Consider the following 60,038-nt stretch of genomic DNA (forward strand, 5'->3'; position numbering starts at 1 on the left):
TTCCTGAACAATCCAAGATCATCATTAGTAGAGAAGTAATTATTGACAATTTGTAGTGGCATAAATTTTTGTTTTTGTTTTTAAATGATTAAACTCTAGTTAGTTGAATTATCTACTTCACTTTCAAATCCTCAAAACCAGGGGTATAAAACTCACAATGGTACATCATCATGTGATGTATCGCAACATTTTTCCCCTTCACTAAACTGTGGGTGGGCATGGCCAGTGCGTGATGCATCTGGCCTGCATGCGCGAGTTTGACACCCCTGCTTAAAACACAAGGACACCCACTCCCCTCAAAATTTTGCTCTCTAGCTAAGAGGGAAATAGTCTCAAGATGGTTAGTTTAGATGTCACCTAGAAAGCTGACCACTATTTTAGATACCTTGTTTTTTAAGACATTTTCCTCTGAAGACAGATGCAGGTTAAAAGAACCGGGGATGAATGACTCACACTTTGAAAGAGGTGATGCAAGGAACTAATATTCAATTTCATTTTTTGAAATTCTGGATTTCTCTATGAAAATACACCCCTGAACTCATGCTCAAAGTGAAAAATGATGGAACATTCAGCTTCATTTTTTTTTTCAATGTTAAAGATTGTAGAAGAGCTGTGCTGCAATAGCAAAAATATATATATGAAAGAGTTCTTCTAGCTTCTTTTCCAACACCTTTTATTAGAACACACAAACTTTTGTGAACTATAGTTCACTTCATCAAATTCATTAAGAATGGATACAAGTATGATCATGGCTCAGAATAAGGACACGGTAATACCAGAACATCTCAATCTCTCAAATGATTTATTGCAGATCTCAAAATGACAATTTTGGAGGGGAGAGGGAAATGGGACTTCAGTGGCACCATTGGTGGAGAATAAGCTGGAAACCTTTGATGCACATGAGTTCATCAGGTGAATCCCCATTCTCCATCTCAATTTCAATCCTACATTAGTCGAGCCAGCCTGTGTATCTGGTAAAGTGAGCTATAGATCCCAGAAAGCTTATGCCTTTAAAAAAAAAAATGTCCCAGAAGGAAATAATGTATTAGTCAGATTCTTTACTGGAAAGAGAAACAAGAGAGGGAAGGGAAAGGGAAAGGCAAAACATGGGCTGAAGGGGTGGCTTAGGGAATCCATGAAATACAGTAGATGGGTCAGCTGGAGGCAGTTTTAGTCTATGAATAAATAATTCATCTTAAGGGAAAAACTATCCCTGTGTAGCCTTTCACATTTCTACCCTGTTGTGCTTCTCCTAAGAGGTTTGCTGGTAAGGAGAAATGATGGTCTTTGAATTCAGTCTTACTTTTCCCCTCTCTTGATCATAAAAGGAACTTAGACGGGCCAGTGAAGACTCAATATTTAAAGCTTGAAGGGATACCTACATTAACAAATATGAAATAAAACAGGTGCCCATGTCTCTACAGCAATGCTTCTCAACTTCAGCAATTTTAAGAATGTGAACCTTAACTCCCAGAATTCCTCAGCCATCATGCTGGCTGGGGAATTCTGGGAGTTGAAATCAACCCATCATGAAGTTGCTGAGGTTGACAAACACTGGCCTAGAAAAAGGGACACTCCCATAACACTGCATATCTGGCTTTAAAGCATTCCTCTTTAATTTACCAGCAGTTCATATGCTCTCACAGAAAATCCTTTGCAACACTTTTCTCCACTGACAGTTTTATTAAAAAGCTATGCTAATGGAGAGCTATTACCTTTGTTCCTACAGGTCCCAAAATACCTGAATAAGCTTACTGTTTGAACACGCTCAGGATTTTCTGTGGCAACAAAAAAGAATGTTGATTTATTATTAACAACGCTGAGGGCAAATCTCAACTCTTTCATTCATAACCCTTCTGTTGCACAATCTGGACTCTGCAAGACAGGTTTACTAGAAAAACCAGACTCATGCAAGCTTCTTTTAAAAACCAAGGTACCCTGTTGGAGATGTTGGTGGAGAATATAACATGCAAAGGCCACCCATTCAAAAAGCAAGATAGCAGCCAGTGTTGACAAGTGAGGAAGGGAGACAATTATTACCGTTCTTTATGTGTACTTCAAGGCTCAGCGCTTACTCAGAGAATGGGAAATATGCTTTCTTTAACATGGCCCATTGCTTTTGCAACAGCTCGTTCAAGTTAACACAAGTCCCTTTGTTGACATTTGAACAAACCACTAAAATAACAAGCATTTTCATTGAAATATATAAAGTAAAGGAACTTTTCTATCATCCCACTGAGGATGTTTTACACTTTTTATGTTAAGCTGGTTTTATATTTTTAAGGACAAAATTTGTATGTCTTTCCTAAACATTTCTTTATACAGTATTTAGGAACAGCAATTGATTCTTTGAGCTACTTATGAGCAACCAATAAAATTATGGGATATATGGACATATATTTAAACTACATGCATTATCTCTTAAGTTTGTACTATCCTTAATCTATTACTTATATTCTATTCCACTGCTCTTGTAACTAAAAGATTATATTGATCAACTTGGAGTCCAGTTTGCTTCACCTGAGATCTTCCTCTCCCATAATCATGACTTTATTGACATCAACAATGTATCATAACAACTCTGGCTGGCATCAATTGAAACAGCAACACTCTTGCATAACTTGTTTAAGCAACTGGTGACATCATCGACATGATGAATAAGGCAGAGTACCCAGAAATTTCGTTTGTCTTGGAAATTACGTATGTGATGAGAATTAGGGAATAGGTCTTCACATAGGAACTTTCTACATTGGTGCATTTTTCCTACCACTACATTCAATGCACTGTTGGGAAATTACAAGATGCTTGCTGAAGTTAAGTAGTTATTGTACTGAAATATGAAGCACATGCCTGATATTATTAAAGATAACATAGAACATTTTATTCAAGATAAATTTATTCCTTCATAATTGACAATATAACACCATTCCTTAAACCTAATTTAAATGTTAACACCCTCTCCCCAATCCTATACTAAGTAACAATAAAGACCAAGTATAATCTTTTTTTCGATTACCATTTTATTTAAGAAGATGTTGAAATTCATAGTTTATTATGAGCAGTCTCCACACAGTCTGCTGCTTTCTACAGCTAGTATTCTTGAGTAGCTAGGAACTATTAGAAGCCTACTGACTCTTACTGGCAAAATAAAATGTGTTTCGGTAGAAACAGCATTCTCACATTTCAAAATCACCATTCAATCAGCTAAGTGAATTCTTTTTAAACCAAACATGAGAATCCATGTAGCTATTATTTGTACTTGATTTGGAACAGCCTTCCTAATCTGATATATTCCAGATATATTGACTATGACCAATAACATGCTTTTATTGTGTATATATTGTTCTAGTCTTGGTATAAATGACCAGTTTGGTTTAAGACGGGTGGCTATATAAATGTTTTAAATAAAATAAATCAATTGGCTATACTGGTAGGGCATAATAAGAATTGTAATCAAATGTATTTGATTAGTGGGGCACCAATTTTGGAAAGTGATCATTATAGCATGCAATGGGCAATCAAGTCTCATTCTGTATGATGGGAATATTCCTTGGCAAAATATTTCTATGATATAAGCAAACAAAAATAAAGTTATAAAGCACAATTGTTCTTTAAAAATAAAGCACAACAACTGTTTTCTCAAAAGCCATTTTACAACTTATTTTATTGGTAAAACAGACCAAATGTGAACTTCTGAAAATAATGAACATTACAAAAGGTGTATTAAAACATACCCAGATCTAAAAAGCCTCCATTTTCTTCTGTAGAAAAAAGAGCATGTAATGTCCTGAATTATATACACAGTATATTTTTATATTAGTCTATTATACATGATAAATCTGTTTTGGAGACATTGCTATACCTGTGGTTCAGTAATTTACAACACTTAAAAAGCAACATAGTCACAATCTATTCTTAAATTTAATGAAATAAAATTTTCATGTGCTTCTGCACACTTGTACAAATGTTATTGTACTTGTGCTTTCTTCCATTTAATCACATGTTGAATGTTGAAATATTATGCATATACACTGTATATATACAGAAGCTGGTACTGCATATTAGAAATGATTTTCTAATTAACATAGGGGTGCTCACAATTGTTATTGTAAACATTAGCTGATAATAACGATCATGGAAAAACTGACCATCAGAGAACAAGAAATGTGTAGTTTTGAAATAGGCACTTCTTACTTTTTTCAATAATAAAACTGGGATTTTAATTTCTATGTGGCTTTAGGACAATTACCCCTGCAGTACTTTTTCAGGAATGCAGATACTTGTATTGATTCATGCATCTTGTAAATAGTCAAGGAAAAATCAATTTTAAAAAACCAATCCAGAGTGACATTTAAAGATACCTCACCCATTGAATGTAAAAAATGATTGAAATATTAGAAACTGACTTTACACTGAAAAGAACAATGGATAACCCTCTCTCTCTCTCTCTCTAATTGCTTCATATCAACTTTCCAGTGAGCCAACACCCATGATGTTGAATTATGGGGAAAGAACATCATATCTTCCCCAAAGGCTTACTCAGTGCTCCTTTACACAGAAGTGTGAGACCTTATGACTCTTATTCCCTTGCCTGCTCAGTTTATTAGACTGAATTGCCACATCAAGAAGTAGCTTCTGTTAACATGGAAGCCAGACTTATATGTGAAGTTTAAGGAGATACTCATGCTATGGTCATCATTAGCCTGTCCTACACTTTTCAGAAAGCAATCCCCTATCTCTGGCTGAGCAGCGTGATAATAGTGTTGCTCCCATTTTGTTTAGCTAACTGCAGAGGGGTCTGAAATGCAAAATTCTGCATATTGATGCAGGCCCCATGGTTTAACAGAATTTCAGCTGTTTGTGTGTGTCCACCTTTTGCAGCAAGATGCAGAGGCACCAACCCTTCCTCATCTGAATCATTTATATTTTCTGGGTTGACAAGGACCTCTACCACCTCATCATGTCCATTTTCAGCAGCAAGATGCAGTGCTGTCCTGTTTAAAGGACCCCTTGCCAGGATATTGGAACCTTCTTCTATCAACAGCTTGGTTGTGGATAAATGGCCATTACGAGCTGCTAGGTGAAGGGCAGTACAGCCTTCTGCTGTTGTTGCTTCTATATCTGCCCCACGATTAAGAAGCAGCCTAGAAGTGCTAGTGTGGCCAGTTTCAGCAGCTACATGAAGGGCAGTGTGAAGAAATGTGTTTCTTATGTTGACATCTGACTGCAGTTCTACTAGTATTCGAGCAACTCTGTAATGTCCTCTCTGGGCTGCCAAATGAAGAGGAGTCCTTCCATCTACAGTCTGTGCATTCACATTGACTCCAGGTTGCTTGGCCAGAAGCTTCACAATGGGTAAGTGGCCTTGCCATGCAGCATAATGTAAAGGCACCCAATTATCCTTTCCTCTGACATCAACATAAATCCCTTTTCTCAGAAAGATACGCACTACGTTCTCTTGACCATGTTGGCAAGCAACATGGATTGGTGCTCTTCCTTCAAAGTCCACTTCATTCAGCAAGGCATTCTTCTCAAGCAACATTCTTGTGATTAGTTCATCCCCATTTTGGGCTGCAAAATGAAGAGCTGTCCACTGATCTTCATCTTTGGCATTCACATTAATTTTCCTTGTGAGAAGCAGCTCAATAATGCTTTTGTTCTTCTTCTCCACCGCAATATGAAGGGGTGTTGAGCTTTTCCCATTGGTCAGATTGGGATTGGCATTGTTCAGGAGTAGCCACTTAACACATTCCTCTTGGCCTGATTCAATAGCCAAATGAAGAAGGCCACCATTCCCATCCAAAATGAGGTCTACATCTTGAGGCTGAAGAATTTTCATCAGTTTGCTAGTGTCTCCAGATGTGATTGCCTCAGCCAGCTTTCTCTTCTGGATATCTGTGGTTCCAATGTCTGGAGAAGCAAAAAACAAAACATTCTATTTCAATCCAGTTTTCACAGAAACACAAAAGGCTCAAGAGTTCCATTAGGTAAAATATGACAGCTTCCCTCTGATACTTCCAATTGGGAAATGCTGTACTCCTCACACTTTTTTGACACTAAGGCAAATTTTCCATGGTTTTATCTCACTATTCATACTTTGGTATCTATTAGTATTTATTATTTATTCATTTATCTTTTGGGCTTGTTGTCCTACATACGCTCAAATTAGTTTGCACATGGAAGAAGGCACATGGTCATCCACAGAACTAAAGTTAGTTTAGCTTTTTGACACATTCTTAAATATTTAAGTATAAGAAATATTCTAATATTCAATATTTTTCATTCAGTTGTATCCAATTCTCAAAAACTACTGGGACAAGTCCCAACAGTTTTCTTGGCAAGTTTTTCGGAAGAGGTTTGCCCTTCCTTCCTTCCTTCCTTCCTGGGGCTGAGATACTGACTAACCCAAAGTTACTCAGCTGGCTTTGTGCTAAAGTGGAATTAGAACTCATGGCCTCTAGCTCGATGCATTAACCACTACACCAAACTGGCCCTAAATATTCAATATAAGTAAACATTTAATCACAGTTATGTGTTCTTCAGTGTCTGGTGCCTCAACTATCCTTTTACAGCCTTAGCTGTAAAACCCATATATTGCATTGATCATGAACATGGCTCTCAAAAACTAAAGGAGGAACCACAAGTTGGTATTCCAAATTATAAAGTTCACATATTTGATATATTTTGAAAAACTAGTTCAGGTAGTGAATTTTGGCAACTATCCCTGTTTTCTTAAAAGTATGGAAAGCTAATATAGAGGCACTTGACCTAAATCAATAAAGTCTCTCCTTGCATAGAAACACTTTTCCTATAACTCCTTGGCAATTGCAAATAGAATAACATCCAGATAGCCTATTTAGCTAATGAATTGCCAAGATCATAGTCCAGAACATGACAGCAAATGCATTTAGGAATTCATATGCAACATGTCAAGCAATTCATACAGCCAAGCGTCATGCAAAAAAAAAAAGAGAAAAGACCAGAGGGTGCTTTGTGCTGCCTCAATCACATCAGTTACCATCTCTTTCTGAATTATTTTGCCCTTACCTCAAATATATACATTTGACTACATCTTGCCAACAAAACTTACCACTTCCAGAATTCTCTCTCTCAAATGACAGTGACAGGGAACCTCGTGAAGAAAAGGCAGAGTCTACAGAAGACACTCCTGACAACCTCTTGTCACTGGTGGCTAGCCTAGATTCAGATGCACTGCGACTGAGCTCCTCAGGCTGTTCCGTCTGTGAAATTCCTGAGTCCAGCTGGGACAACAATTCAGACAGGCTGTAATCTTTAACTGATGCAGGATCAGGTTCTTGTTTTAGCTGGGAAATACTGGACATCTCCTGGAAAATGGGGAAAAGAAACATTCCAAATTAAAATACAAGTTGAGTGAAAGATAAGAGAACATATTAAAGTTCACCCAATTTTCCATATGTTGCTCGAATAAATACCTTAGGATAGCTCTGAGAAGCCTTTGCAGCCTCCTCAAGTGTCATTTGCTTATTCTCATACTCTGGTTTTTCACAGAGCTCTTCTGTTTCAGAAGTAATTTCTGAAAAAAAAGATACAATTTATTTTCTTCACACTTGCTGTAGGCCTCTCTTTTCACTAAAAGTATGTTTTACAGATAATTCAGATAATGATTAGTTGTTTTGCCTTGCCCAGTAGCTCAGTTAACTTCTCCAATAAAATAAAATAAACACAAAGGAACAACCATTTTCACCAGCTCAATACACACCTTCCCATTGGGTTTTTTTTTTAAATCTCTCTCAACACACAACTATGAAGAACTTCTGCACTATAAATATAATACAGTGTGATTCTGATTTCTTCAACTGAAGCAAAATACTGAATGCCAGTTCCACATTTTAAAAAGAAATGTACAACCATATTTTAATCTGTACCACAAACTGGGGAACAGGGAAGATCGATAATTGCAGGAGGATCAAAGTTTATTTTAAATGTAAGTATTTTTAGAAAGAGCTGCCAATACTTTTCTGACTCTTATTCCCACTTCCCCCTCAAAAGATATTTGCAAGATAACTGTATTGCTAGCTTTCTGTCATCCAGAATGAGGCTGTTGCCCTGGGCACCAGGTGCTGCACTTTATGGAGAAGGCAATTGAGCAGCTCCCTATTTCTCCTTTTAATTGGGAAAAAAGGTAGATTCAAATGCCAATTAAGTACATGGATTGGAGGGTGAGAATCTCACCTCAGGTTTGGTTGGCCCTGCTATGGCATCTCAATGCTGTTTAAACATTCAGAACTAATTTGCACCACTGAAGCCAGAGTCATAAATAAGGCTTCTAATATGTTTGCTTTGTGTTGAATATATTGTAGCAAAGCTAATTCAGATGAGAAAGTTCCACCCTAGGCAACGATTTGGGGAGTTAACTAGTTTGGTACACATCTGATGCCTGAACCAATTATTCATGTTTAGACAAGTTCTCCTGTAATCCTCTTCCTGTAATAGGATGTTCCCTGACTATTGCCAGCACAATAATGCATTGTGTATATTCTGTATTCATCATTTTTAACAAGATTTTGGTGGGGCTCCACTGGGGATTAATATAGGCTTTTACTCTGAAATGACTCATTGTTTTACCAAGGAATTTGATTAGAAGCAAAGTTTACCTTTAAATGTTGGCCTCTTGCTAGGGTCATCTTGCCAGCATTTTTGCATCAGTTTGATCAAGTTATTACATGCGCGAGGTCTGGATTTTGAGACAGATGGCAGTTCAGGGCGATGACCATTAACCACTTTCACCATAATATGTAGAATGTTATTTTCTTCTACAGATGGAAAGCAGAAAATACATATCTGGTTGGTGCTTCCTTTTAAGATTCCCTGTCTAGTTCCAGGCAGACGTTTTTCCACCCATCAGATTCTTTTTAAAAAATGTCTAATCTTTCAACATGTAGTAACATGGTATATATGTTACTTATCTATAAATGGGCTGTTCTGGATAGTTTTCCTACCCTATTTGAACAGGATGAAACAAAAAGATGAACAGTATACATGGACGCATTAAAAGAATCAGAGGCTCAATGTTGGAGCCAGAGCATGGAAAATACACCCAGTGCATTTCTTTTCAATAGCTGTAAATCCATAATCCTTAAAGTAATAATGCCTAGAGCCAATACTGGTGGCAGAAGTCACTTAGTTGGCCTTTTTACATGCTATCTCACATTATAAGCAACTCCATATAATTCAACTGTTCTTTCTTTCGAGACTTCATCTCATATACCTCCATGACTAGCACAAATGGTAAATGCCATATTCCTTTCTGGAATTTCTCACATCTGATGACTCCCAGGATGGGTTTTAAGAGAGAAACAATAGCAGGAAAGCCATTCTCATATGATATGGACAATATTTTACTAGTTGGAATGGATGAATGCAATCAGTTATTACGGCAGGATATTATGAAGGGTATCCATATCACAATAAACACATTTTGTACAGGGAGGAATTCTGTCTGACATAGTCATTGATACTGTGATTCGCAAGAAGAAACATTCTGCTTACCTGAAAAGGGCTTCTTCTGTGTCAGAACTCCCCAGATAACAATGGAAAAGCTGCAAAAGACATAATTAATACCTTTATAAAACCATTAATGCATATAGCATGCTGTGTTTACAATAACATCCTATAAAGCTACCGTATTTCCCCATGTATAAGCCACCCCTTTTTTCCAAAATTTTCAAGCCCAAAAAGTAGGGGGGTGGCATATACAAAGCAGGTACACTTTTTATACGTGAAAAATGCATAAAATAATAAAGTAGGAATAAACTGGTTTTCCAGCAGTATGCTATACTTTTTTGTAAAAATTGTACGTGATGATACGATTACGAGTGCGAGTACGCGAAAGAAATGCATACGCTAGGCATCGGCCTGAATGCTTCGTTCCTACTCTCGTTCCGATGCGTAGATTGCTAGCGTCGCCCGCACCGCTTTCGGCGTCATGACCGAAGTTGTAGATCTAGACGTCGAATTTTGTTTCTTTGTAAATTTTCTTTCTTCATAACTTGTTTCTCTAATAAAATATTTTTTTCAAAACTTCACAGTCCAAAAATTGGGGGGGTGGCTTATACAAAGGGGGTGCTTATACATGGGGAAATACGGTAATTACATCCGATTATCAGATCCAAAATGTCAAGATTTCAAGAACATAAGAATTCTCTTGCAATAGTCCGTGTGGTAGTCCTTCAGGTTCAAACATGACACACTGGTTCAATTTGGAAACAGAGATGGCTCTACAATCCCAGACTGCAAGTGCAGAGTCTAATACAATAGAGGCACTGGAAATCCACTGTTCAGGTAACTATGGGTATTATTCTGTGATTCCAGTGACAGTTTTTAAATCAGTTTTTGGAAGCAACTCTCTTCAAAGCTGGTGAAGGTTTCATAGCACTGGGCTTGCTACAGGTTGAATTATCCCACACTCTATCCAGTTTTATTTCATTTAAGATACCTGGGCTGTGACTAGCATCTACCAATGAGAAATTCATACAACAAGGAAAGGAAAGGGAGAAAAACAGAATACTGTAGACACTTACCTATATATGTCATGCTTTGTATCAAAGTATCTATTCTTCTCTTTAATTCGTTCTGGTGGCAGATATGCAATAGTGCCACAAAGTCCATCCATGCTGAGATCATGAGAATGAGAAAGCCCATTGCACTTGGCCAATCCAAAGTCTGAAATCTGATAAAAATGAGAGGTTTCATTTTTCCCAAATATTCCATCTTCCTATTTTGCATTCCTAGACCACTATGTACAACTGGAAAGCAAAAATGTGAACCCAACTTATCCCCATGCAGTCCATAATTGGCAAAAACCAACCAAACAACCAAAGTAGATGACTAATAGCAGAAATAGCCTATTCAAATAAGTATCAAGCCAATGCTGTCAAAAAATCATTTTGGTTACTTCCTAGTGTGTTCACTTTTTAAATTCTTCTGATAATCATAGCAAATGTTATAGTTCCCATCTTATTACAAGACAAACTCCTATGAATATATCACTATATACAAGTATACAACCCTAACCCAGCACTAATCTAAGAAATATAGAATGCTGAACTTATATAAATGCACATGTGTTCAAGTTTAAAATAAATATGCCCAGTTATTTATTATCAATGCATTTTTGCCTTCCAGATAAGACAAAAAGGCAGAAATACTAATCTTCCGTAAAAAAATGAAAATATCCCTCCTTCAAGTAAAGAACACTTAAACTTCTGTACTGCTTCTATTCTTAAGTAAAGAAACCCCAAACAGAAATTTCAACATAAAATAAGTGAGCTATAATTTTTCAAACAGGGACAAAGGTTGTGTGTGCATTTTATTATGTAACATTCTATGAGTTAATCAGCTCATCAATGCAAGCATGCATGTTTGTGATTTCAAAATGCAATGGTTTTGTGAAAGGCAACTATCATTGCTTTTTGCATTTCATTTTCCACACTTTCAGTTTCTTCCATGTGTATATTGTACATATGTTATTCGGTGTACCTTTTCAAGTAGTTGATAAACGAGATTTTGATCCAAAGAAACTCAGGCTATTATACAATTTGTCCTTGTGACACCAAAAATGTTTTTCCCCTTTTACCACAACAAGCACATCTTGTGGAGTACAAGTCCAGTCAAAATTATTTTTTTAAACTCTTCCATTTTTGGTAGGGAGAAATCAAATACTGAGATCATTTCATCCTAAGTGCTTAATTCTAACTAAATTCCCAATTGCACTCTTTCTCAAAAATTGATGCTATTTTTCTCTCCAAGCAATTAGCATTTCAAAAAGACATGACAGATTTTAACAGGCTGAGTGAATGACTCAGAAGGATTAATTTTGCCTAAATGTTAGTGAATATGTTGGTCCAGAGAATAAACAAAAAAGCTTTATTATAAGGAAAAAAAAATTCCCACCCCCCTCTATAGCCAGCCCAGTGTCAGAGAATTCTTTTGTAAAATATGAGCAATACTTCTCCAAATTTGTAGTTGATTGATTTAGGTTTCAAAACAAAAATATAATCTTTGTTCCCAATACAGAAGATATTCAAAGGGTGAAAAAAAAAACAATTCAGCAGTCTCAAAATAGTTGCTGTTAATCATCCATGCTTCTGTAACCATTTGCAGAAGTACTGCCTTTACATTCTCTAAATCCTAAGAATTTGTATAATGCCAGCATATCAACTAATGGTACCTTGTGTAAAGTTATACAATAGCTTTCCATTTCCTCAGTATATAAAGAAATAAACCCCTTGTCATAAGACTCAATTATAAAAGGCCTCAAGCAATTTCAACCAAACTTGGTACACTGATGACTTACTCTCTGGAAAAAAATACTGTGGGGGTAAGACACTCCTAACACTCCTCGGTGTGTGTGTGTGTGTGTGTGTGTGTGTGTGTGTGTGTGTGTGCGTGCATGCATTCCAGCATAACTCTGGAATGCCTCGAGCAATTTCAATCAAATTTGGTACACAGATGACTTACTCTTTGGAAAAAAAATACTGTGGTGATAAAACATCTCTAACGCCCCTCGTGGTGTGTGTGGTGTGTATGTGTGTGTTCCAGCATAACTCTGGAACATCTGGGCCACTGAACTGGAAAGGAATGGAGTATATTTATAGTATCAAATCACAGTACTGTTGACAGTGATAGCGTGCATTTTGGATTCAAGTTCTGTTAGGATACAGCCTGTTGTGCCTTAAAATGGCTTCTACTGTACAGCACAGTGGAGTTGCCATGGTAATAGCTTCACAGTACTCCACAAGGGCACCCCTTCTGGTAAGGTGGATTGGTTCTTTTAAAAAAAGTTTATAATTTAAATACTCTACTATTACTTTGATCTGACACTATAGATATAATTCATTCCTTTTCCTGTCTAATACAGGATTGGGATAAATAAATATCTGGGCAACGCCGGGTTATCAGCTAGCATTTAGGATAAAATAATGTGCAGTAGAAGCCATACCAGGAAAACATGTCTATTCAGAAACCCTGTCAAGTTAAATTCAATTGATTTCACATACAGGTAGTCTTCGACTTACAGCAGTTCATTTCATAACCGTTCAAAGTTATAATGGCACTAATAAAAGTGACTTATTATCATTTTTCACATTTAGACCTTTACAGCATCCCCATGGTCACATGATCAAAATTCAGATGCTTGGCAACTGATGCATATTTATGATCTTTGCAGGGTCCCAGGGTCATGTGATCATCTTCTGACAAGCAAAGTCAATGTGGAAGCCAGATTCATTTAACGATCATATTACTAAGTTAACAACTGCAGTATTTCACTTAATATCTGTGGCTGGAAAGATTGCAAAATGGGACAAAACTCACTTAACAACTGTCTTGCTTAGCAACATAAATGTTGGGCTTAATTGTGGTTGTAGGTTGAGGACTACCTATATATGTATGGACTGCAATCTGGAGGGAATAAGAATCAGAGATGAGAAAAAAACAGAATGTTCTGGTAATTACTGATTAAGGACTCTTTATTTTGACTTCTAATTTATCATTCCAAAGTTAGGATAGATATTATGTATACACTATTGCAAACATATGGATTTTTAAAAGCTAGCCAGATGGTAAAGCACCATTATTAGCTAATGATTACATGCTGTTTACAGAATAAATGGATTGGGGAACTAAAACACTTTTAATTATAAATTAACAACAAGGAAGTAGCAAAAGTAGCAGGAGCAGAAAGGAAGAAAGGAAAGAGATAATGGGTATAAATATAACTTCACTGTTTTTGTAAAGAGTTTAGATTATAAAAAGGTGAGGAAAAATTAGAAAAAAATCAGGGAAATTTAAATTTAGTTGGTGAAAGAAAAAACCGGATTTGAAATTATTTATTTTTTCCTGCTTTTGCTAGTTAAATAGCAAAAAAAAAATCACAACATCAAAAACACCATGAAATTTGATTCCTACTGAGAACAGAATGCATATTAACCAGTTATAATGGTTCATATATTTTGAGAAAGCCATTAAGAATCAGTGAGCATTTCTGAGTTCTCAGTATGAATCTATATTTTTAAAGCACAAGCTTGTAACGTGGACATCCCTACATATCTAGATGAACTGACAAATGAAGCACATGAAGTATTCAGTGTCTTATGAAACGCTCCTACACATTAACAAAAAGAGCAGTATCCTAAGACAGAGGTGAGGAACTATGGCTGGCTCAGGAATCCTGGGAGTTGAAGTCCACAAGTCATAAAAGGGCCAAAGTTCCCCACCCCTGTTCTAAGAGCTATACAATTTTAAAATTGGATGCCTTAAAGATTTTTCTTTTACAGCATATGTAATATTTACTCATATATCCCCTGTTAAGAGCAACGGGAATATCTCTCTCCCTCGCTCCCTCCCTCTCTCCCTCCCTCTCTCACAGACACACAAATTTCAATTAGGCTACAATTGGATAGGATCAAAAGCAGTGATTCAAGATTTTGCATTCAACCTAAAATATGAGATTTCCAAAGTTTACTGAATAACACAATTCTTTCAAAATGATAGCCTGTTTGAGACCAAAAGATTATTGGAAGAAATATCATGATGATGCAAGCTAGATAATGTACTAGGCACATTATTAGTTTACAATAGAAGGAAACCAATCACATAAAACTTTATATCAGAACAAGAGCAACCGTGTCACCACTCATCCTTCGGAAAATAACTTAAGATTCCTTATTAATTTATTTACCTAAGATATCATTTTTAAAAGCCTGAGTCAGTTTTATACAAGCTCGGGGTGGACAATATATCCCCTCCAAATGTTACTGAACTACAAATCCCAGCTTCACTCATCATCCCTCAGTCATTCAGATAGAGATGATAGAAAATGGACTTCAACCATACATTAACTGCTCCTTAGAGGAAATCAGCCCTTCCTCTAAGTGCGTTGGGGATACATAACCCAATCATAGGAAGCTAGTCTGGTAACAGCAGCACTACACCTCTTATGACATACATATCGCAAATATGACTGTGAACAACTATGGAGACTATGTCTATTCACGTATTGGATTGTTGCAAGAAAAAGGAATCTGAATACCTATTTAGAGCCCAAATTCCAGAGCCTGCTTTCAAAAATCATTTTCAAAGTAATTTATCTACTCTACTTTAGCAAGTCAACTCATGCCCAGAATTCAAGCCATTCATTAGAATGGGAAGCTCTAAATTGACTGAAGAAAGATATTGGTTGTGATGTATGCAGCAGACTTCCAAACTTAAAGACGAAGTGGTTAACAATTCTAGACATCAACTAGATTGCTGTTGGGAAATACCAGCTACATCTTAATGACTCTTTATACAGGATTATAATGAAGGAAGTATTGTTTGGCAAATAATAAACTTTGATTAAAAATTAAGCCCTGTTGCTATGACTTCTGTTTATTTAGTTGTCACATGTAATTATGCAAATGAGAGATAGGGCATAGACTTGGATCCAAGGATTCTCACCTGCTTCCTTTTCTCTTTCAACTTTGTTACATTCTTGTAAATGCATACTTGTGATTTTTTTTACTTGCATTTGTGTTCTGTTTTGAAACTAGAGTTTTCACAAGCCCAAGCAGGGCCAGACAAAATGCACATATGATGACTATAACTTATGAATATCTCCACTGATATAATTTTATAATTTTAACAATGTCCTGGTAAGTAAATATTCAATAATTTTTAAAGTCCACTTAGTCATGGATGTTCTTTCACAGAGCTTGGAGGCTGTGGAGATCTGGATAGGGAACAACAGGTGTCAACTGAACCCTTGAGTTGCTGTGGGTGTGGGGCTCTTTTCTATCTAGGGCCTTAGCTTCTTTGATCCTGGATGCAGTTACAATGCTCCGGCTGGACCTAGTGCACAATCTGGGGATCCAACTGGACTCACAACTCCTTCATGTCAGTCAGTTGCATCCTTTCCTGGACTGGGAAGCCTTTCTCTTAGTCACTCATGCCCTGGTCATCTTCTACATGGATTACTGCAAGATGTTCTACATGGAGCTCTCTCTCTCTCTCCCTCCCTCCCTCCCCCCCCCTCTCTCTCTCTATCTATCTATCTATCTATCTATCTACCTATCTATCTATCATCTATCATCTATCTATCTATCTATTGTAAGGATTTTTATGATTTTTTTATTTGTCAGCTGCTCAGAATCATTTATATAGTGAGATATAATTATACAGTATAAATTTGATCAATAAATACAATAAATACATTGTTTTAAAAGACAGTGGTAAGTGAATACGCTTTTTCTTTGGAATAAATGCTTTCATGGGCAAGGTAAATGCCATACTTTTTTTCATTCCAATTTCTTTTAGTTAATTTGTAAGGTAATTGTAGATGTTCTTAGCCCATACATCGGTATCTTTAAGTTTGCTACTAAGCTTACAAAAAAGTCTTGCATGACAATTGCAAATTTATATTAAGTGAAGCTTTCCTCTCATCCTGAACCGATTGGCATAACATGGGGAATCGTATTCTGAAAGACTGTGACTTACCTTAACATGATAGTGGGCATCAAGCAGGATGTTGGCTGGCTTAAGATCCAGGTGAAGTAAAGGTGGGGACATGCAATGAAGGAAGTTCATGCCTACAGCTGTTTCATGGATAATTCGAAAACGTAGCTCCCAGGGAAGCGGTTCAGAGGCCAGGAGCTTCTCCAAAGATCCCGTTTCCATGTATTCCATGACCAACCCTACAGGCTCTTTACAAATGCCATAAACTGGAAGAATGTAACGAAATTTTGCCATTTCCATTTTCTTTGCTTCCTCCAATAGTTCCATACGCTCCCTAGACAGAAAATGTGAAATACATGATTTAGTTTACAAGTGATGTACTTGACTTTTAATAGCTCTGATATTTTGAAGAAAACATTTTTTAAAAAAATTAATGGAAATTTAATCTACAAAAACAGAAGTGTATTCATTCATTCTATTATTTAAAGAGCAGAATATCAAGTATGGTTGAAACCAAATCTAGCTGCAAACTTAGTCCATAAGTCCATTCATCAATAATACATTTTGTCTGTATCTGTGTTTAGATTTGGAAGAACATCTTCCAACTTGAGAAAAGCAAACAAGAAAGCCTATTTCATTTCTTTTTAAAAAAGTTCAATGTCAATGATAAATTATAAATAGTTACGTCAAAATTTGGGGACTATCTAACTTGTAGGCGTAGCTGCACATCCACACCATTCAAAGTCACAGTGAAGCTATTCCCTTCACCTACCTTCACATAAAGCTTCCTCTAGGCTGGTTCTTGCTCTGTGGCACTAAGGCCTATGCATGCATACCTTCCTGACAATTCCATTGGGGGAGGATGTCATTTCTCCCTCAGGCGATTAACAATCCATATGCCCTCACTGAAGAGGTAGCAGAAAAGAGATCTCCAAACCTCAAACCCTGATTGTGACCCACAAATGATGCTGCCCGGTTGCCCAGTAAGGCAGAATATGTTGCACTGGTGGTCACATTTATGGTAGTCCTAGGGCTTGCTGTGTGCAGTTTCAGAAATATTAATAGCCTGGCTTGCACACTGGCTAAATTCAATTTGACATCACAAGCCCTGGATGCATTAAACTAAGAGCTAAGGCAGGTTCAAGAATCAACCCTTGAAAATGGGCTTCATTATCTACTAAGCTTTCATTATCTACTAAGGCACAATCATGGCTGTGAAGAATTTTGGGACATGTGCTTGCTTCAACCTGACTGAAAACTCACAGAATACTATAAATTTCTTTTCTATTTAACAGAACTTTTGCCCTGACAGCTAGACCTTCATGGGTAGGAAACTCTCCTTTTCAGGATGACTGCCATAATCATTCTGGGAATCCTTCTCTGCTGCCTCCACCAGTCTATTTTCCCTTGCCCCTGTAGCCTGCAAAATCACCTCCCAATTAAGAATGCCAGCCAAATATCCCTCATGATGTGCCAGAAAGGGCAGAGACCATTCTGACAGTGCATAGGTTCAGCAATATATGTAAATATATATAGCCCAAAAGAGGGGAATTATGGGAAGCCCCCACCCCAGAGATTGAAATATTTGGTGGAATATTAAAAGAGGCAGAATATTACATTTCCCCAAAGGAGAAATGGAGAAAATTTTTAAAGAAAGCGGCCCCAACAGCCTGCAGAAGATGCCTTAAGTCTTTAGAGATGGATATTTTGTGCCCATTATGAAATCCGGGCCAATCTATTCATAAACAAAACACTTTCAGCTCCAGCTGATGGGATTAAGAAAGATAGGACATGACTTTTAGGACATAATAGGATTAACCTACCACCAATCAAATAATAAAAGCACACAAAGCGAACCTCCAAATTACAAAATACTGTAAACTATATAAAAATCCTTGTCCTCATCAAGCTAATTTGTCAGCTGTCCCAGAACTGCCTGCTGTTGTTGGTTCAGCTCATCAATAAACCTTCTTTCTTAAGCAACCTCAATTTTATTCCCAGCTTGGAACTGGACCTTTCATTATCTACTAAGGCACAATCATGGCTGTGAAGAATTTTTCTTTCAACACTAACATGTGGAGCACTGAGTAATACAATTAGCAATCAGCTATTTACTGTAAGTTACTGTATTTACTTTTCTGAAAGTAAGAACACAAAATAGGCTTGAATGAATAACTGATACAAAAAAAATAACATTTCTTTTTAGTAAATTCAACTCCCGATGACTTGATAAACACATCCATGTGGTATTCTTGGAAAGAATACAGAAGTGGCTTCCAACTGTTTTTTTCCAGCAGATTTTTTTTATTTTCAAATATAGCCTGTAACACTTACAGTATAGTTCCTAATACTCAAAACAAAACCAAGTAGAGAATTTGTAACTTGCTTTTTCTGGCGCTAATACTAAAAAAATAGTCTTCCCTAATAAAGGGAAGGCAACTCAAAGAGATGAATATACGGGAAATTTAACAGCAAATTAATTTCACTTCACCTAGGCCGTATTGTTCTTCCATACCAAAGCAAAAATTCAAGGGAATTTCCTTTGATAAACTACTTCATATTGCCTGGAAGCTTTGGGTGAGTGGCATTTGAGAGACTGCTTTGGTTCAAACTTTGTTGTAGTGAAGCATTCCTTTCAATATTTGTAATGCCTTAGTATACAATAACAGAAAAACATTCTCAGTTCACCTAGTTTAGAGCCTTTAGTTATAGCACTGAGCAAACAAAATAATAAATAAGAAAACAAGGGATAGGAACTTAAAAATAAATACAGAGACTATTGTAAGCAGGGTCAAAATAACCACTTCTAATAATACTGGTGGAATTACAATATACCATGGAAAACAGAGTCATTTAAGAGACAATACTACATCATTCTTGCTATATAGTGAATTTGCAGACAATTTTTTTTGAAGGGAATAGTCTAGCGTGCCCCAGGAAAGAATTTCATGGGAAATAAGTGAAATCAGCATTAGTCATTCAAATTACGGTATACAATAATTAACAAGTTCGTGTTTCAAAGAAAAATATCTATCAGAGTGCTGCTGGTTTTTAGTGTTGATTAGTTATATCCTTCTTGATGACTTGATAAACAAGTTTTCTTAAGACTTAGGACCACCCACCCCACTCACCCTTTTAGAAAAAAGTATTTGTTGCACCCCAGTCCTTTATAAAGTGTGAGAACAGATGATGGGTTCTTTTTCTAGAATTCTACAATGACTTTTTTTTTGCCCTGAGACAAATATCCTTTAAAAGAGATGTCTTCAAAGAGAAATATTACAGTGCTTTGACATGATATGAAAGAAGGGAGTGTCTCTGCATAAACAGAGCCAACAGTTCTTGTCCCTGAGCACATATAAATCATCAAGCTCCATCTACCTTAAGATTCAGGATTTCTTTGATATTGAAATGAAGCTTAACTAAGGTATCCACCATCAGCCTTGGTGTTGTCACCTTGCGCCCGTCCTTGTCTCCTCCTGCCCAGCTGCTGATTTCTTGATGCGAGCAGAGGCTGCTGGTTGTAGTGAAGGGACCGCAGTGCTGGGCTCCCATGTCGGCGAGTGCCAAGGCATAGCTCAAATTGGAAGAAAAGACTGTGTGGTTGTGGCCGAAAGAACCAGAGCAACATCTGGCAGCTTGGATGAGAAAGTGCAAGTGAGGCGACAGCTGCTGGTAACTGAGCCCACCATGCCAATTGAAGTAAGGCGCAAAGAGAGTTCTCCGTTAACACTCACCACACCTGTCAATTTACCAACTCCAGAGACTGCACCAGTGAACAATGCATCCAGTCATTATCACCTCGCCAATGAATCTCCCAACACCAATGACATTAGCTGGCCCTTTAAATATAGCCATGAGACATTGCCAACCTCTCCCCCCAGTAAAAAAAAAACCTAAAGCAAAAGCTTCATGCAGTATTAAAAAGAATAGAAAAGGAGGCTGCTGTGTATTGTTTAAGGGACTGCTAAATTGGCAAAATGGACTGCTAAATTGGCATGCCCACCCAGTCACATGATAACCTGGCCATGCCCACCCAATCACATGACCACTAGCCATGCCCACCCATGCCCAACCTGGCCATACCCATCCATTCACATGACCACCTAGCTACGTCCCCATAGCCACGCCCACAGAACCTGTTGTTAAATTATTTGAATCCCACCACTGGTTACAGCCCTACTGGGACCAATATTTTAGGGGCTATCACAGAGAAAGGTCAACCTTTTCTCCAAGCCACCTAAGTGCAGGGGAAGCAGTAATGGAGATTATTAAAGGGAAGGTGACCAACCATCCTCCTTTAGGGAGGACAGTCCTTCTTTTGTAAGTTCTGTCCTCTCTTGAAAAGTGTCCTACATGTCCTCCTTTTTGATATTTGAAGACTAATCTGTAAATCTCCGTATTTGATCGATGCCGATCCAATCCGTTGTGTGTGATGTGACGTATTTGACATGGCAATTCATCATGGCTCGGTACAGTGCAGCGAGACGTGATTATGAGACACATGCGCTCCACACAGGAGAACTGTTTTGAGAGAGTGCGCCGCGTGCAAGTGGCTTTGGTTTTTTTTCTTCAATTTATTTGTGTCTTCCTTCTCATTGTAAAAAAGTTGGTCACCTTATTAAAGGGATTATTCTAGAACTAAGAAGAAATTTCCTGACAGTGAATACAATTTAATGGAACAGCTTGCCTCCAGAAGCTGTGGATGCTCCATCAGCGGAGGCTTTCAAGAAGAGACTAGATAGCTATTTGTCCTAAATGATATAGAGCTTCTGCTTGGGCAGAGAGTTGGACTAGAAGACCTTTAAGGTCCTTTCCAACTGCATTATTCTATGTTCTGTATTTTTAATTCACACTTTATCACCATGCAGTTGAAAACTGTACAGCTCATGCAGAAGGTGACAGCCAGTTTAGGTGTAAAAGTACTCAGATGGCATAATTTTTTTATTTTTTTATTTTACTCTATTTATTAAATTTGTTTGCTGCCTATCTTGCTATGAGGTGACGTTGAGCGGCTTACAACACTTCAAGGGAATCACATGTGTGTGTGTGTGTGTGTGTATAATCTCTGAATAAGCTTTTAAAAGATATTAAATGACAAACTATGAATTAAATATCTATTTAATTAACCCTTAATTTAGGTATCTAAACAATTTCCATTGAAAGTGGCCAATTTAGCCATTAATATTTCTTTATTCTTTAATATGAAAGCCAATGTTAAGTGGAAAAAATATTACCATTATTTATTATTTCTTTGGCAGGAATGGACAATTCTCAAATTTCAAACAAAATGCTTTCTACTCTGTGCTTTGTCTTCTATACTCTAAGAATAAGCACAAATTCCTCTGTACAATTATTTTAAAACATTACTAAATCCAGGTTATCTTATTTGTCCAATTAGTGAAACACCACAAAAAACTAGTAACTCTATTAAAATCCTGGTTTCTATGTATAAATACTTTCTGCTCTCTTAAAAAAGGAATAAAGTCAAAATTATAAGTGTAGATTTAATGGCTTCTTACAGGGGAAGAAGAGAAAAGAAAGTTTTCCGATTTAGAAACTTTTAATTTACATTGATTTCCCATTATGAGGCTATTAAAATAAATGATCTATGACAGATAATGCAAAATCTTCTATCAATGTTAGTTATTAATTTAGTCAAGCTCAGAAGATACTGTAATATCTTACTGTATAGTATTATCTCAGTACAGACTCCAGGAAGTAATTAAGGACTTGTGTTGACTAGTCTGAGCATTTATGATGGAGCAATTGTACATTAACTCCGCTCAGGTCATTAATAATCTTATCTTACTATCAAACAATTCAGCTTTTACCCAGACAGTGGGCTACAAATGAAAGGGCCCCATGCTATCCACTTTTTTCCTTTCAGCTACAAAATAAAGGGCTGATCTCTAATTTATAATAATCAGCAGAACAAGATTCCTCTTGTAGAAAGCTAGCACCTACCCCTCTCCTAGGAGTATGAAATATTTTGAGAAATATTAAAAAGGCAGGATAAAATATTTCCCCTAGAAGAGAAATAAAAAATCCTAAGGGAGACAGAAACCCAGAGCTCTAGCACCCTGCCCCCAGCAGATATTTGGCGCCCATTAAGAAAGACTGGGCCAGCCTATCTACAAGACAAAAGACCTCCAGCTCCAGGGTGATGGGATTAAGACTTGACCCTCCAGGACATAATAGGATTAACCCATCTAGCAGTAGAGCTCACCACATGGCACAATCTAAGGATGTTGAATCACCCAGCAAGCTTCAACCAAACATGGGAGCTCAGACAACCTCAGCTATGACCCCTGCATAACCCCATGGGAGTCTGACAGCAGCCAATAGAATGCATGTTCTTACACAGGAACAGGAAGCTCAAGTTCAAATTCCAAGAGAATATATAAAAGCCACCCTCTTCTCTCAACTCCATGTGGTGACCTGCCCAGTACTATCCATGTGGTTCTGCTTCAATAAACCATCTTTCCAATCAGCCTCCCTGTTTCCAGTGCTTTTCTCCCAGCTTGGAACTGAACCAGATGGATATTTCTTCCAACACTCTCAACCTGTTATCAGTTTTAACAGAGACTGATTTCTAATATATTGTTGTAGTTTAGTGATATGGCCATAGGCTTTCTATAATAGCCCTTAGCATGCTGAATGTTTCTCATGAACACCAAAATGTAGGTTAGCAAGCCATCAGTTAATTTCTTTTGAAAGAGATTATTGTTTGGCAATCTTTTATTTCAAGAACATTCACTGTCTACTTGCTGGAATGTCATGTTGCAAGGTGAGTTACAGTACATTGTTCGGCTCTAATTTGTAAGCAAGTAGGTCTGATTCACATATAACACTGAATTACAATACAGTATGATCAAGTTTGGATTAGTATGATATGCAAATCCATCCTTAAAAAAGGGAAATACATTTTTTTACAAATCACAATTCAGAAATATGGAATTCATTATTTTTCACACAGCTTTGCCTGAACCCATTTAATACTAGATTATTTTTATATTTTGCCCAGTTTGTTTCTCAGGTACTGGCAGAAAAGAATAGTAAAAACCAGGACTTACTGAATAAACTACTGTATAATTACTTTTCTCATTTGAAAAACTTCAGTTTGTTATTGGTTTATTCAATAAACCATGGCAAAAACAAATCATGGCTTTTGGAGGTAGCTTTATACATATTTGATACACAGACTTACTTTAGGAAAGAAAAGCCCTGGGAAAATACAAACAGACATTTTTCTACTTTTCATGTGGCCATGAAAACGTATACTTCAAATTTAAATATAGCTTACTGTGGTGTTGAACTTGAATAATCATTTATCTCAACTATAATTGGCTAAAATAAAGCAGTCTTAAAACTGATTTACTCCAATTAATCAAGATCAATCATTTTTAGGATCATGGTGCCATTTTTTCAAAATGTTAAAAGTGCTTTTTGAATTAAAAAGATAAAGATGTGGAAAAATTAGATTCAGATTTCACATGATAATGCATGATGCTGCAACAATTGGCTAACCTATGAAAAACCACTCATTGAAATCACAGATGTCTGACCAATGTAGATGCATTTAGGATTAGAAGCAAGCATGTGTCTTGCTCTTCAGAATATACATAAGACAAATGAACTTTCTGCCTCCATCTAAGTTGTTTAGTGGAAAATCGCCATAGCTTCATAGAATAGTGTGTGTGCAAAATCAAACCAGTGTGAAGAGAGGATAAGAGCTATTTCGGGTTTCACAATTGCTTGATCACTATGATCGCCATAGGTTCCAGGCATCTGCCAAGAGCTAGTTTCTTCAGAATTTGACACTGGAGAGGGATAATGTTTGAATTAAATGCACTGGAAGTACTGCATTTCTGAATAGGTCCCATTGCTGTAGAATTCTAATATCTGGCTTCTCTTGGTAAATTTACTTGCCACACTTAACTGCCACCACCTATTTGTTTTCAGCTGCAGAAGTTTAAACACCTAAAAAGATACAACTTAAGAAATATGGACATTACCAGAACTGTGATTCAGAAGCTAGCCGTGCACTGCCTTGTCAGAAAAACATTAATCTTCAAAATAGTTATTTGAAAGTTAGTGTTTAATAAAGACAAAGCAAACTGCCTAAAAGAATTTGCTGTTTATCCATGCTACCTTAGAGAGAGAAAGTTATCTTTTTTTAGATCATGGTCACCCCTATTTAATATCTGTTCAATTAGGAATCATCTAATTATTCCTTACATTCTTCCTCTACTGTTAAAAACAAACACCCAAATGGCCCCATAGTTATTTCCATTTGATGGATTGCTCAGATGAACCTCGAAGTATTGTTTCCAAATATTCAGAGTTAAGGTTACTCAGACCCACATACAATTACTGCATTCATGATCTGATTAAAACCATCATGTGGTTTATTTTCTGATTTATGTGATGAATGAAAGGAGACTGTGAATACATTGATTCCTTTTAGAGCAGTAATCCACTGCTGAAATCCACTGCTTTCCACTGCTTTCTTGCTGCCTTCTGACTGCAATTGTCACTTGAAACAAGATGCAAAGAGGCACTTGTTGTGTGGTTCCCTGGTTTATTTGAAGTTTATTTTTATGTCCTGTTCAAATACCTAACCAATGCACAGAGATGCAAGACAAAACCAGTTAAAAAACAGGAGAGAAAATCTAGGAATTGGCCAATTAGCCATAAATTTATATAGGCTGACTTCACAAGGGATTCCACGTTGTTCAACAAGCCAGAGCACAACATACTGTGTGATGCAAAACTTCTGAGAAAGAAGAGGGTTAAATTCTTTGAATAAAAATATCTGAACATGAATAAACCTTGCTCTGATAACTGAAGTAAACAGTTAGTACTAATCCCAAGGTGATAGTTAAACACACTTGTAAATGTATATGGCATTTTCCCCAACTCATGATAAATGCTTTGGAGAAATAGTTATAATCTTCTTTTTTGTTAAAGACTCACTCATTTATATTTTAGAACAGCAAGCTGGCTGAGGAACTTTGGGAGTCCACAAGTCTTAAAGTTGACAAGGTTGGAGAGCCCTGTTTCAGACCACTTTACCATAGTAGGAAGAAACTTTATTTACCCCACACAAAATCAAACTATTCACTAAATCATAGGACTGCTTAAAGTTTGTGCTTGTGGTTTGTACTCTTTTCTTGATTATGACTCAAAGAGATCAAAAGGAAGAAAAATAAGAGGGTATACAGCATCCTCTAACCTACCTGATAAAATTGCTCTGGAGAAATGATTAAAAAAATAAAAATAAAACCACATAGTGAACAAAAAACTGGCATGCATTCTGGTGAATATACTTCTCCAAAATCACAAGTAAAATAATTAGATATTACAAAGGGTTTGGACCACTATGTGAAGGGTGCTATAGAGCAGTCTATTTACTGGCACTTTAAGAAATGCCAACACCTTCTGGATAAGGCAGAATAATATTATGGTTAATATTTGTGAAGCAACAAGGGTTATCGTGAGTGAGACAAGGCAAAGTTCTATGGCACATAATGTTGAGGCTGAGCTTTCCCATTTTTCTGTGCTGGGCTAAGCACATTTTTATTACCTTAACTTCAGTAAATGCAAAAAAAAGATCTGAATAAAAGTTTCTAATGTATGCAATACTAAAGGTAAAGGTTTCCCTGTCCAGTGGTGTCCAATACTAAACAGATTGTATGAATTCAACAAGACATCCTTGAGCATCTCAAGAGAATAAAATGGGAGTGAAGGAAAACAGTTCATTAGGAATTAAACACCATCTTCTCTTTCCTGGTTGAAAAAATTAATGTTCCACCTTAGATTTTATTTTCTCACTGCCCACCACAATTCCACTAGGTAATGAAGTCTGGGAGTATACAACTGGGAAGGGAGGATAGCCACAATAATTACCTCCCAAGGTGCTTTGCTGTATTACTCACTTGTAGAAAATGTGTGCTTATCCAACAAGGAGCCCAAAGAGCAGCCTTGTTCCCTGGGTTGATACCTAAAATTCCAGTTCACATACTACACAATCTAAAGCAAGTATTTTGGAATTAAGCAGATAACTTTGAGAAAATACAAATACTCAGACTCCAGACAATCTTTACAACTCAGCCTAAAACACTAAGCCAAAGAATAAATACCACAGATATAATACTGCATTACCAATATTAAGAACTCTTAAAAATACTAATTACAGTAATATGATTCTCCTACCCTCCCTGAAATTTCTGTCACCTCCAGATAAATTGTAAACTACCAATTACCTCCAGCTATTTTAATGAAAGATGGAAGAAATATACTTTGAATTGTGTTGAGTTTTCCAGATTCCAAAGACCATACAAAGGTAAAATTTGGTTCATAATCAAGCATTTTCTTAGTAAACCATTCATTGTTAATCATATGGCTGGTTAGGAATGATGGGGCTTGATTTTGGAGATCAGGAAATAGGGAAAGTTGGTGTTTTACTGTCAAAGTTTACTAATCACAAAAAAATCTCTAGCATGTAGATGTGAACTCCCAATTGCATCAGATTGTCAACACACAGAGAAACTCTTAGAAGAGTTATATTTTACACATTGATTTATGTCTCTCCATTTTTAACAGTAAACTTAGCAGAAAGAGATACAGGGTCTGCCAGAGATAGGAACAGAATCTATAGACACTTGAATTAAAATACTATCCATGGAAAATCAATTCACACTATGTAGAAGTTTTAATACTGTATATATAACAGTTGTTTTTAAGTAGTTAAAGACACTCCTGGATTAGAATATTGGCCATGTAAATTAATGTATAAATGCATTGATTAATTAGTGCATGATGATTTGAGTTTTTTCTTCCTAGCATATTCCCACAAGTACAGGAACTGTTATTTTACCTCAATTCCAACAGTCTTAAAACATGACATATAAGGTCTATGCAATAAATATTTCTCCAATATATCCAGTCTTGAAGCTTTAGTACAGGCCTCAAATAACACAAATTGGTTTTTTTTAATTACAACAGATCTAAGATGAACTTCCTTATATGTTTTTTTTTAAATTTGAATTTCAAAACAAGGCTATTTCCTGCTTCTGGGCTGCGTATTTTGACCTCTACAGCCGCAGCAGGCACTGTTTGATTAGTAGCACAAACTAACACATAATTGATCATGTGTTGGGAATGGATCCCAGCCAGGAAGATATGCTATTTAACCAAAGCAACTGGTAATTTATAGTTGCCTGGAATGCACCAGGTCCACCCAGTATTTGATAAGCAATGGGCAATATACCATTGGAGTTGCCCTTATTTATTTTTTTCTGCATTAGGTATTGCACAGGACATTAGTTGCAAGCAATAAGTTTAACAACAATAGTCATCGTTTATGAATGAGGTAAATATTTCTATTCATCATGGCTGAGGTCCAGACACATTGTGGCAGAGCTGCCTAAAGCTGTTCTGTTTTACATAGTTGCCTCAACTCCGATTGCTGGAACAATCCATTCTGAGATGGAGATTGATATGGAAAAGTGGGGTGCCCTGCCTCAGTGCCTCCAGTTGACAGTGTTAAGAAGGACTGCTTAACTTTCCCCATCTACTTCATTGGAAATATTTTCTGGCCCTGGGCAAAAGACCATTGAAGATCAACAGAGCAGCCAATCTGATGTGACAAGGAAGCTCTGATGCAGTGCTTTATTTACTGGTTTATTCATTACTGAAACAGACTGTTCCATTTCAATCCAAAGGTAGCTTATCTCTGCAGCTAGATAATTTTAGAAAGAAAATATCCATTGTACCGCTTAGAAGTACAAATGCTATTACAGAAACAATAACATTCCAAAAAGCTAGTTACCCCCAAATTCCTTATTTTTACTTAGTACTTAAAACACCCAGATCTGTATAAACAAAACTGTACAGGAAAAACATATCGTAACTACCTTCATGGAGTGACCTGACTTTGATGCCATCCTACAATCTTTAGCATCCGAATATATACAAGAAAATATATACAAGAAAAAAACAGAAGATGTTTGCCTTGAAATAGAGATCTAGGTGCTGTACCTCTTTTCACATTTGCACTCTGTTCACCTAAAGAAAATGTTCCCCCTTATTTCATTCAATGTGTCAAGTGCTTTTGCTTTATATTTATTTACATTTCTGACCACATTAAAAAGACTCTGGGTGGTACGCAAGATCAAAAACCTCATAAATAAGACTGATAATAAATTCTGAATATTATTATACTCAATTGGGTGACACAATTTCTCCACAACTGTTTTCGGGATATTTTTTAGCTTTTGAACTTCTACCAAAACAGTAGTGACCAATTGTTTTCCTACAAACCAACTTTATACATGTCACCTCAGAGTAATTTATGTGACCAACTATTATAGTTAAAATTCCCACTATTTTGCAAGTTATTGGATTGGATAAAAGCTGCTTAGAATATTATAAAACAAGGGTGTCAAATTCAAGGCCCACAGGACAGATCTGGCCCGTGGGGTGCTTAAATCCACAGGGCTAGCCTAGAAATATCAAAGGACCGGCCCACGATGCCTCTGGTGGTTAAAACGGGCCATGTGCAGGCCCCCATGCCTCATTTTCACCCTCAATGGCCTCCTGCAGCACTCAGCCAGCCAAAAATGGGCTGAAAAACAGGCTGAAAATGGGCCAAAAAACAGGCCAAAAACGGGCCCAAAGTGGGCTGAAAAACAGGCCCAAAACAGCACAAAAACGGACCAAAAACAGGCTGAAGAATGGCCAAAAATGGGCCATGTGCCCCATTTTGACCAGCAGGATGCTGCAGGAGGCATCCATCCCACCCCACCGTTACCTCGCTACCCCTCCCCACCACCCACAGAGAAGTACAATGCTGATCCGGCCCTTGAAGAAATCCAGTTTGACACCCCTGCTATAGAATATTATACCAAACATACCGTGTTTCTCCAACAATACGACCTCCACCAATAGGAAGACCCAGCATGTTTTCTAGGCAGAAAATGAAATTAAGCCCCTCCCCCCAAATTTAGGCCTATTTTAAAACATGCAAAATGGGGGGAAGTGCAGGGGGACTTGCCATTAGGAGCGCGGAGAGCTCCCTACTGCCAAGCACCTTTGCGGCAGACCCAAGACCTTCAGCACCTGCCGCTGTTGATTTCCCTTCTGCCCATGCTGCCACCGCGTTTGGAGCTGCCACTTCCACGTTTGGAGCACCACTGCCGTTTGGAGCTGCCGCTTCTGCATTTGGAGCTGCCGCTTCTGCATTTGGAGCTGCCACTTCCATGTTTGGAGCTGCCGCTTCCGCATTTGGAGCTGCCACTTCCGCATTTGGAGCTGCTGCTTCTGCATTTGGGACCCACCGCTGTTTGGAGCACTGCCGCTGTTTGGAGTTGACATATCCACATTTGGAGCTGCTGCCGCGTTTGGAGCTGCTGCTTCCGCATTTGGAACACTGCCGCTGTTTGGAGCACCGCCGCCACTCCAAACATGGTGGCAGCTCCAAATGCGGAAGTGGCAGCTCCAAACATGATGGCAGTGCTCCAAATGGCGGCGGCACTCCAAATGGTGGTGGCACTCCAAACACAGAAGCGGCAGCTCCAAACGTGGCGGCAGTGCTCCAAATGGCGGCAGCACTCCAAATGGCAGCGGCACTCCAAACATGGAAGCGGCAGCTCCAAACGTGGCGGCGGAATGGGTAGAAGGGAAAGTAACAGCGGCGGGTGCCAAAGGTCTTAGGTCTGCAGCAAAGGTGTTTGGTGGGAGTAGGGAGCTCTCTGCACTTCGCCATGATCACCCATTAGGAGTGGCTGGTGGTGAGGCTGCCCGTGGGGCGCTCTAGATGAGGATGCAAGGGGGGGAATTAAGTCACCCCCGAAAAGACGACCTAGCCATTTTTTCGGGGCTCAAAAAAATATAAGACCCGGCCTTATTTTATGAGAAACACAGTACTACAAGAAACAATGTGTAACAGGAGACAAATGCATATCCTCAATTTACAACCCTTCATTTAGTAACCATTTGAAGTTACAATGGTACTGAAAAAAGAGACTTATCACCAGTTTTCACATTGCAGATTCCCATGGTCACATGATCATGTTTTGTGATCTTCTGACATGCAAAGTCAATGCAGAAACCAGATTCACTTAACAACCATGTTACTAATTTAATAACTGCAGTGATTCACTTAACTGTAGCAAGAATGGTTGTAAAATGGGGCAAAAATCACTTAATAACTGTCTCACTTAGCAATAGAAATTTTGGGCTCAACTGTGGTCAAATGTTGAGGACTATCAGTATTGGGTAATGTGTCTGCCATTATCTGTCTTGTTATATATGTCCCAAAAATGTGGAGTCATTTGATCTCATTTAGGAAATTATTTCTACATATAAAATGAACAATTTTTGCATTTTCTTTTTCATAAACAATACAGTTTAACACTTGAAGCTACCTTAATCAGTATCAAATTATAGTTTCACTCAGCACGACATGCAATTTAGATTACGTGGCTCAGCTACAAAAACCAGTGAACAGATAGCCTAAAATAGGCAGAAAAGTGAATGAAGGGCCTCCCAAAATAGTCACTAACCAAATTCTAACAGGGCACCTTATAACTAGATTTGAGAACATCCACATTACTGAAATTTAGCTCCATGTTTACCACCTGATATTTTCACACATATAAGCAGATATTATTTTAAAACATATACTTTCAAACAAATTGATTCTACAAGAATTTTTAACATTTCCTATGTGGATAAATAGTATTACATTAAATCTCAAAAGTCTGCAAACTAAAATACCTAAGAAATACACATGTAAGATCAGTATGCCCTACCTAGTGCAATCTATACATATATTATTCGCCACCTACAGGCTGCAGAGGAGTATATTTGTAGAGTTTATTAAAGATATGGTAATAGATGCATCACATGCAAGGTGATATGTAAATTGTCACTGCTTTGTTCAGACGACTTGGACCCAGAAAACAGGCATGAAGATATCAGGTTAAACTTTTGATAGCTACAAAAATGCCCCAAGAGAATGAGCTGGCCCAGAAGGGAGAACCTCAAATTATAAAGCAAAGTACATATAGATCCATAAAACAAAAGCCAACACAGAACATCAAATCTGAGGTTGATCAACCAAATGATTATCTAGCTAAGTATTCTGTTCCACAGTGCCCAATCAGATGCCAAGAGAAAGCCCATAAGCAGAAAATATGCACAGTGGCACTTCTCTTGTTTTTTGGCCCCAGCAATTGCTTCCTACAACCTATATGTGAACCAAGGATTATAGAGACATTTGCTGGTGATGCTTTAGGGCAGTACTTCTGGCTAGGGAATTCTGGGAATTGAAGTCCACACAATCTTAAAATTGTCAAGTTTGAGAAAGTTGTAGGGGATTCTTACACTGAGCAGGATGTAGTTTTTAATGGCCCTAATCTGTTTTTTCTATATAGCTATCCCTACCTAGAAATCTTGTAAGTATTAAATATATATATGTTTTTAAGACAAGAACATCCAAACTGATATCATTACATTTGGGGGTAATGCATATATAGTTGTTATACACTGTAATTACGTCAGATTCCCAAAATGACTTGGAATACAGGGAAATCTGACATGTACATTTATTAAGGTGATTTTTAATTATAGTTTGGGATAAAAAATACACTGAATTGGGCTCAAAACGAAAAATATATAATAGATTGCTTTAAAAAATAACCTACCCAGAAAACTACAACTACTATAGAGTAGCTAGTTTTCATATATGTTAAATCATAGTGGGTGGTTCCACCTACCATGCCAAGTCGACAAGATAAAACAAGCAAATCATAATGTGGCTTCTTCTCAGGTGTTTAATATTAAGACCTGTTTTGACATTAACAGTAATGTCTAATATTATACGTGTTTCTCTCCAAGGTCCTCTGGCTGAGTATACATTTTTCTAGCACCGGCTCTGTGATCCTTTAATCAAAACACATGATCTAACACTCATTGCAATCTAGGGAACAAGTGACACCTTGTGAAGGATTAAAAACATTCAATGCTTCTTTGTCAAAATATTTTTAGAAGTACTGGTTGGCAACGTCCAAATGGCAGAGCAGAAAGTTTGCAGATAATGGAACAGTGCTATAATCCAAGGCACCGTGACAGCCCAAGATGGCACCAAATGTGTTCACACATCACACTACGCCATTGGTCAGGTCAATGTAAAGTCACTAAGGGTTGAGAAACTCTGCAGTATACCATGCAGTACATTGTTTAACTAGAGTTAACAATAATTGACTAGGTTCACATACTATGCTAAGGGTATGAATCATACATAGCTTTCAAATCACACTAGCTGGGTTCAGATAAGTTAGGCCAAACAACAAGCCAGCCACAAGAACACAATTCAGCGTTAGCTGCCCTCTTCTCAGAAATTGAAGAGCAGCTTTTAGTAAAGTCAATGAACGCAATCCCACCATCTACCTAGCTTTGTATCAGAAAACCACGCAGGCCTCTCCCTTTTCCTCTTTGCACGCCATCACCTTTCGCGGAATAACTAGTCCTTTCCACGTAATTCTGAAGCACACACCCCCGCCCCCGCCCCGAAGGAAGAGCAGGGCAAGAACAGCACAGGCAGCGACTCGCCGATCGCTTCCAGCGTTCCAGGCGGTTCTGAACTCGCTCTGCTTGTACAGCCTCTTTTTATCGGGTGCGTTACAAAGGAGCCATTAAGCGCAAATCTAGAGGCAAATCCGCCCCAGTGTATAAACGCGTCCTTTGTAATCCGATGTAAAACGGCACCGTATAATGAAAATAATCGTTTTACACTCGGGGAGCAACATCCAGAGGCACAAGAACTGCACCGAGTAATGTGGGAGTTGCAAAAAAAAAAAAAAAAGGGAACCGTGGGAAGCTACCTCGGGTGTTGGACACAACCAAACGGTTAAAGAACATTAATGGCACTTTCAATCGAGTTGAGAGGCAGGTGTCTTCTGCACTTCTCGCGTTCCGTTCCTTTCCCTGCCTTTCTTCACGGTTGCTTTACAAGGCAACATGAATCTTTGTAGCGCACACGAGCACGGCCACCCGCCGTAGAAGGGGGAGCAGCGCCTTTTTAAGTGACTAGGAACCCTCCTCAAGCTCATTTGTAAAAAGACCGCAGATCAGCAGAGAAAACCCGTGCGTTAAGCCTTAATTGCAAGCAGGCTTTCAGAGCATATATTCCGAATTCTGCAAGTGAAGATTAAAACAGGAAGGAAGGAAGGAAGGAAGGAAGGAAGGAAAGAAAGAAAGAAAGAAAGAAAGAAAGAAAGAAAGAAAGAAAGAAAGAAAGAAAGAAAGAAAGAAAGAAAGAAAGAAAGAAAGAAAGTTTCACGAATTCTCTAAACTGGCCCCAAACCGTTGCAGTGATGTGACTGTGAATGTCTCTGCTTCCGAAGCGGTTTAACTTTTGCAGAGTTAAACAGACCGACAAGCCCTTTGCGATGGCGAAGTCTGACACCTATGGAATTTCACCAGTTAAGCGATCCGTTTTTATCTGCGAGCGTCTCTCTGTCTTCTTCAAACATTGCACCGGGTAAGTTTCTAAGCCCTCCCGCCCCCTAACCGAACTGTCACCGAAGCATCTCAAGCGTGTCCTAGCCCCCTACGGTCTCGGCTCGCTTGCAGCGTCCTCAAAATTCATCGGCCCCCGGCAGGTTGGCCTTTTGGGGGTGGGGTGGGGGCTCGGTTCGTGCTGCTTCCTGCAGCGCAGGCTAGGGGCGCGCCGACCAACTCGGTTCTCCTCCTTCGGACGCAAAGCGGGCACTTACTTCTCATCCACATGCAGGCTGGGCGAACACTTGATGGCGAGCCATGTTTTCCACTGGACGTGGCGGGCTTTGTAAACTTGCCCGAAGCCCCCGGAGCCGATCTTCTCCCAGTTCACGAACTCGCTTGAGTCGAAGGTTTTCAGCAGCCCCATGGCCCACGAGGAGCGACCCTCCGTTTCCATGGGGCCCTTGGAGCGCTCCCCAGCGCGGCAGCGGGACTCTCTCCTCAGGCACCGACCCCACTGCCCGCCTCGCTTCTCGCCACTGTCTCTTTTCTCCAGGTGACTCAAGGTGTACTCACGCACCTACTCTGACGTCACTTCCGGGGGTTCGCTGCTCGCCGCTTCGTCTGCAGCGTAATCTGAGGAGTCCCGGGAGCTGAAGTGGCTGTTGTAACAAGACAGCGGTTGCACAATCGCTGGCTGGTGTAAAAGACGGTTTTTTTCCACGGAAACGCGGGGGCAGAATTACTTTGGGCATCTTTTAGAGAAAATGGCTTTTTATCTTCTCTTTTTATCAAAAGGGGGAAAAAAGAAAACGGTGTGAGACAGAGTGAACTGAGAATCTTTTTCAATTAAATATTCGTTTCCAGTGTAAAAACCGAGCACTTTTTTATTCTCATTTAACAGATTAAATTTAAATTTAATGTTAAATTAAATTTAACAGTTGGAAGGGACCTTGTAGGTCTTCTAGTGACTAGTCCAACCCCCCCCCCGCTTCCCCGCCCAAGCAGGAGACCCTACTGTTATGTCCTCGGGGCTAACACAAGTTCTCTATCAGGTTCGTCCATCCTGGGGGGCGTTTGCATCCCCCATTGGCTGGCTCCCTGCTAGGTCAAGCCAGTCGCTGTTCGCTAGCTAGTCTGCTGTTAGCTGCAGACGCGACAGCCCCCTTTATTCCCGTTGAATAAAGCGTGTTACAGAATGCTCTGGTGTGGCCTCCCCTTTCTTCGGAATTTAACACCTACCTACACCATTTCTGACAGTTGCAGACCAGCCTCTTCTTGAAAGCGTCCAGTGATGAAGCTCCCACAACTTCTGAAGGCAACTTCTGTTCCGTGGGTTGGTGGCTCTCACTGTCAGAAAATTTCTCTTTATCCCAGAGTTATTCAAAGAGATCTGAATGGTATAGAGCAATGATGGCAACCCTTTTTGTTGTGGTGTGCCAAAAGCGCACACGTGCATGATAGCATACACATGCCAGCACCCACAATTCAATGCGCCCCACCCACACACATGCATGTGCAACTCCCACCCTCACCCCCTCACCCTTACTTGCACTGCACATGCTGATTTTCGGCCCATTTGAGGCTGTTTTCACCTTCCTGGAGGCTTGAAGGAAGCCTCTGGAGCCTTGGGAGGTTGAAAATGGGCCTGTTTCAGCACTTCCAGTATTTCCAGAAGGCCTGTTTTTCAGCCTCCAGAGGCTGCAAAGGCTTCCCTCGAGCCTCCAGGAGAGCAAAAATGGCCTCAAACGGGCCAAAAATCAGCTGGGAGGTATGCACATGTGCAGTGCAGGTAGGTTTGGCTGAGGCTCATGTGCTTGCACTAATGGCTCTGCGTGCCACCTGTGGCACACATGCCATAGGTTCACCATCACAGGTATAGAGTCTCCTGCTTGAATAGGGTTTGGAGTAGAAGACCACCAACTTGAATAGAGGGTTGGAGTAGAAGACACCCAACTGTTATTCTTTTGTCTGTGTTTGCCTGGTATTAATTACACCAATAACAATAACTGGCTGATAAACCTTACTCAGCGAGTGGTCCTTAATGGTACTCTATTTACATGGAGGGAAGTAAGCAGTGGGGTACCTGCTTACAACCTGTCTTAAGGCCAGTACTCTTCAATATCTTCATAAGTGATTTAGACGAGGGAATAAAAGGGGAATTCATCAAATTTGCAGATGACACTAAGCTGGCAGGAATAACCAACAGCCCAGAAGTCAAACTCAGGATCCAAAAGATCTTGACAGATTTGAACAATGTGCCCTATCCAACAAAATAAAATTTAATATCGAGAAAAGTAAGGTTTTGCACTTGGGCTGGAAAAACCAATGTTACGAGTACAGATTTAGATGAAACCTGGCTCAAAAACAGTAACTGAGAGGGACCTTGGAGGCCTAGTGGATGATCACTTAAATATGAGTCATCAGTGTGCAGCAGCAGCCAAAAAAGCTAATACAATCCTTAGTTGTATAAACAGGCATAGAATCAAAATCACGTGAAGTATTAATACCGCTTTATAAAGCCTTAGTAAGATAGCACCTGGAATACTGCATCCATTTTTGGTCACCACATTACAAAAGATATGCTGAGACTTTGGGAAAGTACAAAGAAGAACAACTAAGATGATTAAAGGCCTAGATACAAAAACATATGAAGAACAGCTGCATGATTTAGGTTTGGCTAGTCTAGAGTAAAGGAGGAGTAGGGAGGACATGATAGTAGCAATCCAGTATTTGAGAGGCTGCTACAAAGAGGAGGGCATCAATTTATTTTCCAAAGCACAAGAAGGCAGGAAAAGAAAGGAGGGAAACTAATTAAGGAGGGAAGCAACCTGGAATTGAGAAACTTCCTAACAGGATAATCAACCAGTGAAACAGCTTGCCTTCAGATGTTGTGGGTGCTCCATCACTGGAGGATTTTAAGAAGAGCCTGGACAGTCACTTGTCTGAAATGGTATAGGACAGTGGTCAGGGAACAGGGGTAAATTACCCCAAATGGGGTAAAAGTGAAAATCTGGGGGTAATGAGGAGGTTGCGCTGGCCAATGGCGGAACTATCGGCATAGCAGCAGTTATTAAAACACCCTTGAGGCAAATTTATCCCCTCCACCCCACCCTTGTTTCCTGGGTCGGAAATGACTCCAGGCTAGATTCTGCAAGAGCCGCGCCGCCCGTTTTTAGGGAAGGCGAGCTTCTGGCATAGGGCAGAGCATTTTGGGAAAAGGGACGCTTTCCCCGCGCTGCGATGACCGCACGCTTCGCGCGCAGTTTGTGTCACCGTGGCTCCCAAATATCATCCTCCCTTCCCGCTTCCTCGCCCCAGGCCCTGCCTGCCTGCCAACTAGCCAGCCAGCCCGGCTCCCTCCCCGAAGCCTCTCATCACTGCCAGGCACACAGGAAGCGAAGAGGCACCTGCAACTGCTGCCTTGGCCCTGAGAAAATTCCCAGAAGCCCTCGGGAAGCCTGGTGACATTTCATTCCCTGGAGCGAGCTATCCCGCCTTCTTCCCAGCCGCGGGGAGGGCACCTCCTCCCGCCTCGACCTCCAAATTATGTGTCAGCAGCCTGAGGTGGCCGGGAGGGGAGAGGCCGGGAGGGGTAACGCCTGCGTTTATAAATTTTTTGGGGGGTAAGAGGTAAAAAAGTTCCCTGACCCCTGGTATAGGATCTTCTGCTTGAGCAGGAGGATGGGCTAGAAGACCTCCAAACCCTTCCAGCTCTATTCTGACTCTGAGAAATATTATGTTATTAATGGGGCCACGGTGGGTCATGCAGTTAGGATGCTGAGTCAAAAGACCATTGAGATGTTGAGAGCTTGGCACTTCAAAACCGGAGAGCGAGTCCAGTCAATTTGCCCTAGCTCCTGCCCATCTAGCAGGTCGAAAGTATGCAAATACAAGTAGATAAATAGGTACCAATTGAGTGGGAAAATGAAAACACGTAATGGAAAGAGCCCTCTTGGATGTCCCCTGGGGAATGACATGACACCAGCTAATCCTTTCTTATCTTACCACCCCATTGAGCCCATATTTTCCCCCACTTGGTCCTTCCTCTGTTTCCTCTGAGAAGCTGCCACTGCTGATGTCCCAGGGTGACAAATCCCAACAACACTCTCCCCCTTTTCATCCTCTTCAGAGGTCTCCCACTCCTCCTTCTCCTTAGCCAATTCTGCCTACCGAATATCCACACATACTGTCACAAAGAAAACCACCTAAATTTAGTTTTTTACTCAGTGGTACCATGATCAATACATTTTGATCTGAATCAGAATAAAAAGCCCCCTTTTGTTTCATTTCCAACATACAAGACCGGAAACATGCAGATTGGCAACAGACCACACAGATTCATGTAGACATGGAACTTTTAATGCTCAGTACATTGTGCAGACCCTTAGGCCTATCTCATATTCAAGCATTCAGTGAAGAAGCATTTGTTTCTATTACATTTTATCCTGTTTTATTCAATTTCTCCATCAAGATCATCCTGAAATTCCATCTTCTTCCATCTATTGTTGTATTTAACAATGATTTATGGCAGAATGAATTGGCTGAATTCATATAACATGTTAGTCTTTAAACCATGATTTAAAAAACCATAACGACTCAAGGAAGTCACATAAGGAATTTAACTGATAAATGTTCACTTGGGGAAAATTAACTTTCTGGTATTTTTTCAAAATTGCACTATTTAAAATATTTCAAAAGAAGTATTCAATGAAGATAAATGGAGAATGATATAATTAAATCATTTATACAAGTAACATTTGGTTTATACCAATTTATCTTTGGAAGCTACTCTTTCTGCCTCTATATTATGCATTGGTTCATACATTGCTTTTCTTCTTTAAACTTTTCAGTCTTCTAGATGAAGCCTAACTAGACATCCCCAAAAGAGCAGGAGATAACTTCAAACCAGTTTGTAATGAACATAAGATTTGCAAAACTCTCAATTTATTAATCACTATCTGACACAATACATTTAAAGTTTAAGAGATTATCCAATCAGCAAGAAAAGGGAAAAATCACAGTGAGTCAACTTTCTTTCTGGATGGAAAAAAAAATAAAAGGAAAATGTTTTAAAGAATTTTAAACTATGGTAGTAGCAAAGGATTTAACAAGGATTTGATGTAAGAAAGTATAAATGGATAAAGGGACAGTAATTTTCAAAAAATATTTTTGAGTGAAAGTGCTTTTGAAAATATTATCACTAGAAAGATAAATAGACCTGATTTTTGTGGGAGCGCTGTTTAAATATATTAAAAGAATACAGACTATTGAGGAATCTTATAAAACAAGAAGATGAAGTATGAAATAGATCAGGGGGGAAATGGGGAAAAACAGCGGGAGGTTCTGTCTTTTACTTTTTCCCTTTCAATTGAAGCATGTTTACTTTTGGATAATATTAGAATGACACAATCAGGAAAGTGGAAAAAGCAGGAGGAGAAAATCATTAGAGAAACCTACAGAAATGGAAATTATCCCAGAAATTGTTTGAAGAATTGGAAAAGAAGGCATCTGAAACTGTGAATGAATTAATGCTAATTCAGCAATTTTTGAATAGAGAATGGAATAAAGAATTGTAAAGATGAAAGATGAAATGAAAAAAATTAAGAATCTGTAGGACAATTGGCTAGAGATGTTAGATTAATGATAAAGTGGACATTTTGGAAAACAAGAAAAATGTTATAAGCAGAGATGAAAAAAGATTTTGCACTATTCGGCACTATTAGAATTGAGAAAGCAGGGGAAGTAACACATCTTTACTTTTATGCATGTTATCTCCACTTCATCAAGTTGAACATCAACATCATCAACATTTCATTGATAATGTTTATATCATATAACTTCAATTACCTCTGTATATGGAGTTTTATAGTTTGAGATTCGGACAATTTGAATAAACTTCCGTCTTTCAGAATCCATCTCTGTTCATTATAGAACCACAAAGATACTAGCTGGGTAGTTATCCACAGTTGTAGCTGCTATATCAGCATTTGCCAGGGTAATAGTGAAAAGCAGACAGGTTAAAATGAGTTCAATACAGTGGAATACCATGCTTAATTATATTCCATATAGTGCATCTCTGTTCTTACAATTTCAATCAATTCCAAAGATGGCACTTCCCTTCCTTTTACGTCAGAAAGAAGGTGACATGCCCCTGGTAGAGACTGAGGAAGAGGAGGAACAGCCAACAAGGAGTGGGAGTGTGGCTCCAGAGGTGGTGGAGGAGGCTGGGGAAGGGCAGAGGCCAGCTGAGCAATCAGAGGAGGATCCAGGCCCATCCCCTATCCATCCTAGGTCACACAGGGAGGAGAGGATCAGGGAAAAGCGAGGTCTACTCAGGAGGAGATTACCATGATCCTCCTCGTGGCTTGCAGCTGGGAGCTATGTATATCAGTTTGTAATTGCATAGTCAGAATTGCTGGAGTCAAAGTTTAATGTTTCCTGTGAAAGAGGTTTATCTTTGCTGGCGTTCTTCCCATGGACTCTCCCTGTTATCTTCCTGAAGTGTATGATTTGGCTTGCTTCGGAACTCTCGTCAATGCATTTTGTTTTGGTTTTCTTTTTGCCTCATTATTTACTTTTGTGACTTTAAACTGTGCCTAATAAAACAGTGAAGTTAAGTTGAAGGCATTACCGGACTTTAATGTATGTTTTGGGTTTGGGGTTATTTTGAGAGACTACAGGTCATCACATTTTGACTCCAGCCACCCCTTCAACTTATTTTTGCTTTTTGTGGGGTGACCATGGACCAGCTCAGAGCAGAGATTGCCCAGTTAACACAGCAAGTGGCTCTTTTGACTGCACAGGTGGCACAAATGCAAGCTCCCTGGCCACGCCGAAAATGCCCAGTGGCAATGCCAGATAAATTTGATGGTTCGCTGGCCCAATTTCCAGCACTTTGGGGGCAGTGCCAGCTTTACTTTCCCACTGACTGGGATAAGGTGGGGATTTGATTAGTTTGTTGTCAGGCTCTGCAGCACGTTGGGCGATGCCTCTGTTGACCCAGCCCAACCAGGTGTTGGACAATTACACCGAGTTTTGCCATCAGTTTGAGGCCATGTTTGAGGACCCTGTTCAAAGCCAAACAGCAAACAGACATTTGAGAGCAGGGGCATGGCTCACTCATGGATTATACTGCTAGTTTTGGGGTGGTTGCTCAGGATGTACAATGGAATGAGGCAGCACTATTAGACCAGTTCCAGGAGGGTTTGTCGTCAGAGCTCCTGGATGAGTTGGCGCACACTGAATGCCCTTGCGTCCTTCAGGAGCTCATGCATCTGTGTCTTGGTATCGATGCTAGACTTCAGCAGCAACGGGTGCGACGACAGACAGAGACTGTATTTGTTTCCAGCAAGACGGCGCCCTTGGTGGACGTGCCTTTGGAGGAACCCATGAGTTGGGGGCTGGTGGCCCTCGCCTGACTCAGGTAGAAAAGAATAGATATCGTGGTGATGGTTTATGCCTCTGTTGTGGCAATCGAGGCCATTTTGCACCCAAGTGTCCTGTTAAGATTTCCACAGTGGCGATGCCTGCGGTGGCAGGAAACGAGCATCGCTTGGCCTACGTGGGTCTGTAGGTTGGGGTGTAAAGTCCTTAGGCCCGGCATCTTGACCAACCTTGCCATCTTTGCCACCTTTGACATCTTCACCACAATTGTTATTGATGAAGCATCTTGTGCTGACAGCAAGTGTGTTCATGCCTGGTGTGGGAGCGGTGGAGATCCAAGCCTTGGTTGATTCAGGGGCCACAGCCAATTTCATGGATGCTCATTTTGTAGGGCAGTGGTTCATTCCTCCGTAACAGGTGTCCCCGCCAGTAATGGTAGAGATGATTGATGGTCGGCCCCTTCATTCAGGACCTGTGATTGCTGCAATCAAACCCCTTTGTATGCATATTGGGCAGCATGTGGAGAAAACCGTGTTCTACGTTACTGCAGTGCCTCATTTTCTGGTGGTGCTGGGTTTGGCGTGGTTACAGGTCTATGATCCACAGATTGTCTGGTAATCTGGAGCTGTGCAGTTCCTTGACAGGAAGTGTGCCAACCATTGCTTGCTCTCCTGTGTAGGGAGTGTGGCTATGCCCGTGGACCTGGATCTACCTGCAAAGTTGGTGGACTTTGCTGATATGTTTGGGGAGAAGGAGGCGGATCAGTTGCCTCCGCATCGGGCATATGACTGTCCAATTGACTTGTTGCCCGATGCGAAATTGCCGGTGGGTCGGATATATTCCCTGTCGGAACCGGAGTTGGCCGCATTGCAGGATTTCATTGACAACAACCTCCGGAAAGGATTTATCTGGCCTTCTACCTCCCCATTGGCTGCACCGGTGCTTTTTGTAAAAAAGAAATCAGGAGAGCTACGTTTGTGTTGTGATTACCTCAAGTTGAATGAAATCACAGTGAGGAATCGGTACCTGCTTCCCCTCATCCCTGAACTGATTGAGTGGCTTCATCAATCTAAGATCTTTATGAAGTTGGACCTCCTGGGGCCTACAATCTGGTTCGCATTCATGCAGGGGACAAGTGGAAAACAGTTTTCCGGATGAGGTATGGCCATTTTGAGTATACTGGGATGCCTTTTGGATTAACCAATGCCCCAGCTGTATTCATGCATTTCATGCACAATGTTTTCCATAATTTGTTGGAGCAATTTAGATGACATTTTAATTTACTCAGACTCCCTGCAGGAACACTGGCAACATGTGCGGCTGGTGTTGTAACGTTTGTGTGACCTGTTTGCTAAGCGTGAGAAGTGTCAGTTTGCACAAACCACGATTGACTTCTTGGGACATTGTATTTCACCTGCCGGGGTGAAAATGGACCCAGAAAAAGTACAATCGTTGCAGGCGTGGGAACCTCCACAGAGGGTTAAGGATGTGCAATGACTGTTGGAGTTTGCAAACTACTACCACACATTTATTCCCTGCTTTGCTGCCTTGACTGTTCCCCTTTCTAATCTGCTCAAGAAGGGGGAGAAGTTCCATTGGGGTGCTGAGGAGCAGGCAGCTTTCGAGGCATTGAAAGTCGCCTTTGCTTCTGAGCTTATCCTCAAATACCCTGATCCAGGCCAGCCATTTGTGGTGGAAACAGATGCTTCTGATGTGGCTGTTGGTGCAGTGCTCCTCCAGGCCTATGCTCCCACAGGCATCTTGTTCCCGTGCGCTTATTATTCCCGGAAGTTGTCGGCTCCAGAGTGCAACTATACGATTTGGGACAAGGAGCTATTGACAATTAAGGTTGCTTTTGAGATATGGCGGCACCACCTGGAGGGGGCTCATCACCAAATCAAGGTTCAGACGGATCATTGCAATTTGGAACACCTACATACAGCTCGGACATTGAACCAGTGTCAGAAAAGATGGTCCTTATTTTTTGCTTGATTTGATTTCCGGGTGACCTATGTTCCAAGTGGAGGGAATCAATGTGCTGACGCCCTATCTCAGAAGCTCCAGTATACCCGAAGGGAGGATAAAATTTTGCCCCGGATGGTGATTCTGTTGGATTGGTTTGCGGCCACCGAGGAACCTGTGGACTTCCGAGTGACGATTCAGGAGGCGCAGTGGGACCCATTTGTGACAGGTCAACATTGAGAATTGGATGAGAATGGGAGACAAGAAACTCCTTGGGCATATATTGGGGACCTGTTGCAGTTCCGTGATCGCATTTACATACCTGGAGGTCCTCTTCATGGCCTTATCCTACATCAATGTCATGATAGTCTGACAGCGGGACACTTTGGGTGCACCTCATCTCTAGGACATTTTGGTGGCTGAGACTTAAACATGATGTATTGGGATATGTGGCATCCTGTGGGATCTGTCGCCAAGCCAAGTATGCTCCTGGTGCGGCCCCTGGTCTCTTGTAGCCCTTGCCCATGCCAGAACGACTGTGGGGGGCAGTTTCATTGGATTTCATCATTGAGTTACCACCATCGGATGGTAGTGGTGGTGGATATGTTGACTAAAATGGCCCACTTTATTCTGTGTGCGGGTCTTCCTTCGGCCAAGTTAACGGCTCAATTGTTTATCTACCATGTTTTCTGGTTGCATGGGTTACTAGATCACATGGTATCAGATCGGGGAGTACAATTTATGTACTCCCTGGCAGACCCTACTCGCGAAACTGCAGGTTCAGGCATGTCTGTCGTCTGCTCATCACCCTGAAACTGATGAGGGGACAGAGAGAGTGAATGCTATTTTGGAGCAGTACCTCCGCTGTTTCAGCAATACTCAACAAGACAATTGGGTGGAAGTGCTGCCGGTAGCAGAATTCGCTTATAACAATGTTCAACATGCATCCACCCGTGTGTCCCCTTTCTTTGCTAACTATGGGTTTCATCCATGACTTTTACTGTAATGAGTTAGAAATGAAATAAGTAAATAATCTATGAGATAAAACTGTATTGTTATGTCAATGTATGTTTATTTATAATTAATGCAATAATAAAGAAGAAAGGGAAACATTGCAATTGTTTCTAAAGATTGATATGGAGAAAAAAACGTGAAAGATTTACAAGGTTCATAGCAGTACTAGAATGATTTTGAATAACTATTTTTACTAATGTTTTTATATATATATATATATAGTGACTGGAAGGATTGACCCTGCTGGGAGTTTTGACTCTGATACCTCTGAAGATGGAAGGTTTGAGCCTGCTGTGAATGTGGAGTCTGAATTATCAGAGGACACAGATGTGAGCCAGGAGGATGAGAGATTGTCGTAGAGACAATCCTTTCCAGAACCTTCGACTTCGTTCATGCAAACAGCTGATCCACAAAATGAGCCAGAGGTTTCTAGCGAGGAGGACACTGACGGATTTTGGCTTGACGCTAGAACTAGGAGAAGATTGAAACGTCAATCACAACCTGAAAGGAGGCGTCAAGCCAGACATTGATTAGAGAGATTGACACGCCCATCCAGGGGATTTAAGGAGGCGTGTTGACTCTCAATCTTTGCTTGGAGCAAAGTGCTTTGTGGATTCGAAAGGATATGTTTGAAGCGGCCGTTGTGATTTATGAACAATTCTGAATTGCCAGACAGATTCCGGGAAGACTGCCAAGGACTGGAAAACAGTACTGTTTACTCTTTTGAGTCTGGTTTTGTTCTTGTTTGAATATTTTGAACTCTGGAACTTTGTATTCTCACCTGTGGATACAGGTGAGACATAACATTTTTGCTCCAAGCCAAGACTCCATCTTATAACCAAGATGGACCCAACACAACTAAAGCAACTGGTAGAGCAGCAGCAACAACAAATAGACCAACTGTTACAGAATAACCAAGTACTTCAACATCAGGTAACTCAATTGGTTAATCATGTAACACAATTACAGGCTCCAGTTGCTCCCCCAGATCCTCCTCTTAGGAAAAGCCCGGTATCTCGGGACAGACTGATATGTTCCCGGCGTTTATGGGACAATGCCAATTATTCATGTCCTTACGGCCTGAAGATTTTCCTAATGACCGGGCTAAGGTGGGGTTTATTATTAGCCTTTTATCTGGACCGGCTGCTAAATGGGCTACTCCTCTGCTGACACAAGATAGCCCTTTATTAAATGACTACCAGGGTTTCCCACAACAATTACGGGTTATGTATGAAAATCCTATAAAGAGCCAAACTGGCTAGACGTTTGAGGGATGTTTGCCAGGGGAAACGTCCTTTGCAAGAATATATTGCAGAGTTTTGTCTGCTCTGCATGGACTCTACTTGGAATGAGTCAGCCCACATGGATGCATTTCAGGAGGGCTTGGCAGATGAAATCCAAGATGAATTGGTGCATGCGGAGTGGGCTTTAACCCTGGATGCGCTAGTGGTTCAATGCTTGCGCATTGAAGCCTGGTTACAACAGCACCGGACCAAACACTCAGTTAGGGAACCGCCCTCTTACTCAAGGTCGCAACCTCCAGTACAACCCGCACCATTGGTATCCTATAATACCAGGACCAGGACCGAGGAGCCGATGGAGTTGAGTGCACTCCATCCTCGGTTGACAGCGCAAGAACGCTCGTGAAGGTTCCAGGAAGGTTTGTGCCTTTACTGTGGGGGACCAGGAAATTCTTGTAAAAAGAGGGGAACACAAAGACCAGTGCCAGAATCTACTCCTAGCCCACCAGGAAACGGGGTAGGCCTGACCTCAGGGAAACCCTAGGTCGGGCATGTTTCACACCCCTACCCCAAGCATTTGAAATGAACTCTGGCCCTCCCCAGCATTTACTTTTGGATACGTAAGTTTTTCTACAGTCCCGGAAGGAGGGGATTCCTGCGGTTGCGTTGGTCGACTCTGGGGCTACTACTAGTTTTATGAACCGGGCCTTTGCAATGCACTTTGATGTCCCATTGGTTGCCGTGGAACCACCCATCTGGGTGGAAACCGTTGATGAGTGTGAGCTTAGGTCTGGGCCCATTCGCTTTGCCACCCAGCCGTTGCATTTAGTTATCGGAGACCACAAGGAGGCGATTAGCTTCTATATCACCTTGGACCTCCTTCTCCCCTTGGTTTTGGGCATGGCCTGGCTACGGTTGTACGATCCTCTGGTGGCTTGGGCACAGAACACCATTTCGTTCCCAAGTCTCCGGTGTGTGGATCATCTGAGACATATCTGCGCTGGTCAGGACATTGTTGCCCCTGCTGTTTCCATTCCACTGGAGCTATTGGACTTCTCCGATGTTTTCAGTGAGAAGGAGGCAGATCAGTTACCACCGCATCGCGCATATGACTGTCCCATGGACCTTCTACCTGATGACCCACTGCCCAAAGGTCACTTATATTCCATGTCTGAGCCCGAATTGGCTGCTCTTCAGGATTTTCTGGATAAGAACTTGGCCCGGGGATTTATCAGACCATCATCGTCTCCTCTTTCTGCTCCCGTTCTTTTTGTGAAAAAGAAGACAGGGGAGTTACATTTGTGCTGTGATTACCGCCGGTTGAACACTATCACGGTGAGAAATAGTTACCCCTTGCCGCTCATTCCAGAGTTAATGGAGCGATTGCGGGAAGCTACTATTTTCACCAAGCTCAATCTTCGAGGGGCCTACAACCTGGTGCGTATGCGCAAAGGGGATGAGTGGAAGATGGCGTTTGGCACCCGCTATGGACATTTTGAATACACCGTAATGCCATTTGGTTTGACCAACGCCCCCGTGGTTTTCCAGCATTTAATGAATGACATTTTACAGGACATGCTAGACCAATTCGTGGTGATGTACCTGAACGACATTTTGATCTACTCTCAGTCCAAGGGAGAGCCACCCTCATCAAGTCCGTCAGGTATTACAATGTCTTCGGGAGCATAAACTCTATGCGAAACTGGAGAAATGCCTCTTTTTCCAGACTTCCATAGAATTCTTGGAGCATATCATCTCTCCCGAGGGCATTGCCATGGACCCGAGGAAAATAGAGGCCTTGTGTAGTTGGGAACCCCCTCATCGAGTAAAGGACGTGCAACATCTCCTGGGGTTCGCCAATTACTACAGGACCTTCATCCAGGACTTTGCCAAGCTGATGGATCCCATCACCCAGCTCCTTCGCAAGAAGGTCCCGTTCAAGTGGGGGCCCCCACAGCAACAGGCTTTTGAGGCTCTAAAGAAAGCCTTCGTTGCTGAACCTATATTGAGGCATCCTGATCCGAATCATCCATTTGTGATCGAGACAGATGCCTCTAATGTAGCTATTGGGGCAGTGTTGTTGCAAGCTCCAAAGGATGGCGCACCTCTTTTCCCATGTGCATATTATTCAAGGAAGCTCACAACTTCTGAGTGCAATTATACCATTTGGGAGAAGGAGTTGCTGGCCATTAAGGCTGCATTTGAGACATGGCAACATCATCTGGAGAGGGCTCGGCACAAGGTGGAGGTTTGGACGGATCACTGTAACCTGGAACATTTGTCCACTGCCAAGAAGTTGAACCAATGACAGATCCAATGGTCGTTGTTTTTCGCTAGGTTCAACTTTTTAGTCACATACATTCCCAGTGGACAAAATCGGAGAGCGGACACCCTGTCTCGTAAACCCGAGTATATTGGCCCCGAGGACACTTCTCCTCCACGTACGGTGCTGCCACTGGAATTTTTGGCCGTTATTCAGGATCCGGTGGATTTAAGGGCTCGAGTAAGAGAGGCACAGTGCTTAGACGCTTGGTCACAGCAAAGAATAAGGGAAATTGAACCTGACTCCCCATGGACTCTAGAGGAGGGCTTGCTACATCATCGAGGACTATTATATGTACCCACCAGAACACTTAGAGCCCTCATCATGACTCAATGTCATGACAATCCTGCTGCTGGCCACTTTGGCTTCTTTAAAACTCTTCACTTGGTTACACGGACTTTTTGGTGGCCTCGAGTTAGACATGACGTCTTTTCTTATGTTGCCTCTTGTATTACGTGTCAACAAGTGAAGGCTGCGTCAGGTGCACCTCCTGGACTACTGCAACCACTTCTGACTCCGAACTGACCCTGGGGGACGATATCCATGGACTTTTTAACGCACTTGCCCTCGTCGTCGGGTTATACGATGGTACTTATGGTGGTTGACATGCTCACTAAGATGGCCCATTTCATCCCGTGTAGGAGATTACCCTCGGCTCGTGTTACTGCCCGGCTTTTCATACAACATGTGTTCCATTTACATGGCTTACCAGACAGAGTTGTTTCAGATCGCGGTGTTCAGTTCACCGCTCAATTCTGGAAAAGTCTAATGAACGCACTACAAGTACAAGTATGTTTAGCGTCGGCGCACCATCTGGAAACCGATGGCGGGACTGAGAAAGTAATTGGCATCCTCACCCAATACCTCAGATGTTTTGTAAATCAACGGTAAAATGACTGGGTGACCTATCTTCCATTGGCAGAGTTTGCCTTTAATAATTCTCGGCATACCTCCACCCACATGATGCCTTTTTACGCAAATGTGGGTTACCATCCGAGGTTTTTCCCCCTGTCGATCGTAGATTCTCCAGTTCCAGAGGCACGAGACTTTTTGTCGGAGTTATATGCTGTGCATCAATTAATTTCCAGATAATTGGAACAAGCGAAAGCAGATTATAAGCTTTTCGCAGATCGTTTGCATCAAGCGACACCTCTGTTGGCTGTGGGTGACAAGGTGTGGTTGTCAACGAAACATCTTAGGGTCGATCGTCCGATTAGGAAGTTGGATCATTGCTTTATTGGTCCCTTCCCTATCGAGGCGGTTATTAATCCTGTGGCTTATCGGCTCACCCTACCGCGCTCCATGCGCATTCACACTGTTTTTCACCACTCCCTGTTAGTACCTGACACCCCATCGTATACTTTCCGTTCTCCAGAAGATACGGGTTCTCCATCTAGGCCCAGCACTGAACCTGTTATGGATACTACAGTGGTCAGAATTTATGATTCACGATGGCTGTAGGGACGATTCCAGTATTTCACGGGGAAACTGGAAAATGAAACGGAGATTTGTTCTTGGCAGGATGTGTCCAAGGTGCATGCCCCAGACCTTATTCGGATATATCATGCACAATTCCCTTCAAAACCACATCCTGATCGTCAGACTCAGGGGAAGGGCCCTGCGGTGAGGGATAGTGTTGTGACTGGAAGGATTGACCCTGCTGGGAGTTTTGACTCTGATACCTCTGAAGATGGAAGGTTTGAGCCTGCTGTGAATGTGGAGTCTGAATTATCAGAGGACACAGATGTGAGCCAGGAGGATGAGAGATTGTCGTAGAGACAATCCTCTCCAGAACCTTCGACTTCGTTCATGCAAACAGCTGATCCACAAAATGAGCCAGAGGTTTCTAGCGAGGAGGACACTGACGGATTTTGGCTTGACACTAGAACTAGGAGAAGATTGAAACATCAATCACAATCTGAAAGGAGGCGTCAAGCCAGACATTGATTAGAGAGATTGACACGCCCATCCAGGGGATTTAAGGAGGCGTGTTGACTCTCAATCTTTGCTTGGAGCAAAGTGCTTTGTGGATTCGAAAGGATACGTTTGAAGCGGCCGTTGTGATTTATGAACAATTCTGAATTGCCAGACAGATTCCGGGAAGACTGCCAAGGACTGGAAAACAGTACTGTTAACTCTTTTGAGTCTGGTTTTATTCTTGTTTGAATATTTTGAACTCTGGAACTTTGTATTCTCACCTGTGGATACATGTGTGTGTGTGTGTGTGTGTGTATGTATATGTATATGTATATGTGTATGTATATGTATATGTATATGTATATGTATATGTTGTGGCTCCGGGCTTGGATTCAGCTCCTGTGACTGATATGAGTTCAAGTGAGGAGGTCATGGCAGAAAAATATGAGCCGGCCTGGCTTAGTGATTGGACTGATAACCAGGATGAGGAGATGGACGTGACAAAGGACGACAGACCTTATGTATTAGAATTGTCAGGACCTTTGGCCTCCTCTGGTTCCTTATCTGATCAACAGCCGGGAATGGCTGACAGGGAAGTTTTGAGAGAGTCTTCTAGTGGAGATGAGAACTTGGAAAATTTGTGGTTAAATGTAAAAAATAGAAGACGGTTGAGAAGGCAAAATCAGCTGGAGCGAATGAGGAGAGCGAGTCAGTAAATTAGCATGTTGCCTCAATGAGTATAAAAGGACACAGCTGGGCTGGTACATTTTGCCAGGAACAAAATGACTATTTGAGTGAGGATGTTACAGCAAGAAGCTCTGAGACTGGAGATTTATTGCCAGGACTGGTTTGCTGGACAGAGTAAAGATTTATGCTGTGGTTTCTGCCAGCCGTTATCTTGTAAGACTTCTTTCCGTTTGATTTAATTGTGAAATGGCTGCTTTCTGTTTTGTTCGTTTGAATTTTGAAGGGGAGTCATAACATGTATATATGTGTGTGTGTGTGTGTGTGTGTGTGTGTGTGTATAGATAGATAGATAGATGATAGATAGATAGATAGATAGATAGATATATTGTTTTTGCTATGTTTTTAGAATTTTTCTTTTTACATTTTCAAGGGGAAGTACCAAGCAGAGTCTGAATGATGAGATCTACATGATATAAAATAGATATTAGAAATTTGAATGTCATAATTTTAGAATGCACAAATTCAACGTTTAATGAGATTTCATATGATAATAACAGTAAGTTTTAAAGGTGTTGTACTTCAGTTGGCAATCATAGGGGGAATTTTACTTCTTAAGAATGTTGGAAGAGAACATATGAAATTGTAAACGAGATAGACGAAAGTATAAGTACAATGAATAAAAAGATATAGCAATTTAGGTAAAAGAAATACAATTGAATAAGAAGAAAATGAGATAACCATAAAAGAAAATTAAGAGAAGTAAAGGGAGAAATAGTGAGAAGTTGGAAAAAGAGTAATAAGATATGAAGTAGAATTCATAAGATGAATATGCATATGAAATTGTGTCTGAATGGAAATGTGATAACCTGGAATGATGCTGTACTCAAATAAGATGTTTTATTTGTTTTGTTAAAACTCAATAAAACCTTATTTAAAAAAAAACATGCATCCACCCATGTGTCCCCTTTCTTTGCTAACTATGGGTTTCATTCACGACTTTTCCCTTTAGCCTGATCTGATTCTCCAGTTCCGGCAGTGGACATGTTCTTGCAGGAGTTAAAAGCCGTGCACCACATGGTCCACGATCAAGTAGAGAGAGCCAAGGAGAAGTATAAATGGTTTGCAGACCAACATCATCGCAATGTTCCACCTTTAGCGGTAGGTGATTGGGTTAGGCTCTCTACTTGATACTTACCAACGACGTGATGATTGAAAAAGCTCGATCACTGTTACTTAGGACCTTTTCCGGTCAAGGCAGTGATCAATCCTGTGGCTTATCATCTCACCCTGCCATGGACCATGCGTATCTATCCTGTTTTTCATCGTTCCCTGTTAGTCCCTGCCTTGGCCGACAGTCTGCATAGACCAGCTCCATCACAGCCCATCTGGGAGAGGAGGAGTATGAAGTGGATAGCATCCGAGATTCATGCCAGTTGCAAGGCCGATTTCAGTATTTGGTGACATGGAAAGGTTATGGACCAGAGGACTTCACCTGGGTCGATGCCACTGATGTTTATGCTCCTCATTTGGTCCAGGACTTTCATGCTCAGTTTCCTCAATGTCCTCGTCTGCTTGGTCCCAGGAGAGGGGGCAGACTTTAATGTATGTTTTGGGTTTGGGGTTATTTTGAGAGACTACGGGTCATCACAGAAGGAAAAAACATTTTAATGATAAAGATGTTATTCCTACTGATATTAGCATAGCAGAAAGTGCAAAACGCCGAAGACACCAGACATCAATGCAAAAAATTATGCAAAAAAGGAACTATCATGAAGATGGTGGCTGAGCAATGTGGAACCTGCCTGATGTTTGACTATAAAACCCTTGCTCAAAAATATCCTGATGAAAAGTCAGAGAATCAGAAGGTGGGATGTGAGGAATATTAAGAATGTTTCTGGCTGCTTTATCCCTGCCCCATGCTTGTAACTTGGAGTTAGTATAAGAGGTGAGGTAATGCAGGGTAATTGATAATGAGTAATTCTATGGCTCTTATTTTATCAAAAAATTACACTGCTAAAGGTCATTTCTTTCCTTCTACTTTTAAAGAGACCAGATATGTTTGGAATGAACCTTGCAATGCCAGGCAATATAGAAAATACCAGAGCTTATTCTTAGTTTTGTTTTTTAATTAACTGGTATATGACTTCTTTGTAAGAAACAAAATTTTATAATGAATGAGCGGTATTTGCAAATGGGATCAAACAACAGTATAAGAAAATATACACAGAAATTTCAGAATATTTGCTTTGTTTGGGCTCAAACTCATGCACAATAACTTATTGTCTGTAAAAGCACCTATATAGTACATTTATAACCTGTCAAAGCTAAATTCACTTGGTTATTAATGCCAAGCTTTTGTTTTACTTACAGGTATGCCTGATCCAGGAAGTAAGAAAACATAGTTCTCTATCTCACAAATGTCTTAAGGTAAACTGCTATGTGTTTCAACATGTTTATGATGATTACAAGACCTCTTAACACTGCAGAACAGGAAAGAGGAGACAAATGGCTTTTGTACTTAAAACAAAAGCAAAGGAAGACCAGCTGTTCCCTGAAGGCTACTGGTTCTTATGGGGCTTTGATAATTACAAGATGCTAAGAATGTGGAGATAAAAATTTAAGGGGGGAGGGGGCTCTTCAAACGCAGCAACACTGCTGAATGCTAGCTTTCAGAATACAAGCTGTAGGAAAGGATTATTTGGGATCAATTATATAGATGGAAAAGTACAGTACCCATAAAATCAGGTCAGAATTTGTTTGTTGTCTGAAGACCAAACTAGATTTAATGCTCAATGCAGGCTAGACACATTGTTGGTTTCCTTATTTTTAAAAAAGGAACACTGCTCCACCCTGCTCATAGAAAAGTACCAAGGAGAGCAGGGATCCAACAACTTTTTCTAAGTGGAGGGTCACCCTTGGTCTTGGAAAATTCTATAAGTGTCAACCCAAAAAGCAGTGAGTGAAGCCAGAATTAAATCTAAAATTTATTTTATTTCATTTAGTTTTAAAAATGAAGTATATAGTTTATATTATTATAACTATAACAACTTTGTTAAGTGTTGAACATATGAAAAATTATATCATGCTAATAGCCATGTCTAAGATTTTTAGCAATTGAATGTGGTCTTGGGGCTTCCGTTGGCAACCTCTAAACTAGAGCTAAGATTGAAAATTTCATCACATTTGTGAGTAAAGGTAGAAAGACGAAGATATCCAGAACTGATTACTTTAAAGATACACTGTACCTATGAATTGATTTGCCATTACTTTCTTCTGAATTTATTTACTCCCAATCTATCTTAAAGCCCAATCAACTGCATTGTTTAGTTTTGAGGGGAATAGCCCAGGTCATCTGTGAGCTGCGTATTAGTTAGGCTCTTCTCTGTATGTGCTGAGGGGAAAATAAAGAATCCTTTAAGTTATACTTGATTCCTTGTAACTGTCCTGTTGAAAAATTGACATCCCCCATTCATATAGTTAGTCATACTATCAGCCAGATATTTTGATTGGATTTGCCATTTTTATTCACCTATCAAGTTCTTCCCAAGGACCCAAGAGAGGAAGATGTTGTTTGGTGGTATTAAAAGTACCATTGCAGGATGTAAACTGTTCCATGTGAAGCTGCCTTTTACAATTGACTGATGGTGATTTTGTCAATGCTAATAATATTCATAGCATTATATTCATAGCGTAATGTTATATTTGTGTGTGTATGTGTGTACAGTTATATATATATATTCATTTGTTATGTTCATAGTGTACATACCAGCAGCGCTAGCAATAGCACTTAAGCTTATATACACTTCACAGTGTTTTACAGCCCTCTCTAAGAGGTTTACAGAGTTAGCCTATTGTGCCCAACAATCTGAGTCCTCATTTTACCAACCTTGGAAGGATGAAAGGCTGAGTCAACCTTGAGCCGATGAGAACTGAACTGCCAAACTGCTGGTAGGCAGCAAGCAGCAGAAGTAGCCTGCCATTCTAATGACTGTGTCACCATGGCTGCTCTGGTGCAGTTGGCCTGGGTTTGAGACCTGAGCACCACACAACAGGATGAGCTTCCATTTCTAGATCCAGCTCCTGCCCACCTAGCAGTTTGAAAACATGAAAATATGAGTAGATAAACTAGGTGCCACTTTGATGGGAAATTAACAGTGTTCCGTGCACCTTTGGCATGTAGCCCTACTAGCCACATGATCACAGAAAATGTTTTTGGACAATGCTGTCTCCCTCCACCAAGACATGGAGATGGGCCCTGGGCCCCAGAATCAGACATGACTAGATATAGAAAGTATTAAAAATATTATTTTAATGTCATGACTTCCAATGGAAATTTACCTTTATTTCTTGTTTGGGCATTGCAGTTGATTAGGGATAATATAGTTTGCATTCTGACACTTTTGAAAGCATTAAGCTTGGGAAAAGCTGTGACAAAAGAAAACATTATGTGTTTCTGTTCCTAGGAATCTGATTATCCACAAAAGTTAATCATAATTTAGTGTGAAAATGAAATTACTACCCTATCAAAATGATCTTCATTAGCAATATTTTAGCATTTCCTACCCAAATAGTACTTGTATTAATATGTGTCCTGAATTAGTCATTTTAAATATTGTCCCTTATTATGATTAGGAAAAATGTACAGCATATGTCTTCTGTTATAAAGTTGGTCAATACAAGGAGTAAATAATGCTATATTATTATTTTGTTTATATAAACAAATCACTACAGTGGAATAAATATCTCTCAATATCATCTCAATTTCTTTGAGACATGGGAATCAAATTTAAGAATTGATATCTCAGATACACTTTGGAACAGCTCCCATTATGATCACTATCAGCAAATATTAGGAAAATTATTTAAAGTAATGATATGCATTTATTTGTATCTGATTCATTATACCCCATTTAAGTTGATAAAATTACTGGGAAACGCCCATGTATATCAGAAAACTTAATAAAGGTAGAAAATATGGTTACTGTTATTTAGTGAAATACTGGTAACTCAAAGAACTGAAAATATAACTGCATTTCATGATTGTTGTTACAAGGTTGGCTGTAGCATAGTATTGTGAAAATTCAGAAGCTCCATCATTAGATGTCTGGTAGAAAGCATTATGATAGTGTTCTAATGAAAAAATAATACATATAAAAGATGGAAGGTATTGGGATATATTTAAAAAATTAACTTTGCTTCTATTAGAGAAAAGGGAATCTTTTTTTTCAAAGCAATATAAGCCAAAAACTAAAACTAAATAAGCTAGGAAATGTGTTTTGCAATATCTTCTCGTTTAGATAAACTTGGAGGATAATATAAACCACACTAACATGTTTTTTCAGATATGATATCTGGCTATCACTCCAGAAAGAAGGCCCTGAAGCAGAGCAGGCACAACACTTGGGTCCTACAAAATGACTCTGCTTAATTGATGGGACTTGAAGCAACCCTCTTTGCCAGATCTTGCCCGATGCCCAGAAACAACCAGACAGAAGTGTTCCCTTGAAATAATCACAGCTGTGTAGAGGTGGTATTCAGCCAGTTTTAACAGGTTCTGGAGAACCAGTAGTGGAAATTTTCAGTAGTTCGGAGAACCGGCAAATATCACCTCTGACTGGCCCTGCCCCCATCTATTCTCTGCCTCCTGAGTCCCAGCTGATTGGCTGGGTCTTTTGTTGCCCTGCACAGGAGAACAGAGCTGGAAAGCAGGTTAGTGGATGGGGAGGGAATGGAGATTTTGCAGTATCCTTCCCCTGGAGTGGGGTGGAAATGAGGATTTTACAGTATCATTCCCCTGCCGTGCCCACCAAGCCATGCCCACAGAACCGGTAGTAAAATAATTTGAATACCACCACTGCAGCTATGTCATGAGAAACATGTTTTCCTGTACTATCTGGGAATTGTAAACTGTATGTTTCTGTTCTATTCCTATTTCCTCTTCTTCTGCACTCCAGCAGCTATAATGAAGGATTCCTCAAAAATTTTTTTTATTTATCTCCAATCCTGTCCATTATTCATACAAAGCCACTGGAGTCAATCATTAAGCGTTTGAGGGCTAGCATTATCAGCATTATGCAAAAATAGATTTAGCTTTACTTCTGGTAACTTCTACATCAGGAAAGGCTATGCATGTCTAAACACAACAATGGGATGAATAAATCCTGACAAGCAGAGGCTTTGTTTGGAGTATGGTTTCTGGCTATAGGAACTGGCTAAGTTATCTGTTGTAAATGGAATGTATTTTCATTGTTCCTGGATTCACTGCTGTAATAGTCTCAATAAACTCTGTAACCACCTAGAGTGGCAAAATATCTCCTCTTATATCCTTTATATCTGACAAAGACCGATCATTTCACGTACATGTCTTCTCCTGTGAGGATGTTTTGTTTTTATCAGAACTGTTAATATATTATTTTATTAACAATGGTATTGTAAGCTGTTTGAAGATACAGGAAGGAATAAAATAAAATAAAGACCTACAGGCAAACATTTCTGGAATCTTTTTATATAACTTTGCTTACACATGTTATCCAACTACTAATACAATGTTTGGTGGAAAGTCTTAACTAAGAAGACTAATTCAATTTACTATGAAAGCTGACATTTCAATATCCCATTCCCCCTTCCTGTTTGTTAGATTTATATCTTGCCTTTCTTTTGGGAACTCAAGGTATCATGCAAGAACTCTGTAGTTCAGTTTTTCCCACAGTAACAACTTCATGAGGTTAATTATCCTTCCAGTATTTTCTGAGTATTATCATTTTTATTTCAGGTTTATTCACAGAAATTGTAACAATTGACCTAAAAACCATATGTTTGTATTTCAGACTATTTAAAAACAATCATTTTGAAGTTCTGACCTTAATTGTTCAAATCAAAGTGTTGTTTTAGTAGAAATTGACAATTAAAGTATAAATAAGTGACAGCAGATAAGTGTTGAAAATGATCCCATCTTATCTCATTAATCCTTTTTACTTCAAGATTCTATTTTCAAAAGAACAGATAAGGAACAAAGGAAAGAGATAATAAATGGCCTTGGACAAGATTCCACCTTTCACCTGGCATTTGAATATTGATCTCTGAAGGTCTAAATGTCTAAAATGCTAGCAAATGGTCAGATAATTAAGATTTTACTTTTACTGCCTTTAATTTTCTAGGACAGGCATGAATTAAGCATAAAATAAGTCTCCCAGCAAAGAAAACAATATATTTCTGCTTTGCAGAAATTAGCCCCTATTAAGAAAGGGCCTAGTTGCTTAAATATCTCAAGTATTGCTGGAAAAGTTGAAATAGATTATATGTTTCCTAGTGAATAGTACTTACATTCTTGAAAATGGTTGACAACAGTTTTAAAAGTCATGTGTACAGAGTAATACTATCTAAATCCATAGTATTTGAGCAAGCACAACTTCCCATGTTGTTCTAGAAGTATGAAATTTTCACTGAATGTCTGGCTATCTTCACATGCTAAGATGTTGCATGGAATTAATTAGGACTGGGTATCATCAGTATGGAATAACTTCACCTAGTTTCAGCTCAGTTATCTGAATTACCTACTCAGTCACTGAATACCTCAATTAGCTTCTTTTTCTTCTCCTCAGTTTTGGTCACCACAATACAAAAAAGATGCTGTGGCCCTAAGAAGAGTGCAGAGAAGAGCAACAAAGATGATAAGGGGTTTGGAGGCTACATCATACAACGATGAACCTATGGCACGTATGTCAGAGATGACATGCAGAGCTCTCTCTGTGGGCATGTGCACCATCACAAGCTGCTCTTCTGGTTTCTGGTGCCAGCTGGTCTTCACAGGCACTGGAGCATCGGAAAATGGTCTGAAAATTGGTCAAAAAATGGGCCATTTTTCGGGCCTCTTTCAGGCCGTTTTTCAGGCTGTTTTCCAGGCTGTTTTCAGGCTGTTTTGGGGCCATTTTCAGGCCATTTTTGATCTGGTTTTGGCCCCAAAACAGCCTGAAAATGGCCTGAAAAATGCTCAAAAAATAGGCATGCGCACTGGCCAGCTGGACTTCGGGTATCCAGTGTTCCGGCACTCACACATGCATACACATGAATGTGCATTCTGGTTTGGGCACTCAGTGCTGAAAAGGTTCACCATCACTGGGTTAGGGGAACTAGGTATGTTTAGCCTAACAAACAGGAGACTTAGAGAGACATGATAGCAGTCTTGGAGTACTTGAAGGGCTGAGAGAAAGAGGGTGTCAATTTACTTTCCATGGTAACTGAAGGCAGCACAATGGGTGAAAGCAGTGGGTAGAACCTCATCAGAGGGAGAGCCAACATGGAAATAAGGAGGAATTTCCTGATAGTGAGAATAGTTAATGGAACAGTTTGCCTCCCTGAAGTGGAGGTGTTCCATCATTGGAGCTTTTCAAGGAAAGACTGGATGCCTATTTGTCCAGGATTGTAGAAGAATTCCTGCCTTGGACAGAGGGGCTGGACTAGACCTAGAAGATTAAGGTCCCTTTCCTTTCTATTCTTCTAAGCAAAGATCTTAATTTCCCAGATCTCTCATTTTTCCTTCTCATTTCCACTGTTTTTAGGTATTTGTATTTCCTATTAGTTTAGTTCAGTAGTTAGTTTAATGATTCCTTTGCTTTGGGGACATATTTTAGTGGTGCTGTTATTGTACTTCAATATAAGAATTCTCACTTTAGAATGACTAATACTTTTTACAGTAGAAACAAATAAATATAAACCAAAGAAATACTTTTCCCAGTGTACATGAAAGAATCATTTCAATGGCTTGAACCTTTCCAAAGGCTATTGCCTAAAAAACCTTACAACTATAGAGTAGCATTATTAATTACAATACAATTGAAAGAAGTATGTATGTTTTATTAGAAAAATGTACAATATTCATCTTAAACATTAATAGTTTTTAAATGCTTTATAAACTTGAGTAAACCATGGAGAGAAAGACAACAATGGCAACTATGATTAATTGTACTATTATTTTGTATTAGATAAAAAAGGTAATTGGGTATTAATAAATAGTCCCAATAATCCCCAAACAACATTAGGCAGTTGAACCACAACAATTAAAACATTTTTTTAAAGATCTGTGGAACTCAACTCCCAGAATTCCCAAGCTGGCATAATCTGGGAGTTGCCAAAGATTGAGAAAGACTGCTTTAACATATCAAAACAATGTTAAAAAGTACCTTTAATAGGAATGTCTGAGTTATTACCATTTAGTATTTTTTTCTTGTTTTTCTTTCCTGCCACTCCCTCTGTTTTGCAAGCCTTTCCTCTCCATTCTCTGTGCTCTTCAAGGAGGGGAAAAAAGAAACGAAAAGAAAATTTGCAAGCAATCTATAGGCAAACTTTCCTGAGCCTGACCTGTTACTTCTTCCTTCCATCTTGCATTCACAGAGAGATTAGTTGATGCCTAAAAGGTCAATGTGTAGTGAATTCATTTAACCTGTCAGCATGTCCCCCCCCACCATATTCATGTGTTCATATGTTCAAAGTTCTCCCTACAGTTCTTTTTTTGCATCTTCAGAATTTGT

General features: G+C 39.9%; 1 protein-coding gene across 1 annotated transcript; it reads right to left on the reverse strand.

Annotated features, from left to right (window-relative positions):
• Positions 1-3,634: 3,634 nt before the first annotated feature.
• RIPK4 (receptor interacting serine/threonine kinase 4) lies at positions 3,635-34,568 on the reverse strand. Its single transcript, XM_026713622.2, has 8 exons — positions 34,257-34,568; positions 16,516-16,807; positions 10,563-10,711; positions 9,532-9,581; positions 8,637-8,795; positions 7,455-7,555; positions 7,091-7,346; positions 3,635-5,910 (listed from the first exon to the last, which is right to left on the reverse strand). Exons 1-8 carry the CDS (start codon positions 34,436-34,438, stop codon positions 4,733-4,735), a joined length of 2,367 nt encoding a protein of 788 aa, XP_026569407.1. The 5' UTR covers positions 34,439-34,568; the 3' UTR covers positions 3,635-4,732.
• Between the last annotated feature and the right edge of the window lie 25,470 nt (positions 34,569-60,038).

This window comes from Pseudonaja textilis, chromosome 7, assembly GCF_049901715.1.
Source record: "Pseudonaja textilis isolate UNSWEBS1 chromosome 7, rPseTex1.2, whole genome shotgun sequence".
NCBI classification, from domain to species: Eukaryota; Metazoa; Chordata; class Lepidosauria; order Squamata; family Elapidae; genus Pseudonaja; species Pseudonaja textilis.

Coding starts and splice junctions, on each gene's coding strand:
- RIPK4 (XM_026713622.2), bottom strand. CDS start 34,438: ATGGAAACGGAGGGTCGCTCCTCGTGGGCCATGGGGCTGCTGAAAACC. Junction 10,712..16,515: donor ATGCCCACTATCATGTTAAG/GTAAGTCACAGT, acceptor CATTTTTATCAG/ATTTCAGACTTTGGATTGGC. Junction 5,911..7,090: donor GAGAGAGAATTCTGGAAGTG/GTAAGTTTTGTT, acceptor TTGCTTCTCCAG/ACATTGGAACCACAGATATC.